Source organism: Rhyacophila brunnea, unplaced genomic scaffold (assembly GCF_057557595.1).
Source record: "Rhyacophila brunnea isolate RB1 unplaced genomic scaffold, BYU_Rbru_1.0 scaffold_20, whole genome shotgun sequence".
NCBI classification, from domain to species: Eukaryota; Metazoa; Arthropoda; class Insecta; order Trichoptera; family Rhyacophilidae; genus Rhyacophila; species Rhyacophila brunnea.
In genome coordinates, this window is record NW_028232860.1 from 14,294,164 (window position 1) to 14,350,858 (window position 56,695).

General features: G+C 33.6%; 3 protein-coding genes across 3 annotated transcripts in view; 1 reads left to right on the forward strand and 2 right to left on the reverse strand.

The window, feature by feature from the left end:
- Positions 1 to 457: 457 nt before the first annotated feature.
- LOC147071246 (BTB/POZ domain-containing protein KCTD3) lies at positions 458 to 23,777 on the reverse strand. Its single transcript, XM_085948047.1, has 14 exons — positions 23,562 to 23,777; positions 19,967 to 20,280; positions 18,959 to 19,145; positions 17,795 to 17,883; positions 16,920 to 17,013; positions 14,467 to 14,651; positions 13,607 to 13,888; positions 11,696 to 11,812; positions 7,512 to 7,651; positions 6,367 to 6,547; positions 6,025 to 6,121; positions 4,747 to 4,916; positions 1,112 to 4,005; positions 458 to 897 (listed from the first exon to the last, which is right to left on the reverse strand). The coding sequence occupies exons 1-13, from the start codon at positions 23,621 to 23,623 to the stop codon at positions 3,896 to 3,898; spliced, it is 2,028 nt and encodes a 675-aa protein (XP_085804173.1). The 5' UTR covers positions 23,624 to 23,777; the 3' UTR covers positions 458 to 897; positions 1,112 to 3,895.
- Positions 23,778 to 26,170: 2,393 nt separating this feature from the next.
- On the forward strand, positions 26,171 to 40,203 carry LOC147071247 (uncharacterized). Its single transcript, XM_085948048.1, has 6 exons — positions 26,171 to 26,506; positions 30,574 to 30,768; positions 31,688 to 31,829; positions 35,625 to 35,768; positions 37,924 to 38,092; positions 39,156 to 40,203. Exons 1-6 carry the CDS (start codon positions 26,437 to 26,439, stop codon positions 39,477 to 39,479), a joined length of 1,044 nt encoding a protein of 347 aa, XP_085804174.1. The 5' UTR covers positions 26,171 to 26,436; the 3' UTR covers positions 39,480 to 40,203.
- Positions 40,204 to 54,733: 14,530 nt separating this feature from the next.
- Sgf11 (SAGA associated factor 11kDa) overlaps positions 54,734 to 56,695 on the reverse strand; it is a 6,318-nt gene continuing 4,356 nt past the window's right edge. The window contains exon 4 of the mRNA XM_085948193.1: positions 54,734 to 56,695. This exon is cut by the window's right edge and continues 743 nt beyond it. The gene's annotated coding sequence lies outside the window, so the exon portion shown is untranslated.

Consider the following 56,695-nt stretch of genomic DNA (forward strand, 5'->3'; position numbering starts at 1 on the left):
CAGGTTCAACCGCCTAGATCAGTACTTCCCAAACTCATGGGTTGTAGTGGAACTACAAATATTTATTAATGAATTGTATGTATATATTTAAATTTGTCTGATAAGAATATATACAAAAATTTTATTCGAATATTTATATTGACCGAAAGTGCATGTATCATCTTTTCACTTGAGACGATTGTAGAATTTGCTAAATCTTTAAAATATGATCATATTACATGGGCAGTTCAAGAAGAATTGATATTAATGAAAAAGTTCTTCAAAATTTTGGATAAGTGCCGACATCAGCAATATCTGTTTTTGCAAAAGCAAGATTTTACCCATAATTCCTTTTGCCTACACACACCAATTTTATGATTAGCCATAATAAAAAGAACTTTTTATATACCACGTTTTTAAATTTTCTGTTGAATCATACAAACTTGACAATTCTATATATTAATAAATACTTTTTTTTGTACTTGATAGAAATATAGAATACTGAAATGTCATTTTGACATTTCATATTGATTTTCATAGTAACGCATGTATATATTAATAATTTAGTTGCTAGGACCCCCTTAGCAACCAATAATAGTGTTTTACTTTTTATGAATTTTTTTTGAAATAACTTTCCATACAAAACAGAATTAATTGAAAATGAATTCAATTCTGCTTAAAGATGGCTGAAAGTATTAAAAGAATGCATTGTCATTGTGTTCTGATATATTCTAAAAGTTTCAAATGTCTATCTAGTCGGGAAGTTAGTTAAAAATCGATTGCAAGATTTGTATTGGACAAATAAGAATACGAGCTAATAAAAACGTGGTAATAAGCACAGATGCTTTTCAACAGAGACTTAGAAGATTTCCTGCAAATTACCATTTCTAACATTGAACCTATTATTGATTTGTTATGCTTCAAATACACTCTATGACGATCGGTCATATATATGTCGAAAAACCCGTTTCTTATGTTGGCGTCCTGTGTCACAGAGTGTAAATACGATGTCATAGCTGTCATACAATATGTATGTATAAATGTCGGAATGGCATAGATTTGATCATAGACACTAAAACGCTCTTAGCATATATGTGCCCGATCGTCATATAGTCTATTTGAACCTTTATGCAAGAACATGCAACCACATTCCTCTAATTAAATTGTTTTTGCAGGCTTCACGTATAGGTCAATTTTTCTTATTTTATTGTGTATAGCAATAATGCCAAATAAAACTTTTTATTACTAAAATAATTTATTTTTCGGCGGAGTGGGCCGGGAATTATTTTTTACAGATTTTGGGGGCCGTGGTATGAAAAGGTTTGAGAAGCACTGGTCTAAATGACAGTATTGTGTCGTTCACATGTATTACATAATTATATTGTTTAGTGGTGTGGTTACACTTCACATTTTCCTCTTCAATTATGTACATTTTCTAACCTACCTCCTCCATATAGAAATAATTCTATCAGTGCATACCATTACGGTAGTAAATATTTTATAAATGCATCCTTAAAGATCTAAGAGATTCTAGAATAAACTCAACCTGTTTCCATACAACATTGTTAAATTTACATATTCCTAACCTCATTACATACAAGTGATATTGTACAGACCTACAAACATATCTACTACTGAAAATACAGTGAACACGGCAATACCGTTTGATAGCTTGTTTCAAAATGCAAGACAGAAAGAAGTTAACAAAATTGTTGATTGTAAAATACAAAAAAATAATACATCCTGTATAGTTGTCACCCAGATTACAATACAAGCTAACACACATATTATTCGTTGTCTATTTTTTAAACTTAACTTTCATAAAATATTTTACGCAGTGTATGTCACTCGTATTTAATAAAAGAATGCTCTTAAAAAAAAATTATAAAACATTTGAATAAAGATCTTTCATTATCAAAGATATTTAATAGTTTAATACCTAGAGCAAAATATTAATTACATTCAACTGTGGAAAGGAAAAAGGGCATAATCCACACAAATCAAATTTTACAGGTGGCACAAAAACGTTTTTGTTATGGTTTGAAGTGCATGATAATTAATAATTTGGTTTTTATATTTCTAATGCCGCGCGGCATAAGCGTTGGACTATAAAGTCGTGGGTCTCAGGTTCGAATTCTGGGTCTGGCAAGTACACATATTGTTTTTCAATGTGTGTGTCAGGGTATGGACCTAATAGGTTGAGCAAGTGGCTGACATCCATTTCTCGTAAAAAACAAAATCTGTCAATACAAACCTCCACTCTGTGGAGGCCCATATGATCCTATCAGGATCGGACATGGTCGGAATCTGATATTAATTATTGACTTCATTAAAAAAAAAAATAACAAGAATGTTGGTTAAGTTGTTTCTCCCATGTCACTTCCTTCTTTTTTTTTTTTAATTTCCAGCTAAATTTAGATAATCAGCATTTGCAGCTTACATCCTTTGGACACAACGTGTATTTAGGTACAATGTTATTATGCACTAAAAAGTATTTTCAAAAAACTGAGGGTTATGCCCTTTTTTCTATCTAAAGTCAATATTATGTATATGAGAATAAAATCCACTGATTAAAAAAACAGTTTAGTGGAATTTAATACTATTAATTTGCTTTAACTCCTTTGTTAAGACTATACGAATTAACAATTTGTTCTTGCTTATACATTTTACTTATAGAAAGAGACGAGATATTCACTCTAGTAATTATTCTATCATATAAAATGTCCTTCACATTGCATGCATTTCATGTTCAAACATAACAAGCGATGACTATTATTTAATGAGATAGGTGCTTAACGAGTGATTCTGTCATAGCGAAGGGTTTTCATTGCCGTATAAAAATATTTGATTTAAGTTGATATGTCAATATTTTGATTAGTATTAATCGCCATAGCAAGCTGCCTCCAAATGTCAGCAGTCAACATGTATAAGCTGTGAGTTTCAGACGTCATAATATTGCTACTACCCAAAATACGTTTGAATTGATGGAATAATATTAATTAATGTAGGTATAAAATAAATAATTATTTGGCAACACTGAATGTAAAATATAACATAGTCAGTTTCACTGCAAGTTCGTATCTGAAGTAGTGTGTCATTTTATAGTATATCTGAATTGCAATGCTTTGCAAAATGCTTGACTTTTTGTCGTACTCAGTTCACACAATTAGAGCCCTATGCATAGTCATATTGTACCTATGTAAATAAGTGGGCTTAGAAGTTATGTAGGCAATTTTCAGGCACATAACACATGACAAGTAACAGCTGTCGAATAAATATAATATTAAAGGTTGTTTACTCCTTTCTGAGAAAGAAAATTTGTAATTAGTACCAATTATCTCACCAAACACGAAAGACACATGTATCAACTGAGATAGTGTTCAAACTTGCAATTCAAATGGTATTGTCCAAATGCCAGGGAAACTCTATCCATGATGCATGCAATTCTTCAAATAGACCATTTTTGCAACATTACAGGAGAATAATCTGAAATACGAATTTTATTGTTATAATATATTTGACACTAATAAATTATTACCCTATTAAAAAATGCATCATGAATAACTATTGTGGATGCATTTTTGGAACTAAACAATTTAACCTCATAAATAATTAATTTTCAAAAAAATAAGCCATACATGTCATTTTGGCTCACAAACCTTGAATTATAGAAAAATCAATTCACGCATTTATTGAATAAACTGTGTTTAATTAAAATTTAATTGCAGTTTCTTTCAGATATGACCTTGCACCAGAACCTGACGTTATGAAAATAAGTAGATGAAACAAAAATATATAGATTCTTATGTAACGATCTTTAGATATATCTTTTTAGAATCCTATAGACTTTTTAGATTGTTTAAAAATTGAGTAAAATCAACGAGCAGCATCTGTACAAATTGGTGGTGGGGGAATTTCAAATGATTGGTCGGTGAGGAGACGGTGGGGCCGTGCAGTGAAGATCGCAATGCTCCACCAGTCGTACCAGCTCGTCAGGGCTGGGGCCGCCGGTCGAAGGTTCAATATCTGAAAAATAAACAAAAGATTCTTGTCATATTAAAACACCATTGTCATCAACCTGGATCAATCCGCGGTCATACGAAGGACTCTCCAACCTGATTCCATTTTTCTCAGTTTTGTGTAGTTAGTTTTCAAGTACTAATACAAATAAGTATGACTGACAAAGTTTAGTGTGCACTATTTATGTCGGATCTTAACAGTCTACCACCACCCTTCGCCACTGCTATGCCCAGTATGCACCTTTCAAAACAGACTATGTACAAGAATTAAGAAGATAGCATGTGTTTTTAGTAAAGAATGCAACATATATTCTTAAATCATGAGTAGTTTCGGTCTTCAATAAGAAATAATTATAATTAAAAATAATATATATTATATATATAATAAGCCACAACTGAAATTTGCAGCAACGCTTATGTGATCTTTGAAACAAAATTAATAATATTGAGAATTTCGCTCCAAAACTGAGCATATGGGCATAATAACAATCTTTCTTTTACAGGGATTGCTTGTCGGCCATACACCTAACATATTGTATCAAACACACATTAAAAACGAAAGATGTACGTTGAAATCGTTTTAAGTCCAAGATTTTTTCTAATACATGAGTTTTAAAGGTGTTTCCCATTTTTTTTATTCGAGTTGGATTTTTTTTGGTTGGTTTATTAGTCGAGATGGATCGTAATGATTTCTAAATGAATTTAGAAATTAGTTTTGAAATAGAAGGGGACAAATTCAACAACATACCTTTGTTGGGATTATTGGCTCTATCGAGAGCCGTAGTGAGGTCCCACATGTGGGTCGCTCCGGAGCAGTGACCGGTGAGAAGCAACCTTCTCGGTCGTAAGGCCCCTTCGCATTCCATCACCATGAAGCAGGAAACTACCGACCCGTCCACCGAACGCACTACGCAAACTCTGCAACAAATATACATAATGTTTAATTATCTAGTTATAAATACACAGCTTTGTTTTAAGAGTGTGAAGACATAAATTTCCTCCTTTTCCTTCTTCAGCCATATCTGCCCATTAGTTGGAGCATATGGACACCACGCATCCCTTCCAAGAATCCCTGTCGCTAGTCAGTCTTCTTGAAACGTTACAGGTCATACCAGCATCCCATAGTTCCGCCGTATACACTCTATAGATAGTATTTAGCAGCCTTCCAGGACGCCGGAATCCGGTTGGCTTGAAGAACAGGCAAGCCAGGTTGTGGTATTAATCTACTATTATTATTATATTTTTATGGAAGACTCATTTCCTGTTGTAACCTGTAAATTTTTACCATATGCATTGAAATTGGATAAGAATCATATCAAGAGGTAATTCATTATCCAGCGAATAGATTTTACGATTTACTCTGGTAATTCCGGTTGTCAACTGTAACTATAAGATTCCACAAATTAGTCAATAGCTATTTCAGTTGTAACACCATTATCAAGACTATCCTCGTCCAGTCTTCATAATGGTATTAGCTAATTAAAACTAATTTGTGGAATATGAAATTAATATTATTATTATTTCAGCCTATATTTTTTTTAAGATTTTTTCTGATGCATATTGTGCAATATGTTTCCGAATTATGTATGGTCAACAAAGAATGTTCCATTCTTAAATCTTGTGAATTATTTGTTAGATAAAAAAATAAATTAAAATCATTAGCAAGTTGAAATACTTTAAAACTAAAATTTGGAGACATCCTGACACCGGCTAGGAATCGATGAAAGTACCTTTCATTGGTACCTTCATTGAAAACCAGAAAATGCGGTTGCTAATATGAACAAAATTTGATAAGCACTTCAGTTACATAGCAATTAGTTAATTATGTCATAATTAGGTATTGTGTAGGTGGCTAAATTGGTAAAGCACATTGGCCAGAACCTGATGGATACGGGTTCGAGTCCCGTCTGACACCTGTATTGCTTTCAAGATTTTTTCTAATATATGTATTTTTGAGGTGTTTCCGAATTATGTATGATATATTATCATGGTCATGCATAACGTAGTCAAATCAAAATAAAATTACCTCTTCCCGTTAGAAGCTAGACGTACATACAGTGTGTCTGTTTCTGGAACCACTTTCTGTACGAATATTTGTTCTTCATCCTGTTCACCGTACGGTCCTGAAATCAGTTAACACACTTCGATTAATATCCTGACAACATTGTAGTTAAAAAATAAAGACGAATGATTACATTCATTGACATACAATTTAAAAAGGCCTGATTGAGAAGCAAGTACGCAAACTACCGACATGACATCGCGTATATCCATGACGTATGTCGAGTAATCTTTGACGCAGCGGGATTCACTCTTCCACTAATTTTCATTTAGCGCACATAAAAAAGTTCACTTCGAAAATCATTACCACAATCGTTAGCAGAGATGACATTAGAATCGCTCGGGTCGAGGGCGAGAACTTTAAACGAAGCTTCGGGAGTTGTTCCAGGTTGAGTAGAGATCATGCCTCGGAATCTTGTCACGCCCCATGATCTAACATGATTATATTCACTGCACACAGACACTAAGTATTTCTCCGATAATGACACCTGAAAAAAATACAAACTATAAGTGGGCACAAGAGGACATACTTCAAAGAATACTTAGAAGCACACAGAAAATCGATATGTCATCACATCTAAAAAGCCAAAAGAATTGCTTGCCAGATCACTCAATATCAACCCATGCTGTATGCTTAGTCAGTTGGCTTGTGCGTTTAATGTATAACCCATTAGGGGAGTCCCTAATGGAGAAATCGAAACAGAATTGACAGGTGTCAAATAAATATGTATTGTATCGAGTACCGATTATCTATGCAAACACCAACATATACACAATATTTATAAATAATGAATACGAAGAGGGTGTTGCCATTTTAATAATATATAAAAGAAATGGTAGGAACACTGTATCCACGGGGCGTGCAATTATTCAAATAAAGCAACCCCTAAATAATTTCAAGTCTATCATTAACTATTCAATTTATATGGCAGGACTTAAGATTGTCAAAAACAATGTTATATATTGTTTTGGTAAACTGTCAACTGTGCATATGGCTCAAAATTATTTTTACATAACGTCGACACCTGTCCTACAGTTAAAAGGCATAGAGGAAACGTCTACAGTGATTTTGTATTGGTTTATAAGAAAAAAAATCTATAGAAATATTGGATGCACCATAGATCTATTGTTGCAACGGTGTATCACAAACTCTCATAAAAAAGGTGTTATGGTTCTTGGTCTCCTTTATTGTGTTATCTGTTGGGGTATATTTGACAGAATTAGCTGAAAGTGAGAAACATGCCCCGCCGCTTGCAATTTACTTAAAAACACAAAATTTCTTTTTCAATCTACAACATGCGCATCAGTGTATTAAGTTACATGTACCTATTTTTTCAAATTTAAATTACATTACATTAACCGAGTTGATGAGTTATGACTGTGTCGAATTTGTATATTCAAGGCCGTTAGAAATAAATCTATAATGACGAAGGTATATTCAACTACAATTACCTTGATGACTGGACTCTGGTGAACGGTGAACGTTTGAAACAGTTGTGGGCCATGACCGACTGTTTCAGGATGTTGCACAATCACGCGGACTGATCCTCCCCTCGTACCGTAAGCTATTTCTATCCAATTGCCGCAGATTCCTGCAATATTAGCATATTAAATATAATACAGTAAAACCTCGTTAATACGAATTCCACGGGACCGAAAATCGAAGAAAAATTCGAATTACGGATTATGAAATGTATGGAGGAAAAATATAAAATATTTTTGATTTTCATTAATATCGTTTATGATCATAAATGTGCCTACCAAATTTCTGGTTCCATGTGTATTAATGGGTCATAAAATGTCATGATTATTTTTATTACCTTCTTAAAATAAGTAATTTATGATGTTTTAAGAAAAGTCTGTCACAATTTTCCAGGACTCGAACTTCGAATTAAAGGTATGATTTCATATCGTCGGTCCCAATTAAAAAAGTCGGATCTGAATTTTTGTCATTTTAGGATTATTACGTAAAAGTTATTTAAACACTTTAAACATTTATACCACAATCACAGTTTTTTTTGTTTGTTTGAAAAATTCCGAGATACTCAAGTTAAAAATGACAGATCTACCGACAGTGTCCGAATAACAATGTCGGTTCTTACTAACCGACATTGTTGGCTGGGCGCGGGTGAGCAAGATGCGTACGATGAATATTTTTATAAAAGTTTAGAAAAGTTTTTATAATCCGTATTTTTATTCATCATGGCAAGCAATAGGTCAAAAAGGATATTAAAGAATGCTTTAGGCTCAAAGTATAGTGACAAATTCCTGGAGAAAAAGAAAGAAATGATCACTGAAAATTCAAATCTCAACGGTCATTTTGACAGGAAAGGTAGGTTAAGTAAAATATTACTAAAATATTATTTTTAACTGGCATTCTTATAAAATTAAATAAGTGGATATTTTATAATTGTCATATTTTTACATTTACTAAAAATAGTTCACAACTAGGTGTTTCCAAGTAATAATGTTGGTTGTGGAAGATATGACTATTTTAACCTACATTTTAATAAGATCTCTGTCTGATGTGGGACATCCGACGTTTTTAATTGGACAAAACTTAATGCCTAATGTCATAAGTGGTACAACCGACTATTTTCACTGTACATCAACAATTTTGTTTTGTGTTAAGTGGTAGAACCGACAGTTTTAATGGGTCTGGTGTTTTAAAATTATTGTAGTACCGACAATGTTCCTTGATTAAATTATTTTTTTAATAAAATGTTTAAACTAATTTTTGAGGGTTACGGGCAATATCTATAAAATGGCTAATTTACATATTATTCTTCATTATTTTGTTTAGTATATCGTTAAGAATGACTATTTTTATTTTTCAGCTAGTGAAAAATGTTTAAAGAATCCATGCCAAAATGCTGACTGAAGTGCTTTGATTTTTTTTTCTGAAGAGCAAAGCTTACACATTTTTCACAAAATTTGGTCTCTAGACGTAAAATATACCGAGAAAATTCTGAAGCGTCGTCAAACAACTGAAGTCACCAAGCATGATCGTCGAAATACATTTGTTTATTATCTGCCTATTGAGGATAAGAAAAAGAAATATTTTGTAAGACTATGTTTCTGAATACTATTTCATCTGGAAAACGTACTATAATAAGCACTGCTTGGAAAAAATATGATGGAGATAATAATATTGAGCCTGATCAACGTGGTAAATACGATCATAAAAAACCATCATAGATAACGAGATGGTGAAAGGCATATGCGATCACGTAAACTGTTTGTGACTCTTGAATGTTCAATTTATATCGAGAGTAGTTTTATCTGAATAAATATTCTAACAAGTCACTAACCAAAGGGTAATACAGAGATATTGTAAATGAAAAGTTCAATATAGCATTTCACCGGCCAAAAAAAGATTGCTTTTGTCATGCATTTTCGGTCAAGACCGGTCCAACAGACGAAGACAAAAAAGACAGGGAAAACATTTATCCCTTAGGGAGGCACATCGCACACTTAAAAATGAAGATAAAAACGAGGCTTTACAGACTATAAGTATTGTAATCGTTATATTTGACTTTCAAAAAGTACTAACGACTCTTCATGGGGAAGTATGACATATTTTTCATTACAAACGAAAATTACCAACTTTAAATGTTACTGTGTATAATATGGCAATGAAAATCGGAACTTTTTATATGTGGCACGAAGTAATTGCAAAACGGGGAGCAAATGAGGTTTCTAGTAACTTGTCTGTACAATTTTATAAAAGAACCGCATTATTTATCGGTGTAAAAGAATTTAGATTTAGGTCCGACAATAATTGCGGTGGTCAGAATAGAAACCGCATCGTATTTACCCATTATATGCTTGCAGCCAAGAAGTTCAATGTCACCATTACTCATAGATTTATGGAAAAGGACCACACTCAGAATGAGAATGACAGCGTCCACTCAACCATTGAAAGAGCTAGTGATCGCAAAATGTTTGTATGTTCCTGAGAAGTGGTAGGTATTGCTTAATCCGTTGGGCAAAAGCTGAAGGTGAACCATACATAGTAAAAAAAGTCTTTACAATGATGTACCTATAGGATTTTAAATCATTACTCGCAAACAAAAATTGGACAAAAAATACTTCGTGAATTTATGTAATTGACTCGTGTAACAGAACTAAAGGAAAATGCACAACAATGCGACACGATTGAGTATAAATATGATTTAAGTGAACCTGTAAAAGATATAGTTATGCTAAGATGTGCAACACGAAACACTTTCAGATTTTCAAGAGAATTTGATCCGAAGGAAGCTTATGATGGCTCACTTCCTGTCAGTTACTATAAGTATAAAGATTTGCAAGATATGTGTAAGAGTAATCTTATTCCAGAAAAATATCACAACTTTTACATTGAGCTCGCCCATATTGAAAGATTCTAAAAAATACAAGCGGAGGATATCATTGATAGTAATAGTGACAAAAAACAAAGTTAACTATTACCAACTATAGTTTTTGGGGATTTTTAAGTTGAAAAAAATACCTAAATATATAGGAATTTTATTAAGCTACAACAATGTCCAGTTTTTATCATTTTATAAGGTATATTTTTTATGTTTATAATGTAAATTTTATGATTATGTTTTCTTTTTTGTAAGTAGCTACTTTTATATCTATCTGTGATTTCGATTTTATACATACATTCTTTAAATTAAGTACTTGGAATTGCTTTATTCGACAGATCCGACATAAAATTTTCATCAAATTTCAGTTAAAATAGTCGGAACTGACACATTCGACATATTAATTTTAACATAGTCCCATTAAAATTGTCATAACTGACACTTCTGACAAAATTACTTAATTTATTCCAGTTAAAAATGTCGCATGTGACTTTTCTCGAGTTTTTATAAGTAATTCTCAAAAATTTTAATATATATATTTGAACCACCTAAAAATAAGTGTTTTTGCCAAATTTGGTAACAATATTTCATTAATTAACGATTTTATGGATAAAAACATCTTTGATTGCTCGTACTGAAAAGTAGCATTTTGCAGATCCGACTTTTTTAATTGTGACCTATGAAAATAATGTTCAGGGGACTTTTTTTTCATGAAAATTTAGAATTATCCGTGTTCTTATTAACGAGGTTTTACTGTAATAGGTTGAGCAAATGGCTAGAATCCATTTCTCGTTAAAAATATCTGTTAATACAACCTCCACTATGGAGGACCAAATGATCCACGTTCGAATGTTGAAGGTGGGATACGAGATTTTCAACAACTGATTCACCCCCAAAACAAAAAAATATAAGGTTCATCAAATTAATTGTCATTAGATTAGATACATTTTCAACAGTGGGTCAGTTTCTTTTATCTGAATTAATAATAAAAAAACCCTTTCTGTCTGTACTGAGTATATTTTAGGCTTTTTAACAGTTTTTGGAACCTTGCACATATTTGTGTTGAATTGTCAGAATACTTTCATTGAGTAAAAACATAGACCATGATCGCATTATTAGAATGTATTGTCTATTTCATCAGGCCAAACACTGGCTTCCGCAGACTTCAGAGAAATATTTCATTTATAGAATAATAATCATGCAAGGGTCAGAAAGGAGTAACAATCGGTTCGGCAAACATGGAAAATTTTAGACATTGAACTTACTGTTGATTATGTTACTTACTAGTTTTAGGAGTTAGGTAGACCGATATTGCAGTGATTGGTTCGTGATTTGGATCTCTATAAAGCTGCGTAACTAGTAAATCGTTGTCTTTCATACGCAGAGGGAACTTTTGCATATCTAGAATAAAAATAATCGTTTTAATATAGTAATATGCAAATAATTTGACAAGGTAGATGATTTGGCTGTGTCAAAAAACTATTATTGATTGACCAGAGTGTCTAATAATCAATAGACTAAAATGTTTAAAAGTAAAAGAGAAAATATTGTTGGGCAGAATGAAAAAATGTTTGCTAGAAGATAGATTACATAGTGTTTCGCCCTTACTTAATTGGGTTTATAACCAAAATAGAAGTTGAAATACCATTTCAAATGATAGATGCCTAGACTGAATATTATATAAAAATCCATTACAAATATAATTTTGTCAACAACCCGCCCAAAAAAATACATACTGATCTATTCCAATAATATAACACCTTTTCGTTATATTTCCAGATCAGAGATAACACCATTGTTATCAAAAATATCTGGTAACACGTGTTAGACGTACCTTTAAATCGGACGTGTAGACTTGTGCCTACCTTTTGCGAATTCATTGAAAATATTGTGCATAATAGGGTATCAGGCTTATCATTCTAATTGATGAGATCAGCAGACGATGTTAACAAACGTTATTTTTGATATTTCATAACACCAAGATACTTAACGATTGTATTCCAATCACAATCTTTCATGATTACAGAGTTGTGTTATGTTGGAATAGATCTGCTGGTTTTAATATCTGATCGAAGAAAGTATAGATACCAATAGTGAATCAACAGAAAAGCTCTTTTAAGGGGGGACATTGCTCAGCGTAGGTCAAAATGGAGCTTTTATTGCATTTTCAAAGCATGATCCTGGACATTCCTTAAACGTTGTAGATAATCTATTTATATAATTTAGAAGCCTTATTATCCTTTATATTTATTTTAAACATTTGATGACTGCATAAAGTATTTTCATTACATAAAATAGTATTCTTTTAAACCTCTCGCTCTGTTTGTACCGTTAAAAAAAAATTTCGGTTAGGTACGTTCAAACACGCGCATTAACATCATTTTACTCCCTAATTTAATATGTACCGTTTTAAAAAAAAAAAAAAAAATTCGGTTCAGTACATGTTCAAACACGCATGTTAATATGATCTTACTCCCTACTTCATTTATCGTTTGTCAATTTATGTGCTACGGCCGTATGTTGTAGCTTAACTACTGGGGAATGCCAAAAGAAATGGCGTATTTCAAAAAAACACTACCTTATTCTTAGGTCAATAATTATTATAAAGCAAACATTATTCGTAGAATGTTTATCACAATTGAATGGTCAAAGCTTATAATTAGTATCTTTAGAATTATCTTCAAATGTGTAAATCTTGCCCATTTTTTGAATAATAAAATGCCTAATTCTTGTCAAATTTGGGATCACAGAGATTATCAATATAATTTTTTATCGTAACTATTTCACTATAATAATGTTGACATAAATTATACTAATGGTTTTATAAATTAATAAATGTAAAAAATCTTAACACCACTGCACATGCATGTACTGAAATATGACTATATTCTAAAACATTAGAGCGAGAGGTTTAAAAGAATACTATTTTATGTAATAAAAATACTTTATGCAGTCATCAAATGTTTAAAATAAATATAAAGGATAATAAGGCTTCAAAATTATATAAATAGATTATCTACAATGTTTAAGGAATTTCCAGGATCATGCTTTGAAAATAGAATAAAAGCTCCATTTTGACCTACGCTGAGCATGTCCCCCCTTAACATCCCTACATTCGCATTCCCACATAGTACACTTTATGACAGTTCCTAATAATAGCAATGCAAGGCAAGTGTAATGGTAGAAGTATCTTACCAATATAATTAATTGCACCATTGAGAGTGCCTAGGAGAAGGAAGGATCCGGCAGTATCAAAGGAGCTGAGCGGTGCAATGTCCTGGACTTGCCAGTGCTGCGTGGAAGTGTGCCATACGCCCGCCTTTCCCCCGCTCACCGTCCCACCCGTGCTCCCCGATCGAGTCCCACTCGCCCCACCCGTGCTCGCGCCGGCTGCGCTACCTCCGTTGCTGGACAACGCCACCAATTGAGGACCAATGAACAACAAGTGTTCCACTCTGACTCCCAAGTTGAATGTTCCTGAAAGCAATCAATAAGTACGATACTGAAGTACATATAATATGAAATATTGGTTGGGAAATAAGTTGACTGTGACGCTTTTTTGTTACACATTAGCCGAATTTACTGTAACTACCGGCGATTTTGCTGTACTTAATAAGAAATCTTTTTTTTACTGAACAAAGACAGTATAATATACTGACAAATCGACCCCTTCTATGTAAAAGTCCGTAACTGGAACCGTAAATCATTTTTTTTACTGAACAGAGACAGTATAATATACTGACAAATCGACACCTCCTACGTAAAAGTCCGTAACTGCATTTTTGGCTGACTTGATTGCTTTTTATTACATAATTTTAAATATAGTACAATGATAATCGAAAAAAAAAAAATTTAATCAATATATTATATCAATCAACTAAAAAATTATGATTGCAGCATTAAAAATTAACGTTGTGGTGTCATTAAAATCGTACTATTGAAAAGTATAATTTTGCAGTTACGGCTTTATACGTAGGAGGCGTTGAAATCTACTGAGCAGTTATCAAAGACAATTGTCAATGTGTAATTATATTTTGATTATGAACTTAACCAACCGACTAATGTCCTTCTGACTGGGTCTATGTGAGACGCGATGGCCCATAACTTGATGAGGGAGCCACATGCGATTCCGAGCATTACTTCTCCGCCTCCTATTTTAGCATTCAGAGCGACCCTTTCAATCGGAGTCTCTTGGACTGGCGACTGGAATACCATACACCAACCGCAGGTGTCAGTCAATCTGTGGATAAAAAAGGTAATCATAGAGTTATTAAATAAAAAGTGGGGCAAGGAATCGGCTTTCTCATACAACTGAATGAAGCAGGCCAATAATAGCCGACTTACGAAAAATAGTGACGCGATAAAAAAAATTCAGGGCATCACGGAGGATTTAGTTTGGTCATTATAACGTACCCATATAATATAATGTTAACGTGGAAATTTTGCCGCAAATTGATTACCAGCCCGCCTCACCATACTAGCCAGCTTCACCATACTTTCATATAACATGCCGCCCCTAGGTAACCACATTGATATACAAATCATACTCTGGTAGATATAAAAAATTCCAAAAATCAATTCATAGAAATAACAGACGTTATAAGACATAATATTATTATCATAACCACAAAATATTTTAAGTATGTGATATGAAACAAAAATGAATACCTAATAAGAACTGAATGAAAAAATATGTGTAAAAATAAATGATTGATAATAGTAGAGTTGCTATTGTCTGTCTCCCTGCTAAATGCAACTTTTGTGCCTGTGTGCCTGAAGCCAAATTATCTATACCATCACTTTAAACCGAGGTGCAGATCAGTCAGTCGAGATGAAAATTAATATTTTCTAAAACTCATGGTAAAAAATACTTGTCCGCAAATGTACTATGATGTAATTAAAAAATTTTCATCTGTAATAATTAGTTTACTAAGTAATTGATTTATATGAAAATCCATAAATTTAATATTGTTGATAATTAAGTTTGTAAATCTGTAATAATTAATGGCGAGGAGAATGAGTCTTTGTCTTTACCACCTAACGTAGGTACATATTTGCAACTTATAGATTTTCTTCAATCATTATATTCATATACAGTGGAACCATACCATGCTTGGAATTCATGTTTTCTCGCATTTGCGTGTAGTTTCTGCAGTATTGTTTTATTTTAGCACAGTTTAGTATATTTAATTCCCGGTTTTATATTTTTATTTGCCGCAATTGTTCAAAATTCAAATCAAAAATTCAATTTATTTTAACACATTCAATTCAATGCATTGCAATCATTGATATGAATTCCAGATCCATGTCTCCATTTTCACCAAGTTTTTATTAGCTCATTTTCTTGTTTGTCCAGTATCTTGCAATCGATTTTTAACTAACTTCCTGACTAGCTAGAGATTTGAAACTTTTAGAATATATCAGACCACGATGACAATGCATTCTTTTAATACTTTTAGCCATCTTAAAGCAGAATTGAATTCATTTTCAGTTAATTCTGTTTTGTATGGAAAGTTCGATCGAATTCAATGCTTGCACTTTTGCATAATGGCGTTCGACGATTTTGAAAAAAACTCGCTTTCTTGTTTTTTGTTTGTTTTTTACTTCATATGTGTCGCTGAGTTTCTAAACCCGCTATAACACTTTTTCATTATGTTGAGAAAATCAACAAAAACTTTTTGAACGAAAAAGGTTTTTGAATGTTTCAGTAGTGTTATAGCGGGATTTGATAGACACATTGATTTTGTTTCATAAATGACAGTTAAACGTAGCGGCTTTTGAAAGAGGCGATAAAATTTTCATGTAGAGGTTTTAATAATGAATCCAACGATATATATGTCTTAATTATTTCAAAAAGGTGTTATAGTGGGTTTTGAAACTCAGCGACACATATCAAGTACAAGTTTTAAAAATCTCTTATATGTTATTCAATTAATAAATATTTGAAAATTTCTTATAATTGCTCTCTTTATTACGCATTTGATCATTTTTTTTCAAGTTGATGGGATAATTCATCAAAAAAATTCAAAAAAAGTATTTATTAATACGTAGAATTGTCAAGTTCATATGATTCAACAGAATTTAAAAACTGTATGTAAAAAGTTCTTTTTATCTTGTAATTATTATTTATAGACACGTCTGCAGAGATGAAACCAAGGTTACACACTCGATTGTATAAACTGATATTTTGTGTTTATTTTTTTTTTAAACCTGTTCAAATGGCTCAGCAAAGAAAAAAATTCTTTGGTTCAAAAGAAAAGGAACATTATCAAAAAAGTGAATGACCACATTGACATAATATGATCCAAACCAATTTGTATGATTTTTTAAAAAAAAATTTCCCAATTTACGTTTTTTCCTTATTTCCTTAAAAATGTAAAATCAGGGTTTCACTGTTTTATCGAAAAACTAGTATGGGCAACCTTTTATGGACCGTAGAAAATCCACGTTTGGACTGCATGTTTAGTCTATGACAGACCTAAGAGAGATAAAAGATAACATTACATACCTGTATCCAACAACAAGATGTGTGTAAGCAACAACGATCCAATTGTGATGCGCCTTTATTATTTGCACTCTGAGGTGATCTGGCCATCCATTAACTAAAATAAATATAAACATAGATTGACATATTAAATATAATATCAATACAAATTGAGTCATAGGGTAGCTCACAGAACCAAATTGCTATGAAGTGTATTTGAACGCTCGAATAGTATTTTCAGAAGAGATATCCCGTTGACTCAAAGTATTTGAGCAGTGTTTTTCATCTCATTCATTCTAAAAAAAAATTGTCCACTTCATGGAATCTACTCTCAAGTTGTATTATTCACAATCCTTTCTTAATTTGCTGCCCCTAAGCAACACATTACCACATAGCCACACGAGACGTCACTGGAGGTGAATTTTTGTGCATCAATGTGCTGCACATTTTAAGATATTGTCATGAATAATTAAACATTTCAAACAGCTTGCGGTGCCAATGTGTTTTGTTTGGCGCGAAGTTTAAATACCACTGGCATAGATTTTGTAATTGCATAATTATATATCCCACCAATACTTATTCATGCATGTGAAACATACTCTCAATGCAAGAGAGATCCAAAAATTAGATCAGCACTGTGAGGCTCATAAAGGTGCATGGTGGAAAGAAACCAAGAAACCAAATGTGCAATATGATACAAGTCCCCAAACTACTAAAATAAAATTTCACTCGGCGAGTGGATGACCGATGACCAAATGAGGCCACATTGTGGTACTAAACATCCAAAAAAGGCTGCACAAAATTCGCCATATTGATTTTAAAAAAAAAGGGCCAAGAGAAGAGAAAAGAATCACGAGGAGGATAATGGATCGATTCCGACTGATGCAATATTTTTATACCTTCTGTTCTTGGAACTGATGTTTTTGTAGGGTCCGGGGTTCCATGTCTTAAGTCAAGGGATGCTGTTCGAGAGTGCCCTCTACCACATCTGAAAAGATTAACATACTATGAACTAATTTCCTTCAAAACATGTAGTTCATGTAAACATGTAAATCACCGAGTTTGTGCCGGTTCGCTATATAGAATTATTACTAGTATAAGTTACAGACCAGTGCTAGAGGCGGGCATCTAATGTCTGACAAAAATCACTTATCAATTTTTAATGTGCTAAATTCGGACATTCAATCCTCATAAAGAAAGTATGTTATATAACCTACACAATGTGGGGGCCAATATGATCTGCCGAAAAGAGAAAATGGTAATCGACTTATAGTACACTCAACGCCCACGGTGGCCGCTCGGCTTAAGCGTTGGACTATCACGCCGTGGGTCCCAGGTTCGAATCCTGGGTCTGGCAAGTACATACATTGTTTTTCAATTTGTGTGTGAGTCAGGGTATGGACCTAATAGGTTGAGCAAGTGGCTGACATCCATTTATCGTAAAAAACAAAATCTGTTAATACAAACCTCTACTCTGTGGAGGCCCATTTGATCCTATTAGGATCGGACATGGTCGGATGACGATTCCAAAACATTTTTAGTATGGTTAAATTGTTGACAATAGAAAAATTAATGTTCCGTAGATGGGGACATTGAAAGATGGCGGTCCGCTTTGTCATACTGAACGTAATTATGATCTATTGTTTTTTGCAATGTTTTGGGATTGGTCATATAAATATTCTAAATAAAGATGATTCATGGTATAAAAAACTTGTTTTACGCTTGTAACTTTAATACGCAAAAGTGCGATGATTGCTACAAATAAATTTGCAAATAATTTGATCATTAACCTTTTTTTAGGATCTTTCTTTTTTTCTTTTGACCATGTTCGATCCGAATAGGATCATATGGGCCTCCACAGAGTAGAGGTTTGTATTAACAGATTTTTGATTTTACGAGAAATGGGTGTTAGCCATCTGCTCAACCTATTAGGTCCAATCACAAATCAAAAAACAATACCTCCAACCGTCGCCTCTGCTTTTTACAGCCACACCCAGAAGGCAACGTAACCGACTTCCCTTATTTGTATTACTTAGAGCAAATAAATAGATAGGTTAGGTTACCTGATTTGCTCTTGTGTTGCACCCCTTCCAACTAAACGCAGATCTAAAGAAGAATTTCTCGAGTGAGTTCTATTAATATTTGAAGTTTCCCCGGTGCTAGTGCCTTGAGTATTAGTCCGATTTGTAGATTTAGTAAGTGAACTACGCCCGTTTGTTGTTGTGGTTCCTGTAGATCCCGAGAGATTCGCTGAAATGATAACATTAAACATTAATACAGCACGGTTGTCATTCTCCTAGAATATTTCATAAAGATAGAATAATCTAGCAACAATCTGAATAAAACGGTCCTACTGGTTGGTCTACAACACAGTTTAATAAGATGAAAATGTGAAAACCAGTCGATATAGTTTTGGTTTATTTCTTAAAGAGGCAGGCCATGAAACACTACAAATGTGTCGCTGAGTTTCAAAACCCGCTATAACACTTTTTTGAAATAATTAAGATATATTATTTATCGTTGTATTCGTTATTAAAATCTCTACATGAAAATATTATCGCCTCTTTCAAAAGTCGCTACGATTAACTGTCATTTATGAAACAAAATCAATGTGTCTATCAAATACCGCTATAACACTACTGAAACATTCAAAAACCTTTTTAGTTCAAAAAGTTTTTATTGATTTTCTCAACATAATGAAAAAGTGTTATAGCGGGTTTTGAAACTCAGTGACACAAATAATATGAGTGTCCTCAAATATTACCAATAATGAATGCGCATTTCATTTACGTGACAAACAATGGGACCAAAGACACGAATGTGCCTTTTTGTGTAATTTGACTTAAATGCATGATATGATAGCAAATTTTATTATGCACAAAGACCAGAAGAACTAGTGGTTCTTGAAATGGGCAAAATAATAACCTAAAAATTAATTACTGTTGACTGAATCCAGCAGCAGATAAACGTACCTGCACCAATTCTCAACAAATTCATATTACGCATTATAGTGCATACTTACCCCCTTTGTCGCATCCCCAAATTTAGACAGATAGATGACCTTGATTTACCTGGTGGAGGCAGATATCCATAGAACAAGACGTCTCCACATGTGGAATGAGTCATTTCATCACACAGCGCCAAACGTCTGCTCAAGGGCATGATGCCGAAATAATCCGCCTCATGTCTGAGCGCCCGGATATTAACATCACGGAGATCCACGTCCTTTGTCCGAAGGTAGTTCAATATGACGGAAAACATCTTGGGGTCTCTGTCGATGAAGATGGCTCCATTTTCGTCCCGCAGACTGGGTATTCTTCCACCGAGTAGGGCGGTGAAAAACGAGTCTGGAACCCACATCAGTGTTTGAAATGATGTGGAAAACCTATATTAAATTACACAATATTCATCAGTTATCATGCCACCTGAATAGTTTTGAAGAAAAACCTTCTTATATGGCACTGATGCCCAAACAGTGTTTACAATTTACAAATTGTAACTTGCCACTTTTTTGTAATTGAGTAAAACAATTAAATATAGTGAAAGTTTAGCATGAATAATTCACGTATTATTTATTATTCAACAGTTTTATAAAAAAATAATATGTAGATTAGCACAAAATCATTAATTAAAAAGCATACAGAAAATGTTTTTTATGTAACCAAAAAGAAGTGAAAGTGTTCGTATTTTTGATGCGAAGAGTGACTTTCGGAAGGAGGTGGGCTATGGAATCTGAAAAAATAGTGTCCACTTTGTCAATCATACCTATTTATTTACGTTGAACTTACGTTGAAACACAAATTGCAAATGGGGTTAGTTAGTTTTTAAAATTGAAATAAAGCCTGCCTAAACCAAACCATAACAGATGAAAAAAAAAAAAATTATGCATGATTTAATGGCATAGAGGAAGCTTTAATTATTTCATTTTTAAAAGGCTTCCAATCCGGAAGCCTTACGTTTCATACTATTTGCCGATCAGCTTTGAAAATATTCCAATAGGTGGCACTATATCATCGGTCCCTATTAAAAAAGTCGGATCTGAAATTTTGTCATTTTCGGATTATTACGTAAAAATTATTTAAACACTTAAAACATTTATACCACAATCACAGTATTTTTTGTTGTTTGAAAAATTTCGAGATATAAAAATGACGAATCTACCGAGAGTGTCCGAATAATAATGTCGGTTCTTACCAACCGACATTGTTGGCTGGGCGTGGGTGAGCAAGATGCGTCGGATCTGACAGTTGCTGCTATGTTCACCGGACAGACGGATGTTTTTATAAACGTTTAGAAAAGTTTCTATAACCCGTATTTTTATTCATTATGGCAAGCAATAGGTCACAAAGGATATTTGATGAAACATCTTTGATTGCTTGTACTGAAAAATAGCATTTTGCAGATCCGACTTTTTTAATAGGGACCGACGATATAATACAATCTGATAATAAATCGAGTACTCAATTTCAACAGCCTACGGATGCATATGTATAGGTGGTACATTTGCGAAAATTATTAAATAATTATATTGAATATAGTTCTCTCTGTAATGTGTCGGCTAGATGGCAGCGACTTGCCTGTGCAGTATAGTTTGTGCAAAAAATACCGAACACTTTTACAGCGCTTTTCGGTTTGCGTGAGCTACAGTTTTCCCGTCCATACACACGGACTTCCCGATACAGAGCGGTTTGTGCTTGTGGTAAAGTATGAGCATTTAGCCGGCACTTAGTCTATTATTAATTAATGAAATACAAAATACTGTTAATTACTCTTGATATTAAGATATTTATTAATGTAGGCTCTAAATAATCGTCTAGTAATGGGTCTTCGCCACTAATATGTATGTATTATGTACATCTTCCTTTGAATGAAAAATTTAAACAATTTTCAATTGGTTTAATAATTCAATAAATTAACAGACTTTTATGTATCTCTATTCGATCATATCCATTTGAAAATCTCATACTTGAATAAAATAATAGTTATAGTGTCGCAGATGACCGCATGACCATTTATTATTTTTTTTTTTTGGCGGAAACAGTTTATCCCAAGTGGACAATTATATTAAATACCTTTTTTCTGTCGGGGAAGATGCTTTTCGATCCAATAATTGTTTGTTCAAAATTGTATATTTTCATACATTTCGATTATCACACACTAAGGTTAGGTTAGATTAGGTTAGGGTAGGTAAGGTGGGGGTAGGTAAGGTTAGGTTATGTTGGATTTGGCCTAAAAGTTATCTGCAGCACCATTACCATATTATAATAATTCATGATAAAAAAATATTTATACCCTAGTTTTAAAGTTTTTAAACTAGGAGTACACGTCATATTAACAATACCAGTGAATCGGGATGTTTTTCCTACAGTCCTATACACAACAACTACCTATCAACACGCCACGGGTTAATTGAAGAACAATAATTTAACGTAGTTATGCAGAATGTAGCCAGTTGAGATATCCAGGGTTCCAGTGGCTAGTTCCGGTGTCATAGAACCCCGGTTTCACAAATTTTAAATTTGAGAAATTAAATAAAACCACGTCTTTCTTGTGCGTAACTTGGTATTAAATTTTCTTATCTTTAGTTTTACAAGTTTATCCTTTGAGTTTTTACAGTTATAGTCTGTCCGTCTACTTTTAACAAAGGACGCTCACTAACTTTTTCCTCGGGGTTCCCTTTTTTTGAAATTCCTCCGAACCCACGCCGACTTACCAAACGGCTCTCGTGATTGGCCAAATCTTTGCATGATCTTTGGATTTGGCGAATCACGAGGCCAACTCTGACGCCGGCACACAAAGATTTTAGCGTTGCGCAATGCGTGGCAAAATTCACAACCTTTAAATACTTATTTATATATTATATTTAGTCTTAAAATTATCTCTTTCGTCCATCATCATTTATATTTTAAAATTTATCTTAATTACACCTCCGCCCAGTATGTGATTTTCACACACCGGACGAAGGCCTTTACCTATGAATAAAAATATTTACGTAGTTGAGCAAGGAATCAGATTAGATGTTTTATGAAGCCGTTTCTAGAGGTCAGGGTTACGTTTCGGCTCATAACTACTAAATGATTATTTTACGCCGGGAGAAACCCGCCTGTGACAGGGATGTATCACAGTCCACAATAATGTCGAGCTGAGATAATGGCGCTTTAGCAACAACATGATATCAAAAATGTAAAGTATGTAAAATTGTAAATAGTATTTTATTTCAAGAATATTTTTTTGCGGCTTGGCTATTTTCAGCAGAACGTAGAGAAAACCTTCTCGCATCTGATCTATATCATATCTCATTTTTTTATTTTTTGTGGACTGGTTACTTTCTGCATAACTATGTCCAATTAATCGTGGCGAGTCATGGGGATTTAATATTATCAAGCGGTTTTTTTGTCATATTTAATACAAAAATATCTGTATTAATAGCCATACTAATAAATAAACATTTACTTGTGTAGTCATTAACAGCTATACCTAACTAACAAAATTGATAGTTAATATAATAATCTGTATTTATTCAAGTGTTACGGTCACAACGACTAATCAAAGCGAGTCCGTCGACCGTGCAATTCCGCGACACAGGCAAAGAAATCAGATACATTTTTATGTATCCCTTTGGTATAAAAATAAATTATTAAATGTAAGATTTGGCTAATCACTTACCGTGTCCCTCCGACATTTAGATGAACTATATCGCCGATTTTACTCTGGAGAAACGTTGTCATTCCGACGGCGCCCGTTATCAAGTTATTCGATGAAAAACAGGTGTGATTTATTATATAAAAAATAATAATATAAACAATCGAATGCAATCAAAAATGAAGTTATGTTATATGTGGGCAACGTGGCTGTCAAAACATGAGCGGTGTTGCCCGCACTAATATTTAATACAAAAAAAATCCGGCTAGCGTAATTGTATCCCTAATTATTAACTTCTACATCCTGGGGTGTTATAGCCGAAATAGTTAGGTATCGACTCAAAAGATAAAATATCGTCCAAACTCTGTATCAACATATAAACTACTTGTAGGTAGGTACCTAATCTGAAGATTTTAATATACCTACTTACTTATAATCAAAGAGATTGGAGGAGAGGAGAGGAGTCCAATCTCTTTGCTTATAATATTATCGCAATGTATATTATGCATAAGAATGCCTGTATAATGTACTTACTTTTCTGAATAGTTTGATTATAATTTAAGAAATAATCTGATTTAATGAAAATAATAAATTACAATGCATAAAACAAATAAATGATAGTAGTAAACCGGTATTATTTCATTTATAAACTTTCTCGGCATATTTTTAGGTAGAATAGGTAGCATTGTACCTGGTAGGTACATACCTACCTACCCAAATTTGTGATAGGACATGATACTGTTTATAACAGAATTAAGAAAATTCAGTTTCTATGGTTACTGTGAAAACTGTAGTACGTCACAACACCACATAACAAGATTACCTACCACGCCTTATGAATGTACAATCATTTATACATTTTTGAAACCTTAATCGTGATATTATTAAATATGTATGCTTGATTAATAATTTTATTTCATTAACCGAAAACAGTGTATTTTTTAAGGACGGGCTACTTTATATACGATTCACTTTTTGTTATTTAACGAGTTTTAAATACATCTAGGTACAATATTGGTTTACTATTAAAATTAGTGGCATAAAGACATTTAAATTATTATGCAAATGATAACATTGCTAACATAACACATAGTTACTTACCTACCCATATAACATAGTACCTACCTACCTATGGATGCATACAATTATTATTCTACAGTGCTGGCTAGTGTGTAAAAATGAGTCATTACATTATTGTCATTTGCGCAGAGGCGCACTCAATTTTATTTATTGCATTAATATTATTAAACAGTCGTGAATTAGGTACTTACAAACCAACGATATTGAAGAAAACCTTCTTCAAACAGAAGAGTAGGCATTCTTTGGTACAAACAATAAAAATCAAAATTATTATTGAAAGCCTCAAACATTATATCAAAATTATTAAACATAATATTGAGTACCTACCGACCTAATAGCTTTTTTCCTTATTTCCATTTCAGTGTTTTTTTTAAATCACAATTCTGTGAAAATTACTAATATTTATACTAATACGATGGCCGCGTGGCTTAAGCGCCGGACTGTCCCAGGTTCGAATCCTGGGTCTGGCAAGTACACATATTATTTTTCAATTTGTGTATGAGTCAGGGTATGGATCTAATGGGTTGAGCAAGTGGCTGACATCCATTTCTCGTAAAAATAAAATCTGTTAATACAAACCTCCACTCCTTGGAGGCCCATATGAGCCTAATAGGATCGGACATGATCGAAAGAATACTTTGTGCATCTTGGTATAAGTAGATGTAAAAAGTTCTTGAAAAATAAAACTTAATTTAGGTAACTGAAATGATCCCAAACGAAAATTAATACAAAGTTATGAGAAGTTAGTTAGTATGTGTTCATTAAAATAAAATACAATCTAGGTATTTTGTTCTATAATACTTTATTCCATACTATGTATTTTTATTAGTAGGTACCAAAGAGATAGGCTATATTCTGTCAAGACCAGCTACAGGTTTTTTACAGTTACCTACCAGTAATATCCATAGGTAAAGTGATGGAGTAAATTAATGCCAACCAGTTGTATTTTTAATCGCATTTTAACCAATACGAATTTTTGAACGACTATTATAAAGGAATAAATGCTATAAAAATCTTTAAACTTCAGAAATAGGTAGGTAGGTACCTACTCTCATATTTCTACTTACATTCAGAGGAGGAATATTTTATCAAAGCGAAAATAATAATTTTTTCTTCGAAATCGACTCTTACAAAATAATATTCATCGCTAATCAAAATGCAGTGCACGATCTGCTTGCTCCCACTGGACGTCACTGCAAATGCACCAAATTCTTAACATACATTTGACGCAATTGTCAATAATATTATTATTAACATTAGCGTCATTATTCCAACAATTAAAAATAAACTACAATGTATAATAAGTAACAATAGTGTTTTTGCAATACAATTTAGAATTTGCATACACCCCTTTACTCCGCACCCCTGTTATTTACATAATAATTGATTTGGTTTGGATTTTTCTCACAAAATTAAAAATGACATTCGTTGCATTCTAAATAGGTACGTTACTGACAACTGACAGCGTGAAATGCTCGATAGGTAGGTATATATAGGTTGTAGTATCAACAAGTTAGTATGATATCATTAGCAAAATAGTAATTACAAAATTCGTTCAGTTCCTGATGCACGATACCGCGAGCAGTTCGTGCGGAGCGCGTAAACAAAAAAAGTTTTCATTGTTATTATTTTGTTTAACTTAAACTTCATGGTTGTTTATATTTTCTGACAGGACTTGCGTCGCGTGAGCGTCCTGTCAAAATGATAAAACCATCGATTAGATAAAGTATTTTTTTTTATCTAAATTTGCATGGTTTACAGCGAAACCTAATAATATTCGTTACTTCCTTTCATTGGAAGTAAATTATTTTAATTTAAAATGCAACTTTTGTACGAATATCAGGAGTTGGTCGAGCAAGATTCTGATTCAGTCAGTGGATTTTGGAAAGGTGTGTATTCCTAATCTTTTAAAGATATTGTAAAAATCAAAATGCTGATAATAGCCTAATTCAAGTGGTTAAATATAGATAAGCTTTTTAGTTAACATAATAACATACTGATCGAATGAGGTAACCGCCTATGATGACCTCATACCTAAAAGCTGTTTTTTTGTGTAATAATTCGATCGAAAGATGTTTCAATTAAAACAATGTTTTTTATTTAATTTTTGATTGAACATTTTTGTGTAAACTTTTCGTCGTTTTTCATATTCATCTTGATGAAGGCATCTATTAATTAGGAACCTGCAAATCAATTAAATTCACAATTTTTCAATATATCTCGAAATAATAGTCTCTCTTGAGATAATTAGTTAATACTCGAGGCAAAATAGTAGATAATAATATAATTTCTTCGATCCTATGAGGGCCTAGGCCTCCTCCAGTTTCCAATAGTCAATGCATAGAGCACCGGCTTCTCATCCGGGGTTTCAGGTTCGATCCCGGTGAGATTATTACACATCTATAAGATTTTCTCAAATCCTGGGTGTTTTTGTGGTTGTTTCACTATTATTAGTATTGTTTTCACTACGACTACACTAGGTACAGACTGTCATTAGGCCTCATGACCTATTGTAGTGTTAAAATTAAAAGAAATCTAAATTATATTATAATAATGAAACTTCATGAAAATTGACATCATAATATAAGTGTATTGATATCAGACAGCCCTCGTAGTCTAGTGAATTAAGGCACCGGCTTTTCACACCTGGGGTTACAGGTTTAATTTCCAGCTACGTCACAATACATCTATATGATTTTCTCAATTGTGAGTGTTTCTGTGATATTGTGTTTATTGTAATTCAGCCTTATCATTTATTGTACCTAGTGTAAACTTTTTTTTAATCTGACAAAAGTTTTCTGTGATAGTATCCATTATCCTTCTTCCCACTTCAGATTTGTTCAAGATGCGTTATCATTATTGGCACTATCCAATGTGGATATTGGCCACCTTCCAAAGAGGTTTGGTATCCTATTGGCTGACAGGGCTATAGCCTGGTGACCCGGGCATAAGGGGGCCAGTGTGGCGGGTCGACCAACTATGTGAGATAAAAAGACATCACAAATTTACTCTAATAGTAAAAAAAAGGCGCTATTTCACTTCTAGTATATATAAATAATTGTAATATATGTGGTTATGCGATGCAATTTGATGTGCTATGATGATTATTCACGTATAGAATTTGGGAAACGCTACAGTGTAGAGCATTACCCTGGCGTAAACCTTGGCGATACATGTAAGTGAAATCCAAAAATTACGAGGCATGGAAAGGTGCATGTTGGGCATAACGCGTAAAGATCACAAAAGAAACCGATGGATAAGGAAGTAGACAAGAGTACGCGATGTGAAACAGGTCGCTAACCAGATGAAAAAACGCCCTCAGGAGAGCCCGAAAACCCGCTGGATAGACACTCATTAAGTTTGGTGGATGTACGTGGCAGCAAAGAACTAAGGACCGAGAAAAGTGTAGGGAGGGCTAGGGAAGGCCTTCATCCAGCTGTGGATCGACTCCGGCTATCTCATATTCCCGCCATCCTGCCATTTTCTTCTGCAATTCCTGATTTATATTAAATTTAATTACATACATAATAATATATTCATGATTATTGATTAATTATTTGAGAAAACATGAATTCTGATACGTAATTAAAACCAAATTTGAAACAAACTTGCTTCATAAGATTTCGATAATAATTTTGTTTGAGATAATTATTACTATACCTAGTGAATAAGAAACATTACCAGTATAATAAATAAACACTGAAATAATATTATGTAAGTAAGTTTAGTGTTTGTTATTTCTAATAACACAGATGATCTTATGTTGTTTTGTAACAAATGTGTCTATTTCCAAAAACCGATAAGTCTACATACAGTTAAAATCTAACTGAAAATATGTACATATTCACACAATATGTAATGATTAGGGAGCGGATTTATATGCACCAAAAAACATGATTATATGCATGCACATATTATGCACTTGAAATCATTAAAATATGCACTAAAACCAAAGAAATATGCAATTAAAAATTTACATTTTTCATGGAAAAAAAATTGTAAATACACACTTCACCCAATATTACTGATAAAAGTCGAATAATAAATTAACAATCTTAATCAATTAATACAATAATAAAAAAAAACACAAATGATCGATATAAAGTTAATCAATTACAATTTCCAAAATAGTTTGTTTACAAGTACAAAGAATTGAATAAGAAATGCAATGTAAACTAAGAACAACTTTAAAAAACAAAAAAAGTTACAATATTTTTTTCAATATTGTGCTCTGCCATTAGTTTTTTCCGGATGTCTGTTAGTATTTTGTTTATATTATGTGGAAAACGACCTCTCAGTGTCCAGAGGTTATTGCGCAAAAATTTAATAAAGGAAGATGAAATTGCGGGGTCGAATTATTGGGCCCCTAGAAATTTGAATCGGGCCCAACTTGACGCGGGGGCCCGAAATACTCCGATCTCGCTGAACTTCTGTACGCATATGCTAGGGGCCCTGATGGGCCATGCAAAAATAGCCCGACTTCGTTTGATCTTTTCTGATAAATCCACAGCTCGAGAATGCCATTAAAAATGCAAGTGCATCTAAACATTCTCTAACTATCTACCTACCTAATTTAGTTATATTCCAAAAAATAATTAAAAAAAACTATGATTACAAATGCAAAAGCCTTAAAATATGCATTTATTTATGAAATATGCACCAATGTCTCAAATATGCTCTAACCTCTCAAATATGCATTATTATGCAGAATAAAATTTTATTTTTGGATTCTGCATCTTTCAAAGAGGATTTCTGAGCAACTCCCATAGCTGTGCATACACCCTAACAAAACATGCACTAGCATATAAATCCGGGCCCTAGTAATGATCCATAACTTCCATACAAAAAAAATATTTTAAAGTATAAGAACAGTAATAAAGATTATATCTCAACAGGTGATAAGTTGCTGATGTATTGAAGTCCATAAATAATCCAAATAAACGCCGGTATGTGTGATCATATGAATCGGATATGTCTAAAATGTTGATCGCACCATAGGCCATAGAAATTGAGTCATATACCAATAAAATAAGTAATAATAAAAACGTTTTTTACCGCAATGTTGAATTGTGTACTTATCTGTTTTTGAAAATAGGCTTCTAATTAATATAAAACAAGGTCAAACCGTCTGTCTACTCATATGGTCTTTTTGATGGTGTTACAATTGAAATAGCTATCAACTAAAGAACTAAATTTGTGGAATTTAATATTATAATATTAAGGTAACGGCACTAATGGTTGACACTTTTGGAATATATTAATTAAAATAAGAAAACATGTGCTTGTATCCATTCAAAAATAGCCTTAAAACATGTACAATGTCCAAAAGGCATTTAATAAAAATGATATCATGGCAATGATTTGTTCTGACAATGCAAAAACGAGTCGCTGGTTGATGATTAATTCGTATGTAGGTAGGTACCAGAAAAGGTAAGGAGAAAATATTTAGGTAGGTACATGTAAATTATACCAAAATATTCCATGTCAACTATTGGTGTCTAAAGGTGTCAATTATTAGTGATTCATCTTTTTTGCCATGTCAAGCATTAGTGATAAAAGATAGGATACAAAAATGTTTTATTAAAAAGGGTATTTGATTATTGCTTATTTTCTCACATTATAATATAATCAGTAAGGGTTTTGTGCAGTGATTAAGATATCTGATTTTTAAATCTATGAAGAAATTGTGTGTTCTATATAAAAAAAAACATGGTTTTTTTCTTAATGTGTCAACCATTAGTGCCATTACCTTATAATGTTGATTGAGCTAGAAATTCAAATGAGAACGCATTTGGTTCAAGAGTTAACATGAATTGTGTCATTATTGTTGTTTTCTAATTCCTCGTTGTCACAACTTTGGTTTGTAGCGGTTGGTAAAGACTCGCTTTAATATTCACAGAAGATTCATTCTCCCGGCAGTTACTAGCTGATTGTTAACTACCTGTTTTACTTCCAGGATTCCAAATATGGATATACATGATGGCATCAGCTTCAGGAATAGCCTGTACAGTATTCCTCCATGTTCTCGTCTTGGAGTTTGACATGAACTGTATTCTGTTTCCTAAGTGGATCGTCTTCAAAAATGAAACCAACGTTGACCCTCATCCTGATGAAATACCGGACACTAGAATATATAGAAACGAAACAGCAAGTAATTACTATTTATTTTCATTCATTAATTTTGATGATTCTCAATAATCAATAGAATATAAATCACTAAAGTATAAGGCCACGTGGGGATAAGGGGAAATTCCTTAGTGGAGTGTCTCAGTATGAAGAATGTACACGGGGAATGTGTGGTGGTTAGCAGTGCCAAAGGGTGGCGGTAGGCTTTAAAGATTTGACATAAATAGTGCACACTAAACTTTTCTTTTTAAAGTATCTGATTTTATTGAACTAACACTACAAATTGCAGATAGTGTTGGTTAGTTTTTAAAATTCAATTAAAACATATTTAAACCAAGCCATAATAGATGATTTAACATTAAACCATACATCATTTTGAATATGTTATAGATAAAGGAATATTTTCTATCGATTTTGGTTTTGGTAAGGCAGGACTTAATGAATGTTTAAAAACTAACCAACACCATCTGTAATAATATGTATTCCTAATTCAACGAAAACAAATAAATATTACAGAAAAAGTGTGCACTATTTTTATCGGATCGCCCATAGTATACCAGCTAAACTATTACGGTTTGATTTAGGCAGGGTTTAATTGAATTTAAAAAATTTACCAGCAAATTGTATTCTTAGTGCAATGAAAACAAATAAGTATGACTGACAATTTTTAGTGTGTACTATTTATGTCGAATCTTAACAGCCTTCCTCCACCCCTCGCCGCTGGTGGTCGTTGACAACGGACAGCTTTGAGCTTTTTGAACTCCGTAGCGAGTTGCACTTTTGACACATCCCATTGGATGCAGTGTAAACTCAGTGGTAATTCATGACTAATATAATCAACTTCCTATTAACTATCTTACCTTACTTGACAATGTCTAATGAAATAAGTGTTTTGTTCAAGGTGGTGTTTTTCTAAGGCACCTAAAATTTTTCTATCTTTGCAGTGGTTGATTTTATCTATTCCCGATGGTCTGACACGGATGATTGTCGCCTACCCCTATTCAATCCGATAATGTCTGCAATATTTGGGATTGTATGGACCGTCTTCTTTCTGATGTGCTCGAAAGGCGGTAAATCTATTTCTGGGTGAGTCGGGTGAATAGTTTTTCTAACTGTGTGTAGTCAATTTCAGTCCAAATAAAAGGAGTTATCGATAAGTAATCAATTATTTCCGAGTTAAACACATTTTCTTATCAATTACATATACAAACTATTTCTTTTATTCAATGAATAAGGCATAAGATTTGAGATTGTAACATTCTATAATATATTGAATATACATAATTTGAAAACATCTCATGCATATACACACTAGAAAAAATGTTTTTGTAGAAAATATGTTCTATTACATATCGACTGTGTTTAGGAAAAAGGGCGTAACCCTCGAATTTTCGAAAAGTCCTTTTATTAGATATTAACAATGTATACAACTAAATACACGTTCTGTTAAAAGGAATTAAGCCGCAAATGCCGATTTATTATCTAAATTCAGGTTTTAATTGAGCTTTAATTAAGTTTTAATTTACGGAAAAAAGCATTTACCCTCAATTTTAATGATATTTCTGTAATAACTTCTTTAATTATTAGTAGATCGAAAAGATATTACACCAAATCATCAATCATCATGCACCCAATGTCTGTGCCTAGTTTTTTTTATTAATATTAAACCAAAATCATTCAAAAAACGTTTTTTGCCTCCTGTAAAATTTGTTCTGTGTGGGTTACGCCCTTTTTCCTAAACACAGTCGATATATGCTATTATTCATCACGACCTTTTGCCATTTATTTTCTTCTGTAAATTATCGATTTCTATCTTATAAAAATATGCTGATTGTGGTGAAAAATATGATTCGAGGTGATCGTCACTGATATTTTGAAATATTTTATATTTGACGGAATGTTCCATAGATCTAAACAAATGATAATCCAATGGCACAATATCAGGTATGGTATGAGGGTGGGTCAATAATTCCTTTGAAAAAAGCATTAAAACAGTTTTTATTTTTGTATTTTTTTTTATTTCTCAACATAATCTCCTTGGAGCTCAATACACTTGGTTAGACGTTTCTCAATTTTTTTTAAACCGTCAGAAAAATAAGTTTTCGGAAGGTCCTCAAAATAAGCATTTGTCCGATCGATGACTTCTTCATTTGAAAAAAAACGTTGTCCACTTAGCCATTTTTTTAAGTTTGGGAAAAGGAAAAAGTCACTGGGGGGGGGGCTAAATCTGGCGAATACGGTGGGTGGTCGACCAATTCGAACTTCAATTCTTCAATTTTAGCCATTGATCGTAAACATGTGTGAACACGGGCATTGTCCTGATGAAATAGGATTTTTTTCCTGTTTAAATGAGGCCGTTTTTCTTCAATGTTGTTTTTTAGCTGGTCCAATAAAGATGCATAATAAGCCCCTGTTATTGTTTTTCCTTTTTCCAAATAGTCAACGAAAATAATTCCACGTGCATCCCAAAATACAGTAGCCATACCCTTACCAGCTGATTTTACGGTTTTCGCCTTCTTTGGACATGGTTCGCCTTTCGCAATCCACTGCTTTGACTGTTCTTTCGTCTCGGGAGTATAGTGGTGTATCCATGTTTCATCTACAGTCACAAAGCGACGAAAAAAATCATCCGGATTGCGTTGCATGAGCGACAACAGGGCTTTAGAGGCCACCACCCTATTGCGTTTATTGTCGACTGTGAGCAAACGCGGCACCCATCTTGCAGAAATATTTTTCATGCCCAATTTGTCATGTAAAATAGAAATGACGCTACCTTTTGAGATCCCTGTAACCTCAATTATCTCACTCAACTTTAATCTTCGGTCACTTAACACCATATCGTGGATTTTATTGATCATTTCTGGTGTAGTCACCTCTACAGGATGTCCTGAGCGTGGTTCATCCTTTGTTGATGTACGACCACGTTTAAATTCATTTAACCAGTTATAAATAGTTGCAAGTGAAGGAGCAGATGTGCCGTGAACTAAATCCAACTCATTTTTTATTTCCTTTGCTGTTAACCCTTTTATATTAAAATATTTAATAACAGCTCTAAACTCAATTTTCTCCATTTTTGTAAACAAGCAAATTTTTTTTTTAAATGTACGAGAAACACAACAACCCGACCAATCTGATTGAAACTTCGCAGCATACTGAATTGGTAGTGCCGCTGCATGAAAACAAACCGCTTACAGTACTAGTCGCGCCACCTGTCGGCTTTTCTAAGGACTTATTGACCCACCCTCGTAGTAGACGTGGTGAGACTTCCCAGTCAAGTTGCTAATTTTTCACGGGTTTTAATTACAGAGGTCTCACATTATCATGCTACAGTTTTCTGCTGACTAGCGTGGATACCTTTCCGGTCCTTGCAAACATAATTATTATGAACATTGATAATTTTCAACAAAGTTAAAGGGGGGGAATGAAAAAATGACAGGAGGTTAAAAGATTTTGAACAGAGTGAGGGGTGGGGTCAGTGTGAAGTCATTTGCAGACAGTGACCTCCCGTAGGGCTAGGCAGATTGAGCGTCGCTTGGGGGCGGCAGTTACTCGAAGGGCAGCAAATCGAGGGGAATCATTAGGTATACCTATATAAAAATAGGTACCTAAACTTAGTAATAATGAAAATATCTCCATTAAAAAATTCAGCTCACTTGTTGGAAACAAAATGTATTAATTTACATAAAAGGTTTAACATGACTGAATTTTTTTGTCGGGCTCGCGATGTCTAGTTTACTTCCGTTGTCCTTGGACATCAAATTCTTGATTACCAGCAATGTCATGTGCAAATTTGCGAATTATAGGTAGGTAAATACTTACCTAAGTACTAATTAATTTATCCAAATATTTTTGCCAGTCACTTGCGAGTTTTGAAAATTGTCAGGAGTATTTTTAAATGTATCTGAAACCGTAGACTCGCAATATTGTCTATTGAAGTAGAGATGGCATTTAAATTAGATTTAGTGGTGTATATTTTGTTAGTAATGTATCCATAAAACACATTTCTTAGATATTGGAGTAGTAAACGATGATGAAAAATACTGTATAAAAAATGGGGCGGCATTTTGACGCTGCCATGGGGCGGCATTTTATCTAGGGACGTCACTGTTTGCAGATGACCACAATTAAAAATTCGGATCACTTGATGCCTATAGCAATATCTTGATTTAAATTACAAAGCTTGTAGCTTTTGGTAGAATTTGAAACACCTCAAATAGAGTGGTTATTAATAATCATTTGCATGAATCATAGATGGATCGATAGTTTAATGAATAAGAGCCCTCGGTCGAATTTTCACTAGGATTATTACTAATAGGTATGTTTGTTTGGTTTTATGGCATCAGACCAAAAAGCCTTGATTTTGTCATGTAAGAAGTAATCAAAAATATTCAGTGCATTCATTATTTTTATCATTATAGATGATAACTATTCATGCACGTTGTATCCAGGGGTAGATTCGTGTCCTGAGATCGGTCTGGGAAATTTTGTAGTCAAACGGCCTAAATTTAAATTACGTTTTTTCATAACAAAGTATTCGTGCAAAAATGAATGAATTCTATAGTGAATATTGAATGGCTCGGAAAAGGATAAAATGTAATAAACACGACGAGTCGCTGAAAGTTATTGTGTATGATATCATTCAACAGATTCAATTTTCTGTGATATTATATTTTGAATGTATACATGGGGAATTTTTTCGGGTCAATCTGCCGCTAACTACATTTATTGTTGGGGTGTTTGTAACCAAGTGGATGACAAACACAGTTGATTTTAACAGATGATAGTGTTAAGAATTCTGTATAGTTTCCAATTTAGTTACAACTCTGAATGTCAACTAAATTTCATAGAATGTACCATAATGTTGCTATTTTTTATTTTCAGTTTGATAAGGCCATGGAGAGTTCTGGTGCCGGCATTTGTTTTCACTCTTGTCTATGGTATATTTTGCGTGATTGTAACCAACAAAACGCATGCTGGGCTAACTTCATTTTCAATCCTTTTTGACAATGCTTCAAAGACAGTGGAGTAAGTACTTCAACGAGTATTTCAATAAAGGTTATATTTAAGTGCACATATAATTTGACAAAAATGACAATAGTACAAATAGTTCTCGAATGACCTAGTAATTAACCTATTTCACATTAATAAAATTATGCCACATTTAAAGTGATCAATCAGACATATAAGAAAGTTTACGAATGTTGAACAATAATATTACACGTGCTTTGGATTTTTTTGAAGGGTGAGCAGTGAAACACGTGATGGCACTTTTGATATTAGATGTATTTGAGTTGATTATTATGAAGATGTTCATTTTGACTCGTGTGCGTGACTGTGTGGGCTTTTTCTCGAGGTCAGTCATGGACTGAGTTCATGCGGGATGCTACATATATCAGTGGCGAAGGGTGGAGGTAGGCTGTTAAGATCTGCCATAAACAAATCACATTAAACTTTTTCAGGCATACATATTTGTTTTCATTGAAATAAGACTACAATTTACAGATAGTGTTGGTTAGTTTTTAAAATTCAATTAAACCCTGAGAAACCAAGCCATAATACATAATGGTCAAAAAATACATGCCTATCTATAAAATATCTAAAATTATGCAATTAAATCATACATAACTTTGAATATTTTATAAATAGAATAATATTTTTTATTTATTATAGTTTGGTTTAGGCAGGGCTTAATGAATTTAAAAAAATAACCAACAATATGTGTAATATGTATTTTTAATCCAACGAAAACAAATAACTATGAATGAAAAAGTGAGCACAATTTTGTCGTATTGCCCAAATTAGACCAAAACTATTATGGTTTCGTTTAGGCAGGGTTTAATTGATTTTTAAAAACTAACTAACACCATCTGTAAATTGTAGTCTTAGTTCAATAAAAACAAATACATATGACTAAAAAAGTTTAGTGTGCACTATTTATAGCGAATCTTAACAGCCTACCTCCACCCTTCGCCACTGACATATATGATAATGTATTTGCATATAAAAATTGATAAAATGCACATTTTGTGTTGATTGTAAATGATGTTTGGCGCTGTCTAACCGCTTGACTCCAAATCATTATAACAGTCAATTCTTGACTGAACATGGTGGCTTCGCTAGCAGGCTGTTTGAGCTTGGTCTCGTTACCCGTTCAACATGTCCATGCGGCGGAGAAACACAGAATGCAAACCACATCCTCTGGGAATCTCCTAAAATGTGTACGGAAAGGGAAGAGCTGCTCAAGTCAGTTCAACCAGCTATTGGGCCCATCGGACCGTCTGACCTGGTCGCCACAAAGGCCAATTTTAATGCATTTAGAAAATTTGTGGCGTCAAACTGCCAACGTGAATATCTCTTCACTTAGAATGTTCGGCAGTTTTGTATTAGCCTTTGTTACTTACTACAATTTTTAGTATTGCCTCTACATGATCATCTCTCCCATGGTTAATCTTTACTTAAAGTCATGTAAATCCAGTCAAAGTATATTTGAGTGCATGATGACCTCAATCTTGGGTAACTGCTCCTGAGACATTACCAGTAATAAAAAAAATGATGCTTCACACCCGAACGTAGGGTCCCATGACTCCCGTGATACGCCCGATTGAGATTGTGTGTGGTGCGGTTTGGTGGGGCCATGAACTTCAATGTCTGTTACCCTACTTTCGACATACCTAGCCCTTTTTATTTCATTAAACTGTCCATTGTAACACATACATACTTAATATTAGCTATAAGAAGATATAATTCTTGAGTGTAGAGAAATATGGGATAAACTTAAACACGTATTAAATAATATGTTATTTTCAATATTTACGTCATAATATGCATTAAAGTTTGTCACGTAAATGAAACTCGCATTCAATATCAGTAATCTTTGAATATTCAGTGGTTGTCCTAGCCATCGCAGTGTCGAGTATCTGGACACTGTGGTGTCTAGACACCGGTGTCCCGTGTGAAACGGGCCTAACCTGTTCGGAATATTTTAATATTTTTTTATTTCAATATGCAACAATTGTCATTTTCAAGTATGAGCAACTAGCACTTCCATTGTAATAATAGTGGGCATTGTAATAATAATTGAGTAAACCGCATTAATTAAGTACAATAACTGTAAAATTAATTGGACTGCTTTACAGGACAAGTGCTTCGATTTGTTCATGTTGGTTTTTTTTATTTTCAGAGTTGACCATTATCCTGGAATAAAGAAGATTCAATCGTACGTAATTGGATGCCTAGTAACAAATTGTATGTACACGGCGTTTTGGTGTTTCGCTCTGTTACTCATACTCGTTAGGTGCTGCTGTGCTGTTGATTTTAAGGTGATACGAGTGAGAGTTGAATTGATTGAGGTAAGCATTTTAATTCACCACTATATAACTATTGAGATGCTGAGAATTAAACAACAGTACAAGTGACATAATCAAAAAAGAGTTAGAATTTTTCATTGCGTAAATACTCAATATAAATAGGCCAACGGCATTAATGTGGCACATTTGTGTAAAAATAATAAACAACGCTAATTGTCGATTTGCCAAAGATAATATGTAATATATAACAAGACCCCAAATACGTTATATTATTATATAAATCAAAATTGTAAGGCTCATAATGATCTTAGGATAAAGTAACTAATGAATTCCCAAAAATGTTTAAACTAGATTATCTCAGAAGTGTCATTTTGCACATTGGTGACTTTGCCATGATTGAATATTTTGAAATGAAATTCAGATGACAGTCACTTATTACTTAAAGATTGAAATGCAATTTATATTTATTTTTTATTTTTCATATCTTGTGAAGATTCTCGTCACAAGGGCCCTTTTCCTGCAACAAAATCTCTTTTTTGTACAAACGCCTTTACACATTTAAAAATAATTACACATAGTACCTGTTTCTTATATTATTTTTGTAACCACTGCATATAGACTGGCAAAGTCGTGTACATGTTACGTTTTTGTTATACGTTAATTCAAAGATTAGTTTACAAAGACACAAATTGTGATTTCATGGATTTAGCTCCATAAATGTCATTCTGCCTACAGAAAAAAATTACAAACGAAACTACATTCATAATTCAAAATCATCAAAATGTCATAAGTGCCCTTTTGCTTTTGGGGCGACGATATTATGTAAGATGTCAAAGGTACTAGAGACATCTAGAAATAAAATTTTGTGACATGTAATTAAATGCCCTTTATTGTAATTTATGTGTCTGTAGACTATTTATCTTTTGGTTAAAAAATACTTCTTTTCTTATTGTTTTTGGATATCTAACTGTTATTGATTAATTAAAACAATTTTTCAGTAAATTGTAATTAATTGTATCGCTCATAATTCCGTCACTAGATTCCCCTAGTACGTATTGCCCTGCTACATAGATATCGATACAAGAAAGTCTAATGTGAATTTCAGCCGTCCAGTGATGAATCTGAACAAGGAACAAGCGGCATAAGTCCTTCAAAGAAATATATCCGTCCGTGCGACAGCCCTACGACGCCCGACTCAGATGATAATTCATTCGCCCCCTTGATCGAAAAGAAGACTGTCGCCTTCAAGAGTTCCAAGCCGGCTTTGATTAAAGAAGAAGGAAATAATTTACCCGGGCGGAGAGGAATCAACCTAAATGACGGTGATATGCTCAGAGGTTCAGCTCAAAAGGATAGTTTTGCCAGCGGGATTCCTACCATGATTGTGCATGCAGATGTGGAGAAGGGAGCACCGATAAGTTCTGTCTAAACATCTACGATATACTGTCACTGATTTTAATACGACAATACAGCATACTCTCAATTATCCAGGCTAATAATGGGGAGGAGCATTGATAAACAGAAACACATAATCCAAACTATTATTTTTATTAATATTTATTGTGTTTTATAATATTTCTAATGCAGATACTATTTCACATGACTTATGTATTATTTTTCAAGAAAATCAGTAAATATTGTTTGTTGTTGGGAATCTTTTAACAATGTTCGAATATCAGTACAAATCTTATTAACCGATAATAGAGAGTTTACTGTACTCCTTGAAAATTTTACCTGCCAATTATTATAATAATATATCACTTTATTTCATGAGAAGACATTTTTTTACAATGTTAACCTGATGTAACTGTCAACAATCATTTTTTTAAATGGTACGTATGACCACGTACAAACACATACAAAATGGACGAATCCAGCCTGCTATTGTATCTAGTAAAATTATATAATATTTGCTAGGTCAAAATATACTCACGTATTATGAATAATTTCATTGAAACAGTTATAATCAACCGTCAGGTAAATATTTAGGTACGGTGATAGGATGTATTGTAGGATGGCCAGGTAAATTCACATATTTATCAATGTGTGTTTGGACCTATTAGGTTGAGCAAGTGGCTAACATCCATTTTTCATAAAAACAAAAATCTGTCAATAACTACCTCCACTCTAATCTTCTTAGGATCGAACATGGTAAAAAAAAATAAAGGTTTCCCAGTTCTACAGAACTGGGGGAAAGTGGTTATAGCAAATAACAAGATGAGGTTGTATGGCACATACATATGAAGCGCCTAGTTTCAAAACCCCATAACCCTAAAAATGATTTTAGGTAGCTTTGAGAAAACTCATATCTATTAAATCTGTGAATGTATTTATTATTTAATTCTTACACTCTAAGGAGTATTTTGGCCTATCCATTTTAGGGGTATTTGAAAAGCACACCCAACCATTTTAGCGGGTTTTGAAATTTACCCTAATTTTTGATCATAATATATATTGACTTTTTTTGGCGTTTTTTAAAGCTCTATCTTTAGCCATCATATAGGTAACAAAAATATCTATCTAAATACATATCTAACTCAAAATTTTTCAAATACCGTTATAGGGGGATTTGAAACTAGGTGCTTCACATATTATAATAAAATCGTCACCTCAATAAACTAGATAATTTAATTTTCACTGTTTTTGGGATAGCTATTGAATATGATTCTACATTTATTTCTCTACAAAATGATAAAACTAGGTAAGTCAGAAGTTAATGGGAACTGTATAAAAAATATATCTACAATATTTTTTCATGCAATTGAACATGGATTTAATTGTTCTCAATTATTAGACAGGCACAATTTTTCATTTTTATTTTAAATAATAATTATAGCCTAGATTTAGGTTAATCAAGTAAAGTTTGAATTTCATTTTAGCAACAATGACCAAATCAGAGTAATCTGTTGAGGTGACGATATTATAGTATTCGTCTTATAGAAAATTTTAAAATTTTTCATATTTTGTTGGTAAATTTTTAAAAATTAATTTCAGAATAGTAATGTAATAATTGACTTTTCGACACTCAATGCCAGCTAACTCCGTCTAATGATGCATCTACTGTACTTAGAGTGGTCAAGCTATAAACAAGGTGGACTATTTTAGTATTAAGTACATATTATATAATATATATTTTATTGATAATGATCGAGATGGTAAAATATGATAAGAGAAAGAAATATGACTCAAATGGGAAAGAACAAAAGATAATCTCTGTTGACAGGAAACTATCTGTATACAACAAAAATGGAGAATTGTGAAAAACCGCTCAAATTAAATATTACGCTTAGCGCTTCACGCTAAAAAATAATGCTTTTATCTCTTATCTAAATAAAGGAATTTCTAATGGAATTAATTCCTAACTCATGACATTATAAATTTGCCTGTCACATGTACGCAGTGACTAATTACTTTGTCATTCTTTGACTGTGATAGATAGATGCGTCGAAAACTTATTTTTTATAATATCAATGTAAACATTTTTAATCTATAGCTGTTCGCCAGCTAGTAATGTATAATCGCTATGCCCTAGTGTGTTTGCGGAACCCACATAATATGTAATAGTATTAGTATTAATCAACACAAGTACAATCAATTTATTTTATACAGTAACCAGTACAAAAATCTCTACTCTACTCGTAATTATAAGTTAAGCCAAGTGAACTTTTTTTATTTCTATGAAATATGCATGAAAGATTAACAACAGACTAAGTATTATATTATAGCTTGTGTGTACTTTTATAAAAAGGATAATGATAAATTAAATGATATTAAATATTGAATTGGTTATTGTTATTTCTATTAATTTTTTTATCCCCACTTCGCCTAACAAACCCCCCCCTGTTTCACTCACAGTAAACTTTATCGCAACGATAAAAATTCGCGGCACAATAAATTTCCACTAAGTGGACTGCAGTGGAGCGTCAAACTGAAGACAAAAATTCATACGAATTAGAAAAAAATATATTTTTACCGAACGGGATTCCCCGCTTCAGCTATCAGATTCCATACAATATGCTTTTAATAAAGCGACCAGTGCAATACTAATCAGGCCGAAATTTTCTAAGAACAATGTAAGAACTTACAAATACTTTTTACAGTCCACATTCACAAGTTTTTATTCGCACGTGCAACGTGAAATTCGATGGCGCATTAATTATTGTTGGCACTCACTACTGATTGAATGTAGGTTAATGGAATATGATGGCTGTCCTCAGTGGTGTTGGGTGAAAGTGGATAGTGGTATATTTTGTTTCCAATTTGGGAAGATTATCAAGTTCTATAACGTATTGAAGATCTCATATTTAGTGATGAATTATTATGGTCTCAAATTCCTTGCCTTCCGGTAATTCTACGCTGACTAAAAACATTTTAAATTAACTAGATATGTACTGTATTACTTACCCCAAAATAACAAATTATTTTAGTATCTACTATTTCATAATATCAGTCAACCTAAAATGAACTTTAAATTGTACAGTTGTTAGAACAATTTAGTGGTTTAAATAAGTAAAAAATACTTCTACAATTACTAATAGCCAATGCAGAATTGGTAACCCTTTCAGACAGGTTTGTGTCCTTGCTCTGTTTCTCTTCATCATCCTCTTTGACTTCATACTACGAAAGTCAATACGACCTGACTGAGGGATATCTGTTACCCTCACGGTGAAGCCATGTGATCTGGAATACGCCGATGACGCTGTCATATTCGACAACTCAATTGAGGGCATTCAAGAGACTATCGACAGGCTGCATGACAACTCGTCACAACGTTTTGTGCAATAGCACCTGTCCTGATCCAGATTTCCCTCGGATTAGCGGCGGGCAAAACATCGAGAGCGTCGACAGCTTCAAATATTTGGGGGTACACATCACGGGAGATGGCATTTTGCAGAAAGCTCATCCGAATGGGAATGGTTGGAGCATCATTCAACTCGATGCGTAGTGTACTTGGTCAAAACCAAATGCCACCTATTCAACGCTTGCATTTTGACGGTGCTGCTAGCGAATCATGGCACCTTATCAAGGCTCAGGGAACCGTATACTGAGCTTCGAAAACAGATGTTTGCGACGGATACTGGGTGTGCGGTGGGTATGACTAGGAGTAACGAGGACATAAGAGAATGCACCAAGCAGTCTCTCATCACGTTGAGTGTGAAGAGGCGACGCTGGACATGGCTCAGCCACGTGCTGCAATTCCAGATGAGAACCTCAACCTGGTTTGCCTGTTATCCAAACCAACCGAATTCCGGCGTCCTGGAAGGCTACTAAATACTATCTGAGTGTATACGGTGGAGCTACGGGATGCTGGTATGACCTGGAATGACGCAAGAAGACTGGAGAGCGACAGGGATTGCCGTGTTGTATCCATATGCTCCAACTAAGGGGCGGATATGGCCGAAGAATTTTAAAAACTAATTAACACCATCTGCAATTTGTATTCTTAGTTCAATGAAAACAAATAAATATGACTGACAAAGTTTAGTATGCACTATTTTTATAACAGATCTCAGCAGCCTACCTCCACCCTTTGCCACTATTATCACATCACGATACGCGAGTTCATAGTGAGCTCGAAGCACGGGTAAAAAGTGTGCATACATGTATCAAAACTACTTGTATCACGTCGCACTACTTTTTATTTCCTGCATATTTACACATTTTCAAGTTACGTATAAATGACGAGTACACACAATGTTTCTGTAGGTCAGTTTTTATTACTGAATATTGTGATGGTGGATGGATGGCATGAGTTCACTTTACGTGATAATAGTGTGTTTCCGTCTTTACACACATTGTGCATATTTCTATGGTGAACTTGTTTAAAAGAACACAACGTTTTCGTGCTTGAAAGAGCTACTCGTATTTCTTGATGACGAAATTTTAACTATGATCTTTTAGAATTTGGCACACCAGTTGGGAAGCTCTGCTATAGGTAATATGTCAGACGTGGGTAAATGCGGCTCCCAAATCTCTTGATAAAAATATAGGTATTTTCTTTCCCCTTTATACTTGTATTTTCTTGAGTAGCTTAGTATCAAAGTGGGACATATTAAGCCATTTACAAAATTTTACAGGAGACTCACAAACATTGGTGAAAAGTGTCCGTTTTTCATATAACATACCAATTTTAAACTCAAAAATAACTATGAAAACTGCCGTTTTTGATACTTTTGGTGGATTTTTTTGAAAAGAGGATCACTTGTACTACCATAATCAATTAAAACATGAATCTAGTGGGAGGTGGCGTTTGTCCCACTTTGATAGGTATTAAGCTACTCATATATAGTTGTGAATCATTATACTCCTCTATGAAATCAAAACATCGTTCACAGCTAACAAACGAGCATTTGACAGATTTACTGCGAACGGCTGTACACCAAATTTTAGAAATTTAACTAAAAATGATGAATAAACTTTTCATTATATTATTTTATTTTTATTAAATAAATTTTGAACAACAGTAAAACCTCGTTAATAAGAACACGGATATTTCGAAATTGGCCGTAATTCGAAATTTTCGTAAAAAAATAGTCCCTTGAACATTGTTTTCATATAAAACCATACCTTTAATTCGAAATGATTTCAGAGTTCTGGCATCCAAAAATATTCAATAAATCGTAATAAAGTACACTATTTCATGAGCCAGTCATGGAAAATTGTGACAAATTTTTCTTAAAACATCATAAATTACTTATTTTAAGAAGGTAATATACATAATCCTGACATTTTATGACCCATTAACACACACGGAATAGGAAATATCGTAGGCACATCTACGATCGTAAACAAAATTAATGAAAATCAAAAAAATATATTTTTTTTCAAAATTTTAATATTTTTCCCCCATACATTTCATATTTTTCGATTTTCGGTCCCGTGGAATTCGTATTAATGAGGTTTTACTGTACTTAATTATTTTGTGTTTTCTTTCTCATTTTTTATTTTCTTATAATAATACCTATGTATTTTTTATATTTTATATAGCAATTAAGATTTGTGTAGAAATGTAATTAAATTTGAATATGTGTATTTAATACTACGTGACAACGTGACTATGGTGTGGCTCTTTATATATGTTACGCCGAATGTGCGAAATTGACTATTACATGAAATGGACAAAATTTTGGCTAATTCATGTAATAGTCAAGCCTGTTGCCTTATTCATGAATTAGGTAAATTTTCTGCCGAGTACGTGAATTCGCCAGGGTATGGATTCTTAAAACTGTCAACATGACAGTAGAAAAAGTAAATTTAATACGGATGGCTTTATTAGTTATAATTGGACATAATATAATATTATTATTATTAGGTTAGGTTGGGTTAGGTTAGTGAGATGTCCGGGGTTCCAGCGGCTAGCTGTCCATCGAACCCCGGATTCACAAAAAAAAGAGATTTTAAATTGAGGAGAAATTAAATGAAACCACGTCTGTCTCGTGCGTAACTTGGTATTATCTTATATTTTAAATTTTCTTTACAGGTTTATATATTTTGTTCTTACAATAAGTTTCGCAGGTCCGTACATGTTGGAAAAGGGACGCTTACTAACTTTTTTTTTTTTTTTAATTTCCCGTACCCACGCCGACCAGCAAAAAGGACTCTCGTGATTGGCCAAATTTTATCGCGTGATCCTTTTGATTTGACGAATCACGAGGACCACCTCGGCGCAGGCGCGCAAAGATTTTAACGTTGCCGCAATGCGCGGCAAAATTTATTATATTTGAATACTTATATTTAATCTTAAAATTATCTCTTTCATCCATCATCATTTATACTTTTGAAATCAAATTAAATTTATCTTAATTACACCTCCGCCCAGTATATGATTTTCACACACCGGACGAAGGCCTTTACTTATGAATAAAAAATACTTACATGGTTGAGCAAGGAATCAGATTAGATGTTTTATGAAGCCGTTTCTAGAGGTCAGGGTTACGTTTCGACTTATAGCTACTAAATGATTATTTTACACCGGGAGAAGCCCGCCTGTAACAGGGGTGTATCATTAGGTTAGGTTTTGTAATTCTGAATTATTCAACTGAATGTCCATTTTGAGGTTAGCTATCAAGTGTCAAACTATCACAAACATACAATCGACCATTGCACGATTGATACCCAAGCACGAATCAAATCGCGAAAATACCTTTCAATAAAATTCTTCCGTTATCATATTATAGTTCTAGATTGTTTTTGCGCATAGTAAACGTCATTGTACCTAATTATTGATTGGTATATTTTTATATTATAATCAATGACATTTGACACATTTGGTTAGTTTGATTAATTGCAAAAACCGGAGCGCGACCATCTATTTTGACCATAGATAATATACATACTTTTTGACCAATGCATGAGCATTTGACACATTTAGTTTAGTTGCAAAAAATACCACCGTAGCGCTACTATCTAATTTGTCCAATGCATGAACTAGGCAGAAAAATTACTGCCGAATTCACGCACTCGCCAGATCTTTTGTCTAATTCATGAATAAGGCAACAGGCTTGCATTTTTCATGATTTAGGCAAAATTTTGTCCATTTCATGTAATAGTCAATTTCCAAAAAATCAAAAAGTCAAAATCCAGAATGTGGCTCTCGTGACCTCAATGTGGATAGCAAAAGAAAGACAGTTAATAATTCATCTTCAATATATTTTTAAGTGTTTTATATACATTTAACATATTATTTCATCCTGTCACAAGCATACTAATTTGAATAAATTTTACAAACTACAGTAATTTTATTAATCACCATTCTATTTAGGCTTCAGTCAAACTGGGAAAGTTTATTTTACATTACATAGGTGGGTAATTTTAGTATAATCATTTCTATTTGGTATTGATTAATCATTGATTTGACAATTTATACATACAGACATTAAAAATATACTTTATTATGCACAAGTAAATCTTTGTAGAAAAATAACACATAATTTGCGACATAAATAAGAATAGAAGAAATATATTAAAAAAATCATAATTTCTACTACAATGCAAAATAACTTAGCCAGCTCGCACATCACAACTCGCCTCGTGTGCCTGACAGCCATAAATCAAAACTTACGAGACCGGCTGGCCAGTGTTGCATGACACAACCTCGCACATCTATCTAGCGACAGTCGCGCGTAGCCTTCGAAACGTATTGATATTTCAATGCGGTGATCGGCGAGCCGTATAGGAATGACCAATTCGTAGGTGTTTCTTTGTGACTTTGACCCTCTGACTCGGAGCCCGAGAAGGATGCAACATGTCGAATGCAACAGCCAGATGTTTTTTTCAGACGAAACAGTTGCATTCGATCAATCTGCGAAGCTCCATTTGGCAACGCGTGTTATGATGTTTCGTTAAATAACGATGACGTCACATCGACGTATTTGACACGTTTTTAGGCGAGACGAGTTCCGATGTGCGAGTTCCAGTTCTATCCAGTTCTGTGCCTTCAGCGAGTTTTATCGCTCTATGAGGCCATGATCGACAGGCCGCACATACATTATCTCGCCCAACTTTTATCTGAAATTATTAGCCACTGTCGATTGATTTGCATAATCTAAAAAATTAAACATACAGTGACATCTGTTTGAATAACTGTGAAATACTAATCCACAAATTATAGGTATTACAGCGATTTTAGTAAGAGCTTCGTTCTACATTCAACATATTGTGTCGTTAAAAATCTGCGGCCTGTCAAATACTGCCATAGTAAAATCGTGAGGCATAGAAAAGGTTAAATACAGAAGTCACATTTTACATATTGTATAAGAGAGTTCATATTGTCAACAAAAGACAGCAAGATGAGGGTACATACAGCTGGAACACTTTGCAGCTCAGTAAAATATTTGCATCCAATTATCTCAGAAAGAATATTTTTTTGACATTCATATTTGGAAACCAATAATAAAGAATCGATTAGTAAGGATTTTAGATCGATAGGTCCAATAACAAAAAAGATTGACGAGTGGTGTGTGTGGCAGCCCGCTCTCCGTATCCCTGAGCCACTGAGCCCTAAGGTTGAATGGTTGTAGCGATTGCAAAATTGACGCCCGTGCCGTCACCTGCCTTCAGTCAGCTAAAAAAATCACGTATACATATTTTGTATATTCAAAAAGAGAACTAAATTCGATTGGTTCAAAGAACTCTCCAGTAAAATATGTAAAATGTCACTTAGGATAGTGTTCTGCATTTGAGTGAAAAAATAAATAACTAAATAAATCATTGTGCAAGGGAGTGCAATACATATTTATGACGGTTATCCTGACTATAGTTAGACAACATTTATACCAGTGGCGAAAGCGTCTTTATGAGAATTTTGTAAACATAATACCTACAAGGCAATTGTCGCAAATAGCAAGAATTGTCATAATAGATTCTTGGGCTGTCACCTGCGTATTCTTCATACTTCGAAAGATTCTTCTTTCACGGTGACAACCCAAAAATCTATCAAGATAAAAAACAACCGTGAACGTCTCGAACATTATATAGCAGTAGAGAAGGGTGGAGGTAGGCTGCCTTCACCATTGATAGTGCACATTAAACATTGTTAGTCATAGGTATTTGTTTTTATTGAACTAAGACTACAATTTACAGATAGTATTGGTGCCTGCCTAACCAAACCATAATGGTTTTGGTATATTTTGGGCGATACAACAAAACTGTGCACACTCAATAAATTAAGCCCGGCTTAAACCAAACTATAATAGATAAAAGATATATCATCTATGTAAGCTCAATACTGCGTATGAGTCAATATGTTAAAAATACGTTTTTTTTGCTGCTCTCGGTTAAACGGCACAAGCCGCATTGATTGGTGCATTCAAATTCTGAAATTGACCAATAGACTACATGCACTCAGTTAAAATCAATACCGCGTATGAATTATCCATACTAAAGAAGCAAGGAAGACCGCGTATATCCCTGATCCAATACAGCGGACGATCGGAGAGTTGCGGCAAAACCGCGTAAGGTCCAACTGATTTACAAAATAATCCTGTGGCAATTAATTTGCACAGACGCATACAATAGTAAAAATATATTTTCTAATATAAAACAGGAAGACACAATAAACTGCATTTAAATTTTTTATTGACGAAATTGCAAGGTTTTTTGTCCCTCCTGAACATTTTGACAAATGGTTCTTCCGCGGTATTGAACTTACATAGACGATATTATATTCAAAGTTATGTATGATTTCATTGCACAATTTTAGATATTTTATAGATAGAAGAGTATTTTTTGACTATTATCTATTATGGCTTGGTTTTCGTAGGGTTTAATTGAATTTTAAGAATTAACCAACACCATCTGTAAATTGTAGTCTTAGTTCAATGAAAACAAATTCGTATGACTGACAAAGTTTAGTGTGCTCCATTTATGGAGGATTTTAACATCCTACCTCCACCCTTCGCCCCTGTTATATATAGTGTGAATTGATTCATTATACCATTCGTAACATTGGTTCAAAGTTCACGTAATAGCGCCTGTACACGTGCATGGATTTACTTGTACCAATAGTGTGTATTTTAAACTATCGCGATAATAATTGTTTACACGTAAAAGTGCTGACTGTCTCGCCAATCTCATTCTTCAAGAGTAAGCGAGACATTTTATGGTACTATTTGACAGTCGTGAAGATCGGTTAACCTAAAGATGAGTCTCTGCGCGGTGTACTTAATTTTTTTTTCGAGCAGGTTCGCCACTATTGTTCTACTGCGCAGGCATCGAACAAATCCTAATTGTCGCGTGAAAATTCAGAAGCTTCCGAACTTTTTTGATCCATGCATGCAATCTTGCAACTGGCAGGATAATACATGTTTATGCATGCATTTTCTTGTTATGGCGCCGCGATAATACATACTGTCAGCAGTAAATTCATGCACATGTAAACGGGGTATAACATATCATTTTGACTTTCAACAGTGAGTCCATCAATACAATCACTTTGCGAGAATGCCATTTCATATCAACAAACGGTACTGTTCGGTTATACGGAATACAGCGGAAAACACATTTTGAAAATACCCGATATACTGGATTATTTGTTAGTTTGGGTTAGGTTAGGTTAACCTAACAAATAATCCAGTTTATCGGCTATTTTCAAAATGTGTTTTCCGCTGTATTCCGTACCCGAACAGTACCCAACAAACAAATAATATATATGTATCATTGTTTCTGTTGATAGTCCACTGAGTCTTAATTTTTAGTATCATCAGGATTTATAGGAAAGTTTACGACTAGGAGAAGTTCGACATTAATACACAAAACAATCATGACAGATACTGACAATTCAAATATTATATAAGTAGTACGTATTCATAAAAATTGCCAAAATATGTAAACATGTATTTAATTCATAAGATTAATTTATTTATTCAGGTTTACATTTACAGTATCATTTGTAGGTACAGTAGAACCTCACTGACCCAGCACTATCCGAATATATTTTGATTTTGTGTGAAATACAAGAGAGACTATAATTAAGGTCTGAGTGTAAGAAAATGTTGATAAGCGTCAATTACATTGAGCTTTTTTACAAGCTGTTTGTTGGCGAATTTACAATCTGCCTATAAAGTCGCCCAGTGTAATCATCGAACAAGCTAACAAGCAGGTTGTAAACACTCTAACGAGAAAAGTTGAAAGCCGGTAAACTTTACACGCTACACGCCGGCGTGTGGGCCTACTGTGTCTGCGCAGTAGCAACCTCCCGGTAAAAAAACGAACTACGTTTTGTCAAAATAGTCGCTGGCTTGTGGCTTCTCAGCGAATGGAAAGTTTTGTGTGTAATCATCAAATCGCAGTAGCTGAATCGCCCGCTTTTAAATTCGCCAACAAACAGCTCGTAAAGAAGCTCAATGTAATTGACGCTTAAGCAATTATTTTGGTAAGCAATAGAAAAACATGTTTTGCTAAAGTACAACCCGTAAAACATGACCGATTCTTCAAAATTCTTTTGTATGAAATATCATGTTCATGTTTTTTATATTAATATTTTCTATACATTTCAGTAATCTGGCACCGTTACATTTTATATAGATCCGGATTAGTGAGATTCTACTGTATACATACAGTTGACTCACGACGTACCTGGGTAAAAATTCCCTGGTTTATCCAAAACTGAGCGATTATCAAATATTTTTACACAGTGAGTGATTTGTAAAAATATAGTGATAATAGTGGATCACCTAGCACTTCTCAGTACGGCTACCTCGAACACAAAAACTGAGGAATTTAATGAGAGTTAGCAATCACCTGGTAGAATTCCATTTGCAAAAAGGATAATATAAATTACTCTACAGATTGGTTTATTAGCCGATTGCTGTTTCGATTATTACATCATTATCTAAACCGGCTCACGCATACTGCTGGAATGCAACATTTTAGTTGTAAAAAAACAGCCGGTGTCGCTAGCAACAAATTTCACGTGATTCGAATCGTACATCGCTCGTCCATCGTGTCACAGTTCGTTCGACCATTTCCGATCCTAATAGGATCATATGGGCCTCCACAGAGTAGAGGTTTGTATTAACAGATTTTGTTTTTTACGAGAAATAGGTGTCAGCCACTTGCTCAACCTATTAGGTCCATACCCTGACAGACACAAATTGAAAAACAATATGTATACTTGCCAGACCCAGGATTCGAACCTGGGACCCACGGCGTGATAGTCCAACGCTTAAGCCGCGCGGCCACCGTGGGTGTCACAGTTACGCATGCACAAACGCTTCAAGTCCGCCATTTCTAATTCAAACATCAAACTCATTGGTCGCCGAAATGACAGGTGAGCCGCACCAATATTTAATTTGTACAAGAAATTCTTATGATTATACAAGGAGAAACCGCTCCAAAAGATTTCTGCGGAACCAGTACATAATATTCGCTGCTTCGGTGTAAGGTGGAAATTTTGTACGAGGTAAATTTTTTTTGGAGACTGACGTTTCGAGAGGTTGCGGTCGTCACTATGCAACATGAATGCAACATTCCTACAAGGTTTGATTTATAGCTGTGTTGCAGACGAGACGAGTTTAGATATGCGAGCTGGCTAAGACTAAAAGCAATTGACTAATACACAAATCTGTAGAATTTAATATAATTTACAATATTATTCATTTTGTATTAAGATAGAAGTTTTTACGGTTAATCCGCTGTACGGTTAACATGAATGACCCAAGTAAATCAAGAGTCAACTTTATTCAGAAAACTTGAAATACATTTATAAATCAACTGTCAAACTAAAATCATTATAATAATTCATTAAATTTGTCACATTATATTGATTAATAATGATATTTTTTGATTATAATTATTTCTTAACCGTAAAGTTTTGAACACTATTATTTCTAAATAACATTGGCGAAAGATGGAGGTAGGCTGATAAGATCTGACATAAAAAGCCTATATCATACCTAAACTATTATGGTTTGTTTTAGGCACAGTTTAATTGATTTTTAAAAACTAACCAGCATCATTTGCAATTTGTATTCTTAGTTCAATGAAAACAAATGTATATGACTGACAATGTTTAGTGTGCATTATTTATTTCAGATCTTAACAGCCTACCTCCACCTTTCATCTGCTAAATATACAATTAAACTCATACACAGCGGTAAAAAAATCTGTACACTTCATAAACGTCCATAGTAGCTGCCATTAGTAATTTTTTTAATGTAAATATCATTTGACGGACTCACAATAATATTACATCTAAACCGGTTGGCATAATTCATCTAGTGGAGATTACCTACCTAGAACAAGTATAGTAATGCTAGTTATCATTTTCCTGCACCATTTGGGCATACCAAACTGACGATTAATAGAGGCGTTAGTAGTTACAAAACCCGCTCTGGGCGATTTAAAAAAAAAATAGTTTTGAATGTACGCAGGAGCTCTTTCGTAAGGTCAATCTTCTTTTCTAGGTGAGAGTTTTAAATTCCTCTCTGTTTCTTCAAAAACTCAAAATAGTTATCAAGGTGATGCACTAAACCCGCTCTGAAAATAAATTTGTTCTGGTGAAACCCTCTCTGTGTAACCGGCCAATCAGACGCCGCGATTTAAATAATGACTCTTCACAAATCCTTTAACCTCCGTACAAACCGTCAAAACGTTTTCTCGTGCGCAGTGAGGAAAGTCGTAATTTCGCTCTGACTATTTTAATATTTTTTATTTTTAATAATGAATGTTTTCATAGTTAGTGTGATGGAATCTCAACCAGGACAACAAGCAAGCGTTTGAGAAATCCAGCTGCGTGGAAATATAACCTGTTACGCCAAGAAATGTATTTAAAAACAGACTGTATTTTGCTGCATTGTTATGAATAATCCAGTGGTGTCTCATATTATTTTGTAGTTTCACATGTTTTTTTTTGTTCATTTATAGGTATTTAATATTCTGTCTGATATAATAAACTATCATAAGATTCTCAAGTATGTACACGTTTTTAATATTATTTGGTTTATGTCAACAATATAATTAAAGGAAAACTATCTTCTGTCGGGGAGATGCTTTTTGTTTGATAATTTTTACTATACAAATGATAGATTTAGTAGGTTATGTTATGTTACGTTAGGCTAGTTTTTTCATCTCCCCTGACAAAAAATGATATTTATTTTATTATCATTATCTACACGGGACCGGTTGTTTTCGTCATACAATTGTATCATTCGTTAAGGCTATACCTCAGCTGAGGCATGGTCTAAAAAGATCGTGACTAGGCGATGCGCGGAATGGAATCACTCTCCGAATGACAACGCGGCCGTAATTTCATTCTACATGCAGTTGAAAATCATTTGCCGTTTCACTTATGTACACTCATAATATGAATGATAATGAATTTTAATTCAATTATGTTTATTAATATATCGTACTTCTTGTAGATTAGCTTAGATGTAATAACGACACATTGTTAACAATGCTGTGCTATCTTGTAGAAATACCGTTATATTTATTATACGTTTTTGCAATAAATATCAGAAATCCCATTTTTACTATTATTTGTATATAAAAAGTAGTAGTAGGAAGAACATAATATATGTAAGAGCTATTTATGTGGGAAAATAAGTAAGCTAAGACCTACGCGACTTTTATTTGTCAGGTTTAGTTTTCTGAATTTAATGCTATAAAATATCTAATCTACCTAAGTAGATTATAAATAATATAGCTTAAAAATATTATCATTTTATTTTTACATTTAATAAATAGGCTGGTGGGTAATGGTGGGTTTCCTACAATCATGGAATTTGGGTCACAGGTAATGGGGCGATTAGTTAGGTAAAGGCCAGTACTTAATTCCACTGGGTTTTTTTCATTTATGCTATTGATATTATTAAATGTGTTAATGTTATTTCAAATTATCTTATAATTACCTTTTAAGGGTTTAAAAATACCTTTCTGATTCAAAATGTGGGTCTATTCTATACTTATCGACCGCTAATGTGATAAAGTGATAAATATTATCAAACTTAGGGTAGGTTTGTATCAAAATATTAGCACTTATTGTAACAATTACACGAAGTTGGTTTTTATTGTTGCAATAAGTGCTATATTTTAACGGCACCTATCTTGCTGCTGTTAAAATATAGCACTTATTGCAACAATAAAAACCAACTTCATGTAATTGTTACAATAAGTGCTAATATTTTGATACAAACCTACCCTAAGTTTGATACTATTTATCACTTTAGTGTTCGATAAGTATAGAATAGACCCAATTGATGTCAGTAATATTAAAATTATTAAGAATTGAAATTATAAGGGTACTTATGTAATAATAAAAGATTAGTTAGGTACCTATTAAAAAATAATTTGCACGATATCGTCGGTGTTGTAAAAAGGGCGAATCAACCATTTTGGCGAAATCGAGATTTTAATGAAAATACAATATGTACCCCACTAGCTTTGTTGTGTAAAAACGACGAATTTTTATCTCCACAGGAAAGTACTTAAAAACGATAATTGACTAAAATTAAATTAATTAAAATTACGAAATAAAAAGCAAATGTGACATATTAGGCCTTTTAAAATATTATATAATAATACCTATTATAATGACAGTATTCTTTCTAAGCTTTATTATAAACTTGTTAGATATTTATAATCATCTACAGGTAAAAAACAAATAAACGTCAAAAGTTAAAAATCCTCCTCCTGTAAAGTAGCATTTTGGTTAATTCGCCCTTTTTACAAAACACCGACGATATGTAGGTAATAACTAGTTGTCTCCAGAAACAAAACAACAAAAAGCATTTTATTTTATTTAAGACAAGTACATACGAGGGTAGTCCCAGAAGTACCCGACCTAACAAAGAATATACAAATTTTGGAAAAAATATCTTTATTTCTCTACATAGTCTCCTTTTAGGTCGATACACTTTTCCCAGCGATGTTCAATAGCTTCGATACCCTGTTTATAGTGAGAATCGTCGAGCTCCCCAAAATAGCCATCAACCGCAGACCCCACCTCTTCATTGTTGGTAAATCTTTTACCACTGAGCCATTTTTTCAAGTTTGGAAATAAAAAACAATCCGAGCGGGCTAAATCTGGCGAATATGGTGCGTGAGGAAGCAATTCGAACTTTAACTCATTGGTTTAACATAACGGATGTATGAACTCATGAAATGTCCTGATGAAACGAAACTTTCTTTTTTGCTAAATGCGGTTGTTTTTTCTTGATTTCATCACTCAAACGCTGCAATAAGTTTGCATAATACACGCTGTTGATTAATTTTCCTTTCTGAAGATAATCAATGAAAGTTACTCCACGCGCATCCCAAAAAACTGACGCCATGACCTTGCCTGCAGATGGAACTGTCTTCGCCTTTGGAGCCAATTCTCCCCTTTCAGTCGATTGTTTTGACTGTTCCTTCGTCTCAGGTGTGAAGTGATGGACCTATGTTTCATCCATGGTTATGAATAGATGCAAAAACTCTGCTTTATTGCTGTGCAACTTCGCCAAACACTCGATTGAAACATCCTCACGATGCTGTTTTTGTTCCATTGTGAGTAATCGCGGCACCCACCTTGCGCATAGCTTTCTCATTTCCAAATTTTCAGTCAATATGTGATGTACAGCACTTTTTGAAATGCCTACTATGTCTGCTAGCTTCCGCAATTTCATTAGACGTTCATCCAATACCATTTTGTGGATTTTCGTCACCATTTCTGGCGTGGTCACCTCATTTGGTCGACCACTGCGATGTTCGTCTTGGCAGCTCGTCCGGCCTCGCTTAAACTCAGCCACCCAATATGTTACTATTTTCGTTGGATTAAAATACATTATTACACATATTTTTGGTTATTTTATTGTAAACAAAGGAGCAGACACCCCCAGAGTAGAATCTAGCGCCGCTTGGATATTGGTTGGACTGAAGCCTTTCAAATGAAAGTATTGTATCACATAACTATGACCAATTTTTTCCATGTTTACAAATTTACTGAGAGCATTCACTGTTGATGGCTGACAAATAATTACTGAACAATGTAGCGTCGTCAAACTTCAAACTTAGGCTTTATAAGGTTGGTATTTTCCAGCATGGTCATTATTTTCAAACAACAACTGCCATCTATACGTCAGGTCGGGTACTTCTGGGACTACCCGGTATGTACCACTATTTAAAAAAAAATATTACATTACAGCCTATATTACCTCTATACAGCTAAAT

What these genes read in the sequence shown, in the direction of transcription:
- LOC147071246 (XM_085948047.1), bottom strand. Translation starts at nt 23,623, where the DNA reads ATGACAACGTTTCTCCAGAGTAAAATCGGCGATATAGTTCATCTAAAT. An exon ending in TGGTGCAATTAATTATATTG is followed by an intron (nt 11,813 to 13,606) that starts GTAAGATACTTC and finishes TTTTTATTCTAG; the next exon opens with ATATGCAAAAGTTCCCTCTG. An exon ending in ACCAGAGTCCAGTCATCAAG is followed by an intron (nt 6,548 to 7,511) that starts GTAATTGTAGTT and finishes TATTTTTTTCAG; the next exon opens with GTGTCATTATCGGAGAAATA.
- LOC147071247 (XM_085948048.1), top strand. Translation starts at nt 26,437, where the DNA reads ATGCAACTTTTGTACGAATATCAGGAGTTGGTCGAGCAAGATTCTGAT. An exon ending in ATATAGAAACGAAACAGCAA is followed by an intron (nt 30,769 to 31,687) that starts GTAATTACTATT and finishes CTATCTTTGCAG; the next exon opens with TGGTTGATTTTATCTATTCC. An exon ending in TGAGAGTTGAATTGATTGAG is followed by an intron (nt 38,093 to 39,155) that starts GTAAGCATTTTA and finishes TGTGAATTTCAG; the next exon opens with CCGTCCAGTGATGAATCTGA.